This window comes from Hoplias malabaricus, chromosome X2 (assembly GCF_029633855.1).
Source record: "Hoplias malabaricus isolate fHopMal1 chromosome X2, fHopMal1.hap1, whole genome shotgun sequence".
NCBI lineage: Eukaryota > Metazoa > Chordata > Actinopteri > Characiformes > Erythrinidae > Hoplias > Hoplias malabaricus.
Genome location: NC_089819.1, coordinates 9,722,319 through 9,783,266, shown reverse-complemented (window position 1 = coordinate 9,783,266; position 60,948 = coordinate 9,722,319). Strand labels below are relative to the sequence as shown.

Below are 60,948 nucleotides of genomic sequence, written 5' to 3'. Positions count from 1 at the left end.
GTTAAAATGAAATGACCAAAAACATTGTTTGAATTGCATTGTTTGAATTACATATTTATGTTACATAAAAACACTCAAAAACTCATGGTCCTGATAAAGTCTCAGCTCTGTTCACTACAACTCTGAATAATAGTAGTAAAATGTACATTCATGTCACAGAAAACACAGGGCCTTTTAAATGTTTTATTATACACTTATTTATTTGTTTAACACAAATTCTATTTTTCCTCTCTCTGTAATGTTCGGATATTGAGAGTGTGTAAATTAAGCTGACGTGACTGTTGTACAGCAAACCGCAGCTGAAAGGAACTCTAGGGGTTTTTTCAGAGGTGTGTCCTCTGTTATCTGCCTGTTCTATTTCCATCCTACACTGCATGTTCTGAAACTTCAGTTTTCCTACACCAGAGGATTATAGATTAATTTAGACCCATATTCCAATGATTGAAGTTATTAACGTCATATAACGTCATTTCCGCATCGGACAAACTTGCTTTATTTAGTTCAGGAGACAGATTTCGACTCGACTGCTTCACTACGTCAGCTCGCTCCTCCGCGCTGGGTCATTCCTGCTGATCCCCTTATTCGGAGCCGTGTTCGGCCATTATCAAGCCCACCGAGCCTCCTGTTTCAAACTTGCTCCCACCTCCAACCCGTCTCCACCCTTTTCTTATATTCATTTATCAAACGAGGGGTCCGTACTAGTAAAAAATTATTATTACTGCAATAATTCGTAAACATACATTCCCAAAGAGTAATCTGACTAAAAGTACAAAAGTAGCATATATATAGGGTATATAGAGAATATAGAGTAATCATAACTAATTTGCATAAAAGAAAATGTGATTTTTTTTTTCTTTATTACTAACCCATAAAGTTATTTTCTTTAGTTAGCAAGCTCATGATTGTCTATAAATATGAAGCTTATTTCCCTTTTCCTGTAGTTGGCATCTTGTGTGATGATGTAAGCAATGAAAAACAGTCAGCATTTCTGAGTCATGGGACGATTACATGTTAAAACAAAACGCCACGCCTCACAGACGCATGTGATGAACATTTTTTATCGGAGAATACTTTTACTTCTTTTCACAACACTGTTTAACTCTGCACACAATGTGCCCATCTCTCACGTTGTTCAGGGTTTAAGAAGCTGGGAAATCCTCACACATTATTTTCACAACAAATAAAATTAGGCAGCGACAGCAGAGCCAACTAATGTTGTTGGTATTTTAAATAAATGGAAGAAAATTCTTAAACTCTAGGCCTTCTGGACATTCTAGATGAGTCACTGTGAATATAAACCTTAAACTTATCAGGTTTCTGTCATAAGAACAAGAAATCTATGGCCTAAGCTCTTTAATGTAGTACTATAAATGAATATAGAATAGGGAAAATTATATAATAATAATTGATTTTTATTGAATTTTTGAATTTGTTTGCAGAGATCAGATGTTTCCTCTAGTTCTTGACTAAGTTTGCACATGCTGCATCAGGGATTTGGCCCACTCCTTCTTACAGACCTTCTCCAGATCTTTCAGATTTTGGGGCTGTTGCTGGGCAACTTTGAGTTTCAGCTCCATCTTTTCTATTGGGTCCAGGACTGGAGACTGTCTAGGCCACTCCAGGACCTTGAAATGTTTCTTACAGAGCCACTTCTTAGTTGCCCTGGCTGTGTGTTTCGAGTCATTGTCATGCTGGGAGACCCAGCTACGACCCATCTTCAATGCTCTTATCGAGGGAAGGAGGTTGTTGGCCATAATCTCACGATACATGACCTCATCCATTCTCCCTTCAATATGGTGCAGTCATCCTGTCCCCTTTGCAGAAAAGCACCCACAAAGTATGCTTCCACCGCCATGCTTCACGGTTGGGACAGTGTTCTTGGGGTTGTACTCATTCTTCTTCTTCCTCCAAACACAGTGATTGCAGTTGATACCAAAAAGCTCTATTTTGATCTCTTCTGACCACATGACCTTGTCCCATGCCTCCTCTGGAACATCCAGGTGGTTATTGGCGAACTTCAAACAGGCCTGGACATTTGCTGGCATGAGCAGGGGGACCTTGCGTGTCCTGCAGGATTTTAATCCGTGACAGCGTAGTGTGTTACTAGCGGGAATCTTTGAGACTGTATTCCTAGCTCTCTTCAGGGCACTGACCAGGTACACCCATGTAGTTCTGGGCTGATTCTTGATCTTTCTCAGAATCATCCTTACCCACTAGGTGAGATCTTGCATGGAGCCCCAGACCAAGGAAGAATGACAGTCAATCTTCTGGTTTATAGATGATCAAATAATTATTTCATGCAATTAAGTGCAAATAAATTATTTAAACATCATACAGTGTGATTTTCTGGATTTGTTTTTAGATGTCTCTCACAGTTAAGGTGTACCTACGATAAAAATTACAGACCTCTCCATTCTTTGTAGGTGGGAAAACTTGCAAAATCTGCAGTGTATCATATACTTATTTTCCCCACTGTTTGTTTCAATATTTGTTAATGCCTATTACAAACTTCATACTAACAGTGAGTTTTATAAGCTCCAGTTGTCAATGACTAAACTAGAGCAGCTAAAATTGTGTTGTTGGGTCATGTTAAGACATTTATAACTCAAACTGAAACTTTGATTCAGCCCCAGGCAACAGAAGAGTACAGAGTCCCCTATTGCCAGTCTCTTTCAGCATCAACCCATGACCTCAAACATCCCACAAACCCCAAAGTCCCTCATTAGTAAAGGAATCTAAACTGAAACATAGCTTTGTCTTTGGATTTAACAATTTCGTGAGTTGATACAGTTTACAGTAAAATATGTAGCCTCAGTACACAGTATTGTATATTTTACACAGTATAGTGTAAAATTACCTGAGGTACTGTTTACTAATTAATGCAACAAAACTATAAATAAATGCTTAATCCTGTAAATAAATATTGCTTTAAGAGAACAAAATAAATGAGTAAAATTTTAAATTAATATACATACCATTAACGCAAGTGCAGAGTGTCCATATATGTATAATAAAAGCTCTTTTAGAATTTATTGTTTTGGTGAGATCACAAAAAACACACATTGTCAGATATACACTTCTTTAGCCTATAGCAGTTTAGCTTTGCTCATTCACAATGAAGGCATAAAGAATGTTTTCACATGTGGACTGCCATTTACAGCTGAACTCATTTACATATTCATCCATATATTCATTGTCTGTAACCACTTATCCAATTCAGGGTTGCAGTGGGACCAGAGCCTACACGGAGTCACTGGGAGCAAGGTAGGAACACATCCTGGAGGGGGCACCAGTCCTTCAATAGGGAAACACACACACATTCATTCACATAACCACAGCCGCCCACAAGGACCCTTTTTATTTATTTATTTATTTTTTTGAGTCGCCAATCCACCTACAAACGTGTGTTTTTGAACTATGGGAGAAAACCGGAGCACCCAGAGAAAACCCACATGGACACAGGAGAACACACCAATCTCCTCACTTGGATCAAACCCACAAACTAAGGACCCTGGAGCTGTGTGACTGTGTAACCCCCCTCTTTTTCATATGTAAATACTGAGTTTAAACAAAAAAAAAATAATAAAAAAACACTCGGATTGGGTTTATTTTGAAGCAATAGAGTTTGGAAAATGATAATTTAAAATATTGATTTTGGTTTGTGGTAAGTGAAGCATCATATTTCTATAAGAGAATATGTTGGACATGAGTGGGCGGCACAGTGGTGCAGCAGGTAGTGTCACAGTCACAAGGTTCCAGGGACCTGGAGGTTGTGGGCTCGAGTCCTGCTCCGGGTGACTGTCTGTGAGGAGTTGGTGTGTTCTCCCCGTGTCCGCGTGGGTTTCCTCCGGGTGCTCCGGTTTCCTCCCACAGTCCAAAAACACATGTTTGTAGGTGGATTGGTGACTCAAAAGTGTCCGTAGGTGTGAATGTGTGTGTGTGTGTTGCCCTGTGAAGGACTGGTGCCCCCTCCAGGGTGTGTTCCTGCTTTGCGCCCATTGATTCCAGTTAGGCTCTGTACCCACCGTGACCCTGAACTGGATAAGCGGTTACAGATAATGAATAAATGAAAGTTGGACATGAGCCTGACTTAAAATTATATATATATATATTTATATTTTTTCAATAAAATCATAAACAAATAGCTTACAAACTTCTTTTATTACTTATAAATTGAAATACACTCTCTAGTAATTCTGGGAATTAGTCAGAGTGCTTTTTGAGACCCAAAACTAGTATTTGAACAGCAGTCCCTGACTTAAAGGAGATAATTTCAAAAGACACTTTTTATAAAATTCAGAAATCTGTTTGCATGCACCGGTCGAAACCCGGGGTCTGTAAATGAGTAAAACATTGTCTCGGTCCTGTATACTTTACTATTTCTCTCTCTGCTCAAGGTAGAAGCATCTGGAGTCTTTTTAGACAAAGGAGAGAAGTCCAAATGTTGAAAAGCAGGATCCAAGATGACGATATTGCTCTAATCCCATGCCATATATTGGCAAAATTGACTTATATTTGTTGTTTCTTATCACATGTTGGAAATGACTCCAGATTTGCAAGTCCTACAAAACTAAACAACTTGAGAATTTCTGTGGTAATTCTAAACATGAATAAAAACTTACAGACAAGCAGAACCTTAGCCAATGAATGTAAGACAAATTAGAGGATATAGCATTTCCCCACAACCATAAACATTCCCTTTACCTAATGTTATAGTGCAGGGGTATTCAATTACAAACCAGTTAAGTCCAGTATATTCTCCCAGTAAAGGTCCAGATCTCAAGATTTGTGCTTCAGCTCCTATTGGAGCTTCACATTGCTGCTTTTAACTTATGCTTAGATTTCTGAGCACATTAGACACACTGGTTTGGAAGAAGTTGCACAAAGAATGAACATAAAATGCACCGTCCATTCAACTTTAAATGTTTGGTTTTCTGCTTTACTCTGCTTATTTTGGATCAAGCCAGGCTGCCCTCATTCTAACACTTTTCTTACTCTTTAAGATTGACCCAGAAGGGAAGGATATGCAAGATTATATTAGAACAACTCAATGTTAGGGTGTCTACAAAGCATTTCTTGTACCAGTATTATTTTAAGCATCCAGTTGAGCTTTTGAGGACTACACTATTTATCCCTTATCACAGCAGTGTTCTTCAAGTCCAGACAATGCATAACTGTTGTGCTAGGGTTAATAACCTTGTAACTTTATTCAGCTGCTATCAGCTGGCTGCCCAATACAATTTAAAAGATAATTGCAGCAAATAGAGCAATTTCCTGTGGATTATGGTGAACAATCTTAAAAATAGACTTTTTGAGGAACTGGTAAGTGGTCATTAAATTAGTTGATTCTTATGAAAACCTCTCAACCTGCAGGACCCCACTTAGTGGCCACTGTGACAATATCAAAGCACCAAATCAAATCACCTTGAATATTTGAAATGAATACAAAGAAATAAGACATTTTCCCTGTAACTGTTATCAGATTAAGTTGAGACAGGATTGATCTGCTTGTGAGCAATGAAGTATAAAACTGAAGGGAAGAAAACTCCTTCCAGCAAAAACATTTCACATGTTTCCACGGTGAGTCATGCTGTTATAAAACAGCACAACAGCAGTTTCTACCTTTAAAAAACACAAGAATCATTTTTCATTTTTTTGGCTACTCTTGCTTTTCATTTTTACAAAGTTTACTAACTGTATAATAGAGTTCTAATGTTCAGCTATTAGCCTGATATGTCTTAAAGACAATAGGAAATCGTTTTTTAAACCTGCAGAGGTCTTAAAAGCAAATCTGCATTATGTGAGACTGGACTCTCAAGTGCTGGAGTTCCATGTAGTACAATTTTTGTGTGGGAGTGGTGTCTGTGAACCACAACGGATAATTTAATAACAGTACCTGCCCCCTAATTTGAGTATGTTCAGGGCTGCTTTTGATGCCATATTTGATGGTGTGAATACTGGGAAGCCCTGGGCAGTACATATCTGTGATTAATCTAAGTAATTGTTGGAACCAACAACTGTAATTTGTTCCATTTTAACATTATAATTCATTTTCAAACTTGTCATAATCATAATTTGTTGTGACACTTGTTTCTTTGTTGCTCTATTGCCTTGCATCTCTGCATGAACGACACAAACCCTAATCGATAGGTACATACCTATACCTATGTGTGTGTGTGTGTGTGTGTGTGTGTGTGTGCACATATTTGCAAAAAAGAGAAATCATAATCTGAGGCCAGTTCATTGAATCTGCCAAAAGCAGACAGTAATCAAACACTGGAGCACCAAAAATTCTTCTGTTACTTTACGTAAGTGATGTGAAAACATGGAAAAACATGGATCATGCACCACACACAAAGCACACATCTGCTGATGGACAGATTAAAAGAAAATAAAAGCATAGAAATCATTCATTGAATAAAACAGAACAGGCTTTTTATGATCCATACTGAATTCAAAATAAACACCTCATTAACTTTTAATTAAGAACTCAACCCCTTGCTTTATCTTTTTACACTCTATTGCAGTTTTAAAAACAACTTTCACAAAAGCAAAGAAACTATTCCAAAAACAACAAAGAAATGTGTACAGTAGATTTAACAACAACAGCTGTACTAGTGCTACTTTGGTCCTGGAGTCTGTGACAGCAGTGATGGATTATAGCAATGTGCAAATTCTTCTGAGAAAACAATATTTATTATGTATTTATCTGGACAGCAAATTGTTTATTGTCTGGAAAGACATTAATATTAGAAGAAATGGAAATAAACACATAAATTATACATTTCCAAAACCCTCCTTGAGGTCCAGCATTTACAGTTATCCAATACCTAGTTTGCCTTACCAATGCTCATTCACATTAAATCCAGAGAGGCTAAAGGAACTAAATTCTGCAGTAGCTATAGTACTGTTTCCACACCTTAAAACTTTTAATTGTATATGCATGTGCAGAAGATGTTTTGTGGATTTTCCAAGCAAAAGTTAGTTAACCTATCCTATACAGGGAATAAATGGTGAATATGGACTTTTTATATTTATGTACAATGTATATAAAATGGAAATTAAGTATTTAATCAATTTTAACAGTGCTAATTACCAAATGGGGACGGCACGGTGGCGCAGCAGGTAGTGTTGCAGTCACACAGCTCCAGGGACCTGGAGGTTGTGGGTTCGATTCCCGCTCCTGGTGACTGTCTGTGAGGAGTTGGTGTGTTCTCCCTGTGTCTGCATGGGTTTCCTCCGGGTGCTCCGGTTTCCTCCCACAGTCCAAAAACACACGTAGGTAGGTGGATTGGCGACTCAAAAGTGTCCGTAGGTGTGAATGTGTGTGTGTGTGTCTGTATTGCCCTGACCCCTCCAGGGTGTATTCCCGCCTTGCGCCCAATGATTCCAGGTAGGCTCTGGGCCCGCCGCGACTCTGAATTGGATAAGCGGTTACAGATAATGAATGAATGAATGAATAATTACCAAATGTGTGTTTTTTCTGTAAAGGATGGGTATTTATTTTCACTTAGAAAATAACAAACAAAACACTGAATTGGACCAGTCACCGAAACTACTAAACCAAACTACTGCATAAGATCCAATATATAAATAATTCTATGCCTATGATGATTGGTCAATCATCATCTTACTGGCCAAAAACTTTTAGTGCTGAGTATTAAATGGTAATAACAAACAATAACAATGGAGTTAAATTGTTCTAAACTCAGTTGTTCCTGACTCACTGAGACATTTGCACATAAATTTACAAACTTCAGTTCCAAAAAAATTTGAGACACAATTTAAATGAAAACAAAATGCAATGATGTGAAAACCATTTAAACCCTATATTTGATTTAAAATTGTACAAATGAGTGTTATTAATTCAACAAATTTTCAAACTGAGAATTTGTTTTGAAAGTGAAACCAATTGCACCAATTATTTTTTAATGGGTGACATGTTTGGAGTATTTTAGCAACCAGTCTCTTTCATTAAGGAGCCATACTGTTATGATAAATGCAGAACGTGGATTGGCCTTGTTACTGAAATAAGCAAGGCTTTTCCTAAAAAAATATGTTGTCTGGATGGCAGGACAATGTTAAAAACCTGTGTATATCGTTCAGCATTAATGGTGCCTTAACAGATGGGAAACTCACACATGTGCACAATCTAACTGTGCACTTATAACATGCCATATGTTCCCTCTTCTCTTTAGCCCAGTGGACATGGCATCCATGATTTTCTACAAATTTTGAGTTGTCAGACCATAGGACACTTTTCCACTTTGCCTCAGTCCAACCTAAATGAGCTCAGTCCTTGGGAAGTGGAGGAGTTTGTGCATATTGCTTATCCATGGGGTGCAGTCGTGTGATTTTTTATTTTTTATTTTTGCATGCTTTTCTGTCTGAACCTGATTGAGTGATTCAGAGATCCCTGCCTACATTATTTCTCTGATTTGGCTTAAAGGTGTTATATTCCTGAAAACATGAATGATCCATGATAAATGTTTCATGTCGCAGTAAAGCTGAGGCTGAATCCCAGTGTCTCCCTACACCCTCCATAGGGCACAGTGTCAGTCATAAAATAAAGATTTCTGCACTCACATAGTGTGTTGTATGTTGAAAATATTATAAAATCTTTATATTTAATAATTAGTGACCTAATAGGTTCACATTTCCCTGTCAAATTAACATCTAATAACTGTCTGGATGCAATGTTATTAGTTTTATTGTCTATGATGTGCACTATGTAGGGAGTATGACATTACAATGGATGCAACCCAAACTTCTCTACTGACTGATACAAACAAATCTGTTTAAAAATGTGATGCTGAAAAATGTAGTAAATGTCATAAAACAGCAGTTTTTATTTGAGTTGTGTGTTTGAGTAATGAGTAGATTCCAAATAAATCAACTATTTTAAACTGTGACATTAGCTGCAACTAATGGAAATATGGTTTCTTTGTTGCATTTGAGAGCATTAATTTGCAGTTACAAACTGTTCAAAAACAATGATTTTCAAAAGTATTTGAGCCCATGCAGTGAATTCTACTACAGAAATGTTTCTGTTTGTAATTCATTGCCACCATAGGGCCCAAAGACCACAGCCAGTTAATACTGGTTTGGGATTTGTCCCATTGTATGCAGAAATTTGACCAAGTTCTTTAAATAGCTGGAGAAATCCCCAGGTTATGTGCTTGTTTACATAGAGAAATGTTTCCTGAATTGCTGCACTATTTGTCTGATCCCAATTCAAGTCTTTTAATATTGTGTATCTATTGATACTGAGTCCCAGTCTGATAAAATCAGCCCAGTGTTTGACACTGAATATCTCGCATTAAGAAAGACAAAATGACATTTTTCAGCACTGACCTGATTCTTTCTCTCTAGAGGAAACCAATGCAACCAATAAAGGCCACTATGAAACATATAGATTCAATACCCCTTGAGTCTTCAAGAGCACGGGTGGAAGATGACTCACAGGAGGATTACATGGCTACGGACCATGGAACAGCTTTGACTATAAGAAAGGAGATAAACATAGAGGCAACTGGGGTAGTAGGAGAAGGAAAGAGGTTGTAGGTGTATGTGTGCAGAATGAGAAAAGGTGACAACAGTAAAAGGACTGAGGATTCATCAAGAAAAGAGAAGGTGCTTGGATGAGGGAGTACAGGGGTCACACACTGAACAATACTCGTTACGGGGTTGTTCAAATCAGTCGGTTTATTTTATTTTATTTATTTATTATGAAATCCAGCGACAGGTTACTCACCACAGTTCACAAGATATCAACACCTCTGTTATTATTGAGGAGAACCCCATCAGAAGTGTACAGGAGGGTGCATCTGATGTTATCCAGAGGAATGGTGGAGAGCAGGAGAGAGTGAAGCAAGGGGTGAAAGAGAAAGCAATTGGGCAGAAAATAAAATGGCCAGTTGCAGTAGATAATGTAGGGTAGAAGTGTATAAATGCTGATTTAAAATCCAGGGCCAAATGATGTGCCGCATTGTGTGTACAAGTATGCACCTGAGGTCTTGAAGTTTTTATGGAGGTTTTTTGTCATAGTTTGGAAGAAAAGGATCATTCCAAAAGAGTTGAGAAGCGCAGGTGTTATCCTTATCCCTAAGGAGAAAAATACTGTGGTTATAGTTTCGGCCTACAAGTCTTCTTAATTTGTAGGGTAAATTTTTCTTTTGTGTGATAGCGCAGAGACTTGCTGTTATTTGAAAGCAAACAAATTAATTAACATGTCAGTACAAAAGGCAGGGTTATGTGTCGTTTTCCTACATTTAGTGAATGCATTTGGCTCTGTTCCACATAAACTTATGTGGAAAACTTTTACATTTTTCCAGGCACCAGATAAGGTTACTAGGCTTGTTAAAGCATATTTTGAGAACATTCAGTTTTACTTTTGTACAGGGGAATTTGTTACATCATGGCAGCAGTTAGAAATAGGTATAATAGCTGGATGTACAGTTTCACTATTAGCAATTATGATGGTGATGGGGGTAGTAATCAGGGCCTCTAAGTGAGTCATAGGTGGAGAGAAGTTGCATGATGGTACTCGGCTTCCCCCAATCAGGGCTTACATGGATGACATGACAATCCTGACGGCTACTGTGCCTTGCGCATGCCGTTTGCTGGGGAAGTTAAATGATAATCTAAGGTTGGCTTGGCTAAAAGTGAAACAGTCTAGAAGTCTGTTGATTGTCAAAGGAAACTTGTATAGGAACATTTTTGGATGGAAGGAGAAATGATTCCTACAGTACTGGAGAGACCAGTACAGAATGTAGGTAGATGGTATAGTGCAGCGCTAAATGATCCCGACCAAACTGTGGGAATAAATGCTGAATTGATGAAGGCTATTAATAGCATTGATAGATCATGTCTGCCAGGGAAATTGAAATTGTGGTGTCTGCAGTTTGGCCAATTGCCTTGCATTAGATGGTCGTTGACTGTTTATGACATTTCGATCACAGAAGTAGAGACGATGGAAAGGGTTATGAACAAGGCTATAAGGAAGTGCCAGTGTAGTTTAAGTAGTGTGGCATGGTATGGGAGATGGGTACTGGAGCTACCACTCAAGTTATTTGAGGAATTTAAATGTGCAAAGGTGAGTCGCAAGATTATTCTGTCAGGGTCTAAGGACGCAGTGGTTAAGTGGCAGCGCCTGTCACAAAAGCAGGAACGAAGTGGAATCCATGAGTGGCAGTGCAGGTAGCCAGGAACTCATTTGAGCTAAGGGATGTGATTAACCAACTGCAATGAGCGGGCCTTGGGTCAGGTGATTCGTGGAAAGCATTTAGTAAGGCCACATCACCATAGAGAAGGCAAATGATGACTAGATTTATTCACGATAAAGAAGAGGAGACACGGTGCACAACAGCAGCGTCACAGACAAAACAAGTACAGTGGCTTCACTAGGAGAATCTGTAGAAGCGTAAGATCACTTGGCAAGAATTGTGGGCGATGGAGGCAAATCGTATTAAGTTTTTGCTTGGAGTAACTTATGATGTCCTTCCAACTCCATAAAATCTTAGACAGTGGGTAGGTGAAGATCCTAGTTGTAGATTATGTACAGAGGTTGGCACGCTGAAGAACATTCTATCAGCTTGTAAGGTTAGTTTGTTGCAGGGGAGATATACATTGAGACAATCAGGTGCTTAGGGTTTTAGCATGTTTGTTGGACAGCAAACGCTTATCGGTAAATGCAAACGCTTTGCATGCAAAGTCTATAAATATTGGTGGATGGGGTGAAGCATGAGGTTGGAAATTAATAGTGGACGTAGGTAAAAATTGCAGGTCCCAGAGTGCATTGCATTAAATAGGCCAGATATGGTGCTGTACTCTGAAAGTAAATGGATAGTTTATTTCATAGAGTTAACAGTTCAAATTTGTAGAATTCTGCCACATCCCAGCTTTTTCAGTTTGGCATCAGGGGCCAGAAACTAAGGGCAGCTGTGAAGGAGGTTACTTAATTTGTTTTGTGTTGCCCTGTCCCAATTTTTTTTAAATGTGTTGCTGGCAACAATTCCCAAAAATGTATATTTTTGTACAAATTTAACTTAAATATAGAAGTTAAATGATTTGCACATCATTGCATTGTATTTGCACAGCGTTCCTACGTTTCTGGAGATGGGGTTTGTAAAATCTGTAGTCAGTAGTGCAACAGGTAATTTAAATAACAGAAAATACCTAGTAAACCACAGATTTACAGCACTGCCTGTGTGTAAACTATGCTCTAGTTAGTGAGGCTAGGAAACTCTAGTTAAATCATGATTCAAGTTTGATTATAAGACTATTCGATGTATCTCAATTTTCTATAGTCTGCAAATGGATTTAGGAAAAGGAGCACTGCATGGTAACAGTTAAACAGACATTCAAACATATTATTCTGCATGTAATTGTTAAAATTAGAAACTTCAGCTTTGTAACTCTTGACACTGTGCTACAGTTACCTTTTCTTGGCAAAAAATTAGGTTTTCAATTTTAAGTCAACACCAAGCTGCTGAGACGTGACTGATCCAAATGAGTTTTATAGTAGTACATGTAGTAGTAGTATACACAGATTCAAAGACTGGAAAATGGACCTTGCAAAGGAATCACTTTTTTCCCTTCCATGAGAAGGGACATGGGGAAAGCCAGACTATCACTGTTGTGTAAAGTAAAGCAGTCGGTGGATGGAGGGTTTTACAGGGGGTATTGTCAGGGACAGAGAAGGCTGTCCATCAAGATCTTCAGAGAACTGTGTATTTTTAGAACTCTAAAGAATTCCAGAGACATTCCAGAATGTTAGAGACAGAGAGAGAGAGAGATGGAGGAACTGAGGGAGAGGGGCATGGAATGAAAGTGAAAGAATTAATAAAAAAAAGCAAGAGAAAGATGGAACAAAATAGAGGCAAATAAGAAAGATGGGATGAACAGATGAAAGAATGAATAAAAAAGAGGGAGTGTTAGAAAGATATTGAGGGGACTTATAAACTGAAACACTGAGGACCCTGCTCTTAAAAATCACTCTCCTTCTTATTCTCTGTTTTAGAGCAGACAGAGACCCTGTTGTTTTTCACATTGAAAGTGGCACAAAGCCCATGTTCGAACTTGGACACTGGGGACTGGGCAGCTGAGAGAGAATGTTGTTCTGAAAGTCTTTTAATCTTTCACAAACAAAACCGGAGCCTCAATAATGCAGCAATGTGCTGAGAGTCAGTTGTGAGCCACTGAACAGAGGAATTAAAGACTTGACCTTAGCTATACTAACGATGTTTTCTCTTCAGTGGTCCAAGTACAGTCCCGTGGCACTGTGAACTCAGGCTTCGCCTGTCCAACTTTCTCTCAATCCAGGTTCAGCATGTCTTCAGACAAGATGTCTATAGCTTTGGATGTCCTGGAGGAGCTGCTCCCAGGGCCAGAATCCATGAACATATGAGGAATCTCACTGCCAAAATAAATCTTACTGTTGGTGGCAATAGCTTTAAACTTCATCAGCTGCAGATATTCGGGAGTCAGCTTCACCTGCAATACAGAAAGAGAGAGGAAAAAATGTATACACAGGAAAGAAGAAAGTGAATGAAAACAGAAAGGTTAAAGTAAATATGAAAAACGAAAGAAAAAAATAATTACGTATGAAAGAACAGAAAAACAGACAAAAATAAGAAACAGCAAAGAGGAATAAAGTGTGGAACAGAGACATTACAGAAAAGGGTCTAAATGAGCGAGCAGGTTTAAAGAGCAGATGTAGGTTTATAGGGTAGATGGACTGTGATTTATGGTTTCCAGTTAGAAAAACGGTTTTCTGTTTCTCACCTTATTGGCTTCGGCTGTTCTCTGAGCTGTATAAAACTCTGCATCTGCTTTAGCTTTCTGTCTTGCGAGAAAAGCACTGTCTAGAGAGAGAGAGAGAGAGAGAGAGGGAGAAAGAAAGAAACTATTGTACAAAATTGTATAAAGGCAAATACTAATTTATCAGTCAAAACACTTCAAAATGGTTGTATTAATGTAATGTCACTATCCAACACATTTTCATTTTCAGTTAAATTTTGTGCACATTTTAAATGAATGAGAAACTACCCATTTGAACACAGCAGCTGTCCTTCACATTGTGTGAAAATGTCATGATGGACCAAAAGAAATCCTAGTTACTTTTCTGTGAGATATATGTTTTTCATTGGACAGTGATGATATGCAGAAAGTTTTCAACTTTAACTTGCAGCTGAACCATGGATGTTGCAACCTTCCCTTATTGTCCTGCACAGTATGGCACCAACTTTTAACCAACTCCAGCAGACAAAATACTTAAGAGGAGCCTCATTAGTCACTGTGTTTCATCACAGCTGGCAGAGCAGTGCAATTTTCCTTACAGTTTCCAGCAGGATGAAAGCACTGGGGATCATAAAATGCTCTGTAAAAAGCTCCTTCTGAGCATTTGTTAAACTGTGCACACATTTGCCTTTAGCGCTCTTAAATACTCCATAAGAACAGGGTCTTTATGCTTGTGTGGGAAGAACCCTGAGGCCAATAGTAGAAGCCAACTTGTAATCTTTTGTAGAAACAGTTAAGATGGTCATGAATAGAGACATTACCTTTATGAAGAAAAAAAGTTTGACTGCATAAAAAGGTTCTATTCTATTTTGACAAGGCCTGTCACAGTTACGCAATCAATCATCTGAGAGATATTATTTTAACTGACAGTGTTTATATTGTGCAGCTTTTGCAATTATGTATTTTTTGCAGTCAATCAACAATTAAACAGTAATTCATGTGCGTTCTCCGTGATGTGTGTATGTTTTAAACAAATTAAGGTGTAATAATCATGTTTGAAAAGCCTTGCATATTTACCTATTTTAGGTGCAATGGAGAAATCAAGCTTAGTAATAAACAGCAAATATAGCTAAATATCTAATTCCCAGTGAAGCCCTGTTCCTTTAGCAAGTATAGATTACTTGGTTGATAAAATGTTAAGGTGCTCGGTTCTAGAAATGTACAAAAACAAGTAATAAACTAATTTTATAATTTGTTATTTGTTATTATTGTAAACAAAGACATTGCTATGAAGCACCAAAGAATCTCCAGATCTTCCAATGAAAAAGGTATGTATTTTGGGCTTTCCTGTTTTTGAAATGCCAGAAAAAACCCTGTGACAATGGCTATATGGCTAATGTAAGTCCAGCTAAACTAGGCTTGCCTAGTTTCTCTTTCTTTTAATATAGAGTGAAGAGAGATAGTTATTTATATCACCTTTATAATGGCAGTGAGGCGCATAACCCCCTAGTCCCACACATGAACATGACAGAGTGAGAGGCTGCCAGTCATTTCATAGTAGAGCAGGCATTTTTTAGCCTCAGTTTTTCAGCAAGCTCTAAACCACACAGCAGCAGATTGATAAGCAACAATCTGAATTTTCCTGAGTTTATGCAAGATTTATGACAGTTTTATGGGCCAATCACAGACATGTGCAAGCTTAAAGTTCTTTTTCTATGGACAAAGACAATTCAGAGACTAATAAAAATGAATCCATGATAACATTCACAACCAAATGTGGCCATGAACATGTCCACTCACTAGCAGCAAACATGGGGTGTCATGAGTGAGTCATAAATTATGATGGAGGTCAGGCCCCAGCAGAACGGAGTAACAAAGAGAAACATAAGATCGGGGTAAATCAAGTACAGCAGTCACTCTGTGGTGCAGACAACTCAGGCAACAAAACATCCCTCATGTAAACATGTCTTGAGTGTGATTGTGTGTGTGAAAAATCTCTGCTGATTATTAGGTTTCTATTTCATCATATCCAGTACCCATGGGAAATAAGAAAATTTTACATTTTGTACCACCCCATGTAGCTGTGATATGAGAAATGAATGTTTAGATTTTTTAATAATATTTAATTACGATAAATGCAAACAATTTTAAATACAAACAGATTTTGAATCTATGTTGTCACATAGCATTTGGATATTTAATTACTACTACAGTTTATTTACTGTTTGTAACCCATTGGAAAAAGAATTGGGGGTTTTACTGTCAAAGAAATTCTATATACATGCTCGTAATATTGCACATACCCTCAATTTCTGAAATCTTTTTCTCTGTCTCTTTCTCCATCACTTTCTGTCCAAATTTGATCTCTGCGACTTGGGCGACCTTCTCTGCCTCTGAAAATGTAAACATGACCAAGAAGAAAAATGCTTTTACATGCACAGTTGTGTGTGGATGGTTGAACACGATTTGGTCAATTTTTGTGACTCTAAATGATTGAAATAATCTTAAATAAGGACCTTTTTTCTGCACAATGTATCAAATTCTTTCAAATCTTAAAACAGTAAAATGTGCATAAAAATATTGTAAAGTGTATTGTCTGTACAGGATGGTGTAAGTGACGGGTTCCACTTACCAATAACAGCTCTTTTCCTCTCAGTCTCTGCTTCCTTCTCCACCACTTTCTGAGTCTGAGCAGCTATGAGCAACTTTGTCCTCTCACTCTCCCTGATACCACACACACACACACACATAAATAAACACTGAAAATGACCAACAAACCACAATCTGTACATTTTAGAGCACAATTTATTTGCCATATGTAACAAAAATATAACATTTACACAATGTAAAATAACAAATAGACAGAAAATGTTTAGGTCATATTGATATGACATATATATTATATAAATATAAATAGATATAAATCTCATAATAAATGTCCTTGCACTGTGGCAGGGGGACGTCTATCTATGCTTAGCCAAGATACATAATTCTCACCTTTGTTGTGTATCAAATATGATGCATATCATCATTACCAGATTGTTATAATAGATCAGACATGAGGTAGATGAGAATTTAAAAAAAAAAAAAAAAAAAAAAAAAAAAGTGGACAACAAGCATTTTCCACAAGCAATTAAACTTTAATGTAAATGGAATTCCATACACAAAGAGCCTTATGCCCAATGCAAAGCACTGTCTAACCTGGGAGTGGGGGGCTGATGGGTTTTAGTCCATTCAGGTCAGAGCACACCCAGATTTCACTCCTTTAGTTAGATGGTCTCAGTAAAAAACTGATCATGTCACCTTTTGGTTTGTTGGAACAAAAACCAGCAGCCACACCTTTGTGGATAAGATTGCCCACCCCTGATCTAAGCAGGGTAAAGCTAGTAGAAATGTGTTATCTAGAGCTGTGAACCATGCTTCACTCTCTGTATGTTGAACAAATCTGGGTTTGACAGGTTTTTCGGTAAGGAGAGTTGTTGGGTTGTTTCTAGACAGTTTTTTCCCCTCAGTTTATTAGCAACATTAAGTTCCACCCATTAGCTAAGACTCACAGATGTAATGCCACCAACCGGGTGGGTGAAGGCCTGCACATATCCTACACAACATGTGAAGCCATCTCCTGCATTTTTAAACTAAATATAAGCCAACAGTGTTGTAGGGACTTTTCTGTGATGTCAGCTAACACTCAGGTTGGCTAGCATCAGGCATATGTGACACAAGATGACTTTTCAGCCATTCTAGCATATGGGTATTCCCATTGGCTAAGGACAGACAGGACTTCATGTTTTCTAGTTATAAATATTTGGGGCCGGTTGCACAAAACACCTTAAGTTTTCCCCCTAAGTATGACACTTAAGGCTTAATTTCTCCTTAGCTGAGGGATTTACTTGAGGGTGTCCCTTAAAGAATTCCCTTACCTAAGGGAATGTGTTAAGGTGGTTACTGTGTTAAAAAAAAACATGTTTTACAGGAGTAAAATTGTTTCATGAAAACGGTTGTTTACATGCACTCGCTGTGAAACCCGTTATCACCTCTCTTCTACCAGCTCACAAACATTTCAGATAAATTGAAGAAAAGAAAACAAGAATTGGTCAGAGAAGGAAAGGATAATACTTCTGGAGGAATACAATAAAAGCATTTGAAACTCGGTGAATGACATGGCCCTTCCTGGATCAGGGCCTTGTCGTGGCGGTAGGGCTTGTGTGGTCTCATGACCTCCAGGGCTATGTCGTCGGGAGCTGTTAGCTCCCAGTAGGGTCTCCCATGGCGAACAGGTCTGGAGTGAAGATCCAGACAAACATTATCCAAAAGCATTCCTATGAGTACACACATTAAAATTCAGTGTACCCTGCCCGGGAAAGGGTTACCGGGACCTACCCCTGGAGCCAGGCCTGGGGGTAGTGTCCGACGGCGAGCGCCTGGTGGCTGGGCAGCCCACGTAACCCGGCCGGGCTCAGCCCGAAATGGCAACGTGGGAGGATCATGTAGGCTCACCACCCGCAAGATTCAGAGTAGGGGTGCGGTGCAATGCCCATCGGGCACAGAGCGGGGGCAAGGGGGCCCCTGGCGTCGTGGAACTTGTCAACGGAAACTGGTTCTTGGTACGTGGAACATAACCTCACTGGGGGGAAAGAGCCAGAGCTGGTGCGTGAGGTTGAGAGATACCAGCTAGATATAGTTGGGCTCACCTCTACACACAGTGTAGGCTCTGGAACCAAACTCCTCGATAGGGGTTGGTCTCTCTCTTACTCAGGAGTTGCACAGGCCCCCGCCTGGCGCCTGTACAGCTGGAGTTTGTCCCAGTAAACGAGAGGGTCGCCTCAATGCGGCTCCGGCTTGCAGAGAGGAAAACTTTGACTATTGTGTGTGCGTATGCACCGAACAGCAGCTCAGAGTATTCGGCCTTCTTGGAGGCAGTGACTGGAGTTCTAGAGGGGATTCCATGCACTGACTCTGTTGTTTTGCTGGGGGACTTCAATGCTCATGTTGGCAATGACTGGGAAACCTGGAGAGGAGTGATTGGGAGGAACGGACTGCCTGATCTAAACCCGAGTGGTGTGATGTTGTTGGACTTCTGTGCTAGCCATGGTTTGTCCATAACAAACACCATGTTCGAACATAAGATTGCTCATAAGTGTACTTGGTACCAGAGCACTCTGGGCCAAAGGTCATTGATCGACTTTGTGGTTGTGTCTTCTGACCTGAGGCCGTATGTTTTGGACACTCGGGTAAAGAGAGGGGCTGAGCTGTCAACCGATCACCATCTGGTGGTGAGTTGGATCCGATGGCGGGGAAAGCTGCCGGACAGACCTGGTAAACCCAAACGTATTGTGAGGGTGTGCTGGGAAAAGCTGGCAGATGACTCTGTCCAGATGGATTTCAACTCTCACCTCTGAGAGAACTTCTCACATGTTCCGGAGGAGGTAGGGGGAATGGAGTCTGAATGGACACTGTTCCGGACCTCCATCGTGGAAGCGGCTGCATGTAGCTGTGGTCAAAAGCTTGTCGGTGCCTGTTATGGCGGCAACCCAAGAACCCGTTGGTGGACACCAGGGGTGAGGGAAGCTGTCAAGCGGAAGAAGGAGGCTTTTCAAGATTGGCTAGCTCGGGGAACTTCCGATTCTGCGGATGGGTACCGGCAGGCGAAAAAGGCTGCAGCTGTGGCAGTTGCTGAAGCAAAATCCAGAGCATGGGAGGAGTTTGGAGAGGCCATGGAGAATGACTTCCGGGCGGCCTCAAAGAGGTTCTGGAAAACACTCCAACAGCTCAGGAGGGGGAGGGGGACACTGTCCAAGCTGTGCTCAGCAAGGATGGTGAAACTCTGAACTCGACTGAGCGTATTGTTGGGCGTTGGAAGGAGCACTTTGAGGAACTCCTTAACCCGAGAGACATGCCTCCTGTACAGGAGGTAGGGCCAGAAGTGTCTGGGGGGTCAGATTCCATTTCCTTGGCTGAAGTCACTGAGGTGGTGAAAAAGCTTCGCAGTGGCAAAGCTCCAGGAGTGGATGAGATTCGCCCAGAGTTACTGAAGGCACTCGATACTGTGGGGCTGTCTTGGATGACACGCCTATACAATATCGCATGGACCTCGGGAACGGTGCCTTTGGATTGGCAAACTGGGGTGGTGGTTCCTATTTTCAAAAAAGGGGACCGGAGAAAGTGTGCCAATTATCGTGGCATTACACTTCTCAGCCTCCCGGGGAAAGTCTATGCCAAGGTGCTGGAAAGGAGAATCCGTCCGATAGTCGAACCTAGGATATTGGAGGAACAATGCGGATTTCGTCCTGGCCGTGGAACTATGGACCAACTCTTTACTTTTGCACAGATGATTGAGGGGGCGTGGGAATTTGCTACTCCACTCTACACATGCTTTGTGGATTTGGAGAAGGCATATGACCGTGTTCCCCGAGAGATTCTGTGGGAGGTGCTCCAGGAGTATGGGGTGCCAGGGTCGCTCCGGCGAGCCGTATGGTCCTTGTACTCTCAGAGTTTGAGTTGTGTTCGCATCCTTGGTAGTAAGTCAGGCTTGTTTATTGTGGGCATTGGACTCCGTCAGGGCTGTGCCTTATCTCCACTCCTGTTCCTGATATTCATGGACAGGGTGGCGCGGCGTAGCCTGGGGCAGGAGGGCTTCCGTCGGGGATCTCGGGAGGTGGCATCTCTGCTTTTGCGGACGATGTTGTTCTTCTGGCTTCTTCGCACAGAGGCCTCCAGCGTTCACTTGAGCAGTTTGCAGCCGAGTGTGAAGCGGTCGGTATGCGGATCAGCACCTCCAAGTCTGAGGCCATGGTTATCTCCCGGAAACAGATGGCATGCTCCCTTCAGGTAAGGGGTGAGAACCTGCCCCAAGTGAAGGAGTTTAAGTATCTCGGGTTCTTGTTCACGAGTGATGGGAAGAGGGATGGTGAGATTGACCGTAGGATAGGTGCAGCGTCTGCAGTAATGCGGTCACTGTACCGCACCGTTGTGGTGAAGAGAGAGCTGAGCCATAAAGCAAAGCTCTCAATTTACCGGTCAGTCTACGTTCCCACTCTCACCTATGGTCATGAGCTCTGGGTAATGACCGAAAGAACAAGATCGCGGATACAAGCGGCCGAAATGAGCTTTCTCCGACGGGTCGCTGGGCGTACTCTCCGTGATCGGGTGAGGAGCTCAGTGACTAGGGAGGAGCTCGGAGTAGAGTCGCTGCTCCTTCGCATTGAGAGAAGTCAGTTGAGGTGGTTTGGGCATTTGATCAGGATGCCTCCTGGACGCCTCCCACTGGAGGTTTACCAGGCACGTCCAACTGGAAGGAGGCCCCGGGGTAGACCCAGGACACGCTGGAGGGATTATATCTCCCGGCTGTCCTGGGAACGCCTTGGGATCCCCCAGGAGGAATTGGTGGATGTTGCGAGGGATAGAGACGTCTAGGCTTCTTTGCTCGCCCTGTTGCCACCGCGACCCTGAAGTGGAGAAGCGGAGAAGAAGATGATGATGATGATGATGATGATGATGAATGACATGGCACACTGTTGACTTGTGGAAATAAAATACCTCGCCTATTACTGACTGGAAGGATCCTGTAGCATAAAATCAGAGAGCAATCATTAACTGCATTTCAGCAGGAAGACCACAGCTGCAGAAAGTAGCGTGAACCAACTCAAGACCATTAAAGAAATCATGGATTGACTGCCGATTAAATCTATAATTTAAAATCAACTACTCATCATTAAGTGTACATTTTACATTTACATTTATGCATTTGGCAGATGCTTTTATCCAAAGCGACTTACAAAAGAGGATCTAACATCAAACTACAGCACAATTTATACAAAATACCTTACATTGAGTGCAATATGCCAGGAAGTAATAAGTGCATTAAAGAAAGACTTTCAGTGCAAGAGATACTCTTGGAAGAGCTGGGTTTTCAAGGATTTCCTGAATGCAGAGAGGGTTTCTGTTGCTCTGATAGTGCTTGGAAGCTCGTTCCACCATTGTCGTACAAGAGATGAGAAAAGCCTCGACTGACCTGTACGGGGGGTTGGCCGTGTTAGTTGGCACTCCTTTGAGGAACGGCAAGGGCGGGCGCTAACATATGGTTTTAAGATACTATTGAGGTAGATGGGAGCAGAGCCAGTGAATACTCTGAAGGCCATCATTAATGATTTAAATTTGATGCGAGCAGCTTAGGGTAGCCAATGCAGCTCAACTAATAGGGGTGTTACATGTACTCTTTTAGGCTGGTTGAAAACCAGTCGTGCTGCAGTGTATTCAGTAGGTTCTCCCAGTCACGGAACACTCCCCTCGAGGGAGATACGTTCGTTTATCACCATAAACTCTGCCATGTTGCGGTTAAGACAGTACCAAATGTACCTTAAGTTATTTTCCTTAATTTGGTTGCTAAGGAGTTTTGTGCAACAGTCTTAAGGGGTTCCTTAAGAGATAAGAGAAAGATGAGAAAAAAAAACCTTAAATACATAAGTGGACATTTTAAGGGAATCTTAAGGAAAACAGTTAAGGTGTTTTGTGCAACCGATTTCATTTTAGGGAAAATCTTAACTGAAGGTGTTTTGTGCTAGCAGCTCCTGGGCGATGAGATGTTAAAGGTTCTGAACACACCAATTTATGATTTCTTTTACCTATGTGGTTGGCTGCACCTAAGGGAACCACCAGGGATTTGTTAAACACAATCTGTGTGTAGCCCAGTGCTGTTTGAAGTACCAATGTTAGAAAGCCAGAGGTGCAACATTTCAAGGAGTAGAGTCACTAACTGTTCATTGTTCAAAGCTGGAATGTGGAAAAAAATAGAAGCAGAAATAGGGAGAGAATGGAGAAAAAGAAATAATAAAAACTGAAGAAAGGATAGAGAGCAAAAAATAAAAAACTGGGAAAGAGAGTGCATCCTCAAACTCACATGAGCTCATAGTTCCTACGAATAGACTCAGGGATGTTGGGTTTGGTGACACGTACAGCCTGAAAGAAACAAAGTAAAAGAAACAATCAAAAATGTTTACTATAACGACAGATGTCAGTCATTGTATGATAGAAATGAGACCATGTTGCTACAATAAACAACCAAACATACACAGAGTGGATATAAAATGTCTACACACACTTGTTAAGATTTTTTGATGTTAAATAAAATTCAATACTGTTAAATAATAGTCTGTGTACTTCTGATATCAATTAAGGTGCCTCTGTTTGGCACTGATGTAATACTCACCAATCACAATATATTAATTACTCATTACTTTTTTACTAACATCTTGTCATTACTAGCATACTGTCCCAACCTTTTTGGCGACATCTGCAGAGACTAATGTTTTCAGTCTGCTTAAAAACAGAAACCTCCCACAACACCCTGTTATATAACCAGTATTAGGGGCCCAGGCACTGCACACAGAGAAGATAAATTTGTCATTTACTGGAAAGTGGACCCCCACAGGGAAAAAAAAAGAAAAGAAAAAGAGAGCCGGGGGAGGGAGAGAGAGAGAGAGAGAGAGCGAGTGAGAGTGAGATAGACAGTGTGTGAGAGAGAAAACAAAAAAGGAACAACACAAGGGAGGGAAAATCAGGAGTGAGTAACACAAAGAAACAAAGGAAGAAGGAGAAAAGAACGAAAAAAACGGTGACAGTGTGCCGTATCCATATTATGGAGCAGAATTCCCAAGCAAGTTCTGTGCCAACTTTGTGGTCTTCACAGGATTTCAGAGGAAGTCATCCCACCATTTTGCAAAATTCCCCCTTTTATCTGAAACATTCTATGATTCAGATGCTTAAGAGCAAGCACAAACACATTGCAGAGAAAATCTAGTAATTTACAGTAATAGTTTAGAAACAAAAACTGATATTTCCACAGGACTAACCGACTAACCGGCATTTCCACAGGACTTGATATAGTCACTTGGCCATTTGAGTAGTAAAGGGTCCAGGAAATGTAGTGGGTAAGGGTATAATAAAAGCTAGAACAATAGACAAGGTTCTGATAAGACATAGTTTTCATTCCTAAAGTCAAAGTAATTACAGATAGGCTAGGGGCAACTGTATTTGCTATCCACAAAATAAACATAAGAAAGTTAAAATTTGATGCTGATTCTTTAGGCTACCACACACACAGACACCCACAAAACAATAAAAAGTAAGTATTTAACAAACCGCAGGTCCTAATAACAAATTTTTTTTTTTTATTTTGGCCCTGATCTCAGTTTGCCAGTGTTATGTTCTCTGGCAGTACATTTTATTTCTTGTCATGGAGGAGGAAATTATCATCACTTGCCAAACCATACAAAGAAATAGATACTTAAAAGAGGACTGAAAGCTATGGTGTTCTTAGTATTAAGTTGTATTAATATTATTACAGTATAAAATCAATTTATCTTGCTCTCATTTCCCATGAACCCAAAATACTAAAAACACTGTCTAAACCTAAATTTAATTCTGCTATGTTAGCACCTGCACAGATTGGCTATCATCACACTGGGGGGTTAAACCAAGTATGGACTACAGGGAATTAAGACAATAGACACTGGAGATTTCAGAGGAATTAAAGCCACAGGCAATGATCAACTGAGATGTCATAAAAATATTTTGGATGCGAGTAGCCTCTTTCAGAAGTACCATGCTTTAATTCACAGGTAGGAAGGGTTTAATAAGAATAAAAATAATGCAAATCTTATGCCATAGCCTTCCAGGTGAGTACCTGCACTGTCAGAAAAACTGTCACTGTAGTGGTACCCTGAAAGTCACAGTATGTGTCCTAATGGTACTCTCCAGTGTTATCACACCTCAGTTTGACAAAACACAAGGTGTTCTATTATTCTGTATACAGACCCAGAAACTGCTGAAGTGGCTCCACTGAATCTGATATTGAATGTACTAATCCAAAATATGTTCATTCATTCATTATCTGTAACCGCTTATCCACTTCAGGGTCGCGGCCAACTTTTGTTGTTGTATATTTCTTTGAACAGATATTCATTGTTATTTGTGATTGTTTAAAAGTTCTGTGCAGAAATTGTACAATAGAATTGTACAAAACCATAATACATGATATCTTCTAAAATCTGTATCATTGCATCCCTTATGTATCCAAGGGATACAATTACAGTGCAAACCTTAGTACTACCTGGCTACAGAACTGCACGATGTAATTGCCTGGAGTTTACGAATGCTCTGTGCTTAGTAGCCTGTGACTGTGGCAGCTCAGTGTTGTGGGAAAGCACGGAGCTCCATGAGCTATTTTTTCACCAGGAATGTATTATTCTCTAGGAATACCTAATGAGTTTGGCTCATGTGTGTGGTTCAGATCCAGCTGACAGAATCTGAAGTTAATAAAGTGTTCTTGTCAAGCCTGGCTGTACATGAAAGCAAAATCCTCAATAACTCAATAAGGGTTTCTAACACCCCTGAAGAAATCTCAAGACTAATTCAAATTAACAACATTGTTCCACCTGTCACTCTTCATTATCATTTTCACATACTCTAGGTGCACTTTGAAGTTCTACATTTTAACACACTCTGTTGCTCTGCATATTATTACCCCTCTTTCATCCTGTTCTCCAAATGATCTGTGTCTGCCTGACTCAAACCAACACAATGATAACTGCAGTGTAGGTTGTGAACTCCCCAACCAATCCTAGCCCTGCCCAGTGCCCTGTATCCATTACAGCATGCAGAACACATGGGCTACAATCTATAATTACAGAACTACAAATTGCATGTAGATACAATTCCCAATGCACACAAAGTTTTCAATACTTACTTGATGAGAAAGTTTAAAGGATTGTGTGGAACAGATGCAGCTTACTTTGTTTTTTTTTGTTTTTTTTTAATCAGGCTGCTCAATAAGTGTGTTCTCCCCGTGTCCCCTACAGTTTCCTCCAGGTGCTCCGGTTTCCTCTCACATTCCAAAAACACACGTTGGTAGGTGGATTGGCGCGTTCGTATGTGTGCGTGCATATGTGTGTGTGTGTCTGTTGCCCTGTGAAGGACTGGCGCCCCCTTCAGGGTGTATTTCCGCCTTGCGCCCAATGATTCCAGGTTGGTTCTGGACCCACCGCGACCCTGAACTGGATAAGCGGTTACAGATATTCAATGAATAAATGAATGCTCAAAAAGTCAATAATAAGCTAAGAATGGAACATCAAGTTTAATTTTTTAATTTAGATTCTTTCAAACTATTAACTTAATGACAGACCTGAATGATAAGACCAGGAGCCATTATGGTCAAATCTTCCTGCAGGGTCAGCTTAAGGTTCTCATCAATCTGATCTACAATGGAGAGAGAGAGAGAGAGAGAGAGAGAGAGAGAGAGAGAGAGAAAGAGAGAGAGAGAGAGAGAGAGAGAGAAAGAGAGAGAGAGAGAGAGAGAGAGAGAAAGAGAGAGAGAGAGAGAGAGAGAGAGAGAAAGAGAGAGAGAAAGAAAGAGAGAGAGAGAGAGAGAGAGAGAGAGAGAGAGAGAGAAAGAGAGAGAGAGAGAGAGAGAAAGAGAGAGAGAGAGAGAGAGAGCTCATGGCATCATTAATTATTATTAAATTATTATTATTAAATTGTTATTAATCTTAAGTTATGAAAAAGCAACTGATATGAAACTAATGCACATAATAAAATTACATTGACTCACAACTGAGCTTTTGTTACAATTTTGTTCTTGGAAATTTCTCTACAGTCCACTTTTGGCAAATTTTGGTCAGTTACACAGTCTAGCTCTAAGCTGTACCATTTGTAATCCACATTATGGAATAAAACCAAAAAACTTTAATGGTTATTTTAACGAAAACTGTTGTGGGCTACACAAGTCATTAAAGTTATTTATTTATTTATTGCCTGTTTTCAGTCTCAGCTTGTTCAGTCTAGTGATACTTGCTATGAAACTATCCATTTCTGGGTAAATCTGATCCTTCAGCCTACAAGTAGAGGTCAAGGTATTAAAAGAATTTAACAGGCTTTAAAAATATTTTCTAAAATATGACTGACTTAATATAAAAGTTTTTATATTAGTGTTTATTTGGGACCAAAAAGCCAGGTTGGCCTCTTAGGTCCTCTTTCAGTAATGCAATCTAAAGAAAAGCCATTTTTTTCTGCATGCCAACAACTTTGGAAAATCCCTCAATAATTACTATAACAATATACGCTAACACTATACAAACACTACACACTCTGCAGTTCCATGCAGTATTAATATCATTCAACATTTTGAGACAGTAACAATACACACACTGCAGATCCATACTGAATTTCAATCCTTGTATTATTAATGTATATCTGCAAAGTACAAAAACTGGAGATTTATATTGGATTAAAATTACTCTTCAAGTATCACAGTTGGACTGTGTAAACTATACTGCACAGAAACTGTTCCACATTTATTCTCGGAGTGTTCAAACATCACACACTTCAAAATTCACACTTTTTAGCAAATCAAAAAAGGAATCTCCAACTCCAACAAGGATATGTGGGAAATAGTTTCAATTTTAGGTTTAATGCCTTACCAAACAGGCCTATGTAGACTTCCTGGAGTGTGTGCACACTGCAGAACTGGTTCAGCTCATGATGCACTTTGTTGAAGATTAAAGCCTTGTCATAATCCACTGTGAAGTTTCTCACAATGCCGTACACTGTGGGCAAAGATGTGGTTTATGTGAAAAATAAATATGTAAATAAATAAAATAAAAACCTAAAGCCCCCACTGTACCCCACCAACAGCACTCACAGCTTTGAAGGTTTAAGTACAGTAATGACTGTTTTCACATAAGAAATCAGAGATCAAACTACTATACCAGCTGAGGGGATGAGGTAGTTCACTACTTCTATCCGATCAAAGTAGATCATGACGCCCCCACTAAAACAGGGTCAAAACAATGAAATTTGTCAGTACATTCAGAGAAGGACATACTATTCATATCAAAATACTAATATAAGTCTCTCAATATATAACAAATGCAGATTATTTTCTTTGGACTACTGTATAGTTACACTATCCGTCCAAATCTAGCATATACCTGCTCATTCAGTGTTTCTTCTGAAATAAACAAAAATAGGGAGTCTGCCCAACCTTTGCTGTAGTACCCCACACTTCTGAAAAGCCTTTCTACTTTTGCTAGAACTAGGCAGTTAGCACTTGATTTCACCCAGCTTTAGGAACATTAATCCCCAGTAACCCATTTCATTTTAGAAGACTAATCAAGTGTCTATAAACTTTTATATTTTTATACATGCTACAATGAGATACTGTAAATTACTGACCATTTCTTCTGTGGGGATTATTGTGGTTAGTGGTAAGCCATAGATATTTTGAAGAATTAAAGAATGCAGTAACATATAATGGATCCGAAATTATGGTTAAGCTGACTAATACATTTGAATCTATTGAACACATGGGTTAATTCACAGAACCAAAAGTGATAAAAGTTTTAGCTATCTTACCTGGTGCCACAAGGAACATTTTTCACTTCGTCTGTTTGAAGGGTGGTCTGGAGAATTGATTAAAAACACATATATAGCCTTTAAATGACATTTATGTGTCAGCTAAATCCTGTATATACAGTGAACGATCACCTACCTCGTTTCTACACTCACTGTCCATTTTATTAGCTTCATGAACAACACTAGAGCCCTCTGTACTTCTACAAATACCCTTCGATTTTCAACCAGTGACAGTGAGTGGACACAGTGTTTAAAAAACTCCAGCAGCACTGCTGTGTCTGATCCAGCCATACCTGGGCAATCACTACTTATATACAGTGTATCCTGTATATACACTGAACGATCACCTACCTCGTTTCTACACTCACTGTCCATTTTATTAGCTTCATTGACAACACTAGAGCCCTCTGTACTTCTACAAATACCCTTCGATTTTCAACCAGTGACAGTGAGTGGACACAGTGTTAAAAAAACTCCAGCAGCACTGCTGTGTCTGACCCAGCCATACCTGGGCAATACACCAAAACCACATCAATGCATCGCTGAGAATGATCCACCACCGAAATCATACGTGTTGTGTGGTTGCCCTGACTATTAAATGGTGAAAGTATGCAGAAAAACATTTCATGTGAAATGGTCTTTTTCAGATTCACTCCTCATAATGGAATGACACAGGGAAATGTTGTGATTTTCAGTGAAGCGCAAACACAAGTAAAAATAGAAATGACTAATTAACCATTTACCAATTAACAAATATCTTACATTGTGAAGGGCTGGCCTGATGAGAATTCCTGAGCCATTCTACTTGTGTTGACCCGTGTTGAAGCATTCATTGATTTGAAAAAAAAAAATCCCTGGCATTTGATAAAATAATCTTTGCCCCGTCTTGTCAGAAACATCCTGCTTTGGGCAGTGTTAGATACTCACATTACAAAACTGTACACCTGAGGATATATAATTCAGTGCATTCTTTTTCTTAGAGTCACCCCAAAATTAAGTGTTCTCCCTGCTTTAAAACATCTAATGTAGCCCATTAGCTAACTACAAAGCCTTTCATTCAGCATGTCAGCCAATTGTCTTTCAGGAATTAGGAATACTCAAAAGCACATGCAAACAAATCTCCATCTGCTAGCGCTATAGGCTTAAGAAACACAATTTTCTTAATTTTGAAAAATTAAAATTGAAATTCACAAAAATTGAAGCCCTTAACTTAAAAATTTTCACTATGAAACACTACACAAATAACTTCTAAATGATGCCAAAAACAACTGTTTTGAAGCAATGGGCTTTCTGTTCAACATATAGTAATTGTCAATGTTCTACACAGAGTTTGTGTTGGTGGGGAGGCAAAATTTAACAAGTTAATACTAATCAAGCTATTTATAGTTAGTATAATTAATATATGAACACATTAGTTATGCTCCCACACAGTTTTTACAAAAGCTACTGTATCAGATGAGAGAAAGAAACTGTGTGTCAACAGTGAATACTGATAGTCACATTTTAACATCAAGATTTCCAGCAGATCTGCCCTAGATTGTTATTTGGAGTTGAAGAATCACTTCTAAATGATTGATCTCTTTTCAAGACTCTTCTCTATGTTTGTAAGAGATTCAACCTGGTATTTTCCAATTATATTGCACAAATTAAATCGCATCAAGTTAACTTGAAGTGAGATACACAAGTATAGTTTACCCCTGATTAAGACTAATAAGCTATGACAAGGCCCCGTCTCTTTCTCATATAAACCTTTGTTTCATTCACATTAAAAAGGAAATAAACCCTGCATTTTATCTGGGAGGCATTTTCTCGATAAATGGCTGTCTACTGTTCAAATCAAGGTTTGGTCTCTCCAAGACACTGAAAACAGCATGTAGCTGAATCTGTAACCACAGAAAAATTCATGACTAAATAGTGAGGATTTCTGCTTCTATTAAGAAAAATGATCAATGTATTCTCAGTAGTTTAAACTTCCCACCCACAGACGTACTGACATCCTCTTTCCCTCCATCTCATTTATCAATGACAAAACCTTGTCTCTACATGTATGTTCTTATGAACTCTACACGAACATGTATTTTTCCAAAAAAAAAAAACAAAGGACCAGCTAAACCCAAGGTAGATATACACTGTAGAACAAAGACTTTCAAATGGCATAAAAATATCAATATAAATAACTCCAATAAATAAAATAGAAGTACATATAACATATATGCAAATAAAACAGTCAAAAAACAAATGCTACTGAATAGATGATTATGATTATGTTGCTAGAAGCCACAAAAAATGTCCCCTTAAAAGGAAAATGGGAGTTTCTTCCTTATCACTTCTAAATAGGGTTCTGTAAAATCAACTAATATATGTCAGTTAGTTAATTAGTATGTAACGCCATCTCTGCCCATAGGGACACATTCATGGCAAGAAAGGTAGCAAGATGTAATTGATTTACTAAGACAGTTTTATTTTAGATACGCTGAGGCTGCCATCAATTTAAGTCCATCATATGTATTGCTTAAGTTTCATTACTGACAGAAATGTTTAGAAGTGCTGATGCTTTCGTACAGTTGAATAATTCTATTATGGACTTCGCAGTTAGGATCGGTTGCCTCTCATGGCCAAAATCAATACAGTCCATCATTAAATATTTTATTGTAAGCTGAGTTTGGCATGTTGCACAATATGGGGCTGCTTCTCCTTTTCCTAGATACATATGAGTTAGTCTGGTGTGTCCAATGCAGCATCTTGTGTACACTGCTTGGTAACTAATGTATGCAATTATGTTAGTTAATATTAAGTTTGTGTTTGAGCTCTATAGCCTTTTTAATATTTTTTTTTCGTTTAGATTAAACTAAGGATAGTTTTGGGAGTAACTCCACACATATGAGCAATACTCCAATTTCCTGTTCTATTTTATGAGCTTTTAACATTTTGCATTTATGCAACGGCCCTTGATTACTGAGCCATTTTATTATGTAACTGGGATCTGCCTGTGCTCTCTTTTGGTATGTGGCATTTAAAGTGTCATAAACATTTGGATTTGTCTGTACAGAGGTTATGAAACTTTCCACAGTTCTTTGTCCACTTTTACACTTGATTTATTGAGAATGGCAGATAGAAACTTGCCTATTCAAACTCTGAAAATGTCCTGAAAGGTTTTAAAGGTTTAATATTCTCACCTGTACAGGCTTGAATGTGGTGATAAATGGCAGCATTAAGTGGAACCCTGGACCACTGGTAGTTGTGAGCAGTGCTCCACCTCTGAACATAAAACAGAACAATGAAATTAGAGCTACGGACTTTCACTCTGTGGTTACTAAATTTGTCCTGAGGGATCCTCAGATATAATTTTGGATTTCAGTTAAATAAACAGTAAAATAAAAAGTTAAAATAGGGATAAAATGGCTAAAGCAAAATCTGGATCTACTCTGGATCTCTGAGGACCTGTTTGAGAACCACAGCCTTAAAGAAGTTTCAGTTAACGCTTCTTTATAAATACTCTTTATAAAGCACACCACTTCAGGGACCCATATGGACAAAGACAAAAGTGGACTGTTATTTATTAGGAACATGTATTGTAAAAACAATAACCAAAGCACAATGTAATTCCTAATTCCTGTATGGATTCCTTACCTATAGATCTGTGCAACAAAAGAGAAAATTTTATTGCAGATTTTATCATTTCAATCAAGCTACATTGATGTGTGTACAAAATGTATAGTTAATTTTTATTTTAAATGTATAAAACCTGAGTGAAAAATATTAAAGCACCAGAACTATGTCTGAAATGTAGACTACAACCTGTTGAATGTACATAAAGTAAAATACATTTTGACACAATGTAAGGTTACACAAAAAGTTAAAATAACAAGGTTTGGATAAACAAGGATTTGTTCCAACCATGATATTATACATGATCCCAAAACTCTCCAGTCTCACTTTTAATAATATTAACAAGTCCAAATGGCATAATATATACTGTGCTATGGTCTATTAACTATAAGGTTTAGAATCAGTTATTTCTAATTAGAAGTACCAATAAATCTATTTGAAGATTGTTTAGAGACAGGGGTGGGACAGGAATCACATTTCAGGGAATTTATACAAGTCTTCAAATGAATAAATCTATATGCCACAGTGCCATCTGCTGGACTAAACCAACAGACTGATCCAACCCTGTGGGCTAGTTTCCAAGACCCAGATTTAACCTAACATCAATGTGGACAAAAATACATTTCTAATAGCAATTCACCATGAACGCTGAAAATTAATACAAGAATTTAATCTGGTTTTGGAAATCAGCTCTGAAGATCTGCATGTGGTCCATAAATGCATTTTTCAAATTCTGAATTAACAAGTGAATTGACATTTTGTGATGGTTTTACAGACAGGGATTAAGCCTAGTCTTGGACTACACAGCATCTTTAAAGGAAGATATGGACAATGGCTAAGCTAAATCTCTGTGTGTGAAACCTGCCCGCAACGTTTAGGGGTGTAAATCGATCACTGAGAGTAGGTACTGATTAATTTACCAGTCACTGTATAATAATAATTTAATATATATATATATATATATATATATATATATATATATATATATATATATATATATATATATATATATATATATATATGGGAAATTTTGGAATTAAATTAACTTTTAGGCAGTGTAGCAAGCAAAACCTAACAAGACATCAACTCCCACATCTGTGTAACATTCATGTTTCAAATCTAAAAGCAAATATGCCTTAGAATCAATGGGTGATATGGAAAAAAGAAATTAGTTCGTGAGCCTGATATATTTACACATTCTTACCTGTAGTAAACACCAGTGTGTCCTTCTTCAATTTTGTGAACTGAAGAAAAAAGAGCTGCTCCTCCTATGGCCAAGATCACTGAGGCTACCGCACCCAGTGTCATCCTGAGAAAATGTATAGCTAAGAAAAGGGAGGAGGAAAAGAAAAAAAATATTCCAGGATGTCAGACTATTAAAGGGGAAATCCAAGCATTCTTTTTTGATGTCAGTATAAACAAATGATTAAGAAGCAAAGTGCTTTACCCAAGACCAAGAGAAACTTCAATTTTCCCAAGAAACTTACCAAGAATTGTTCATATTATTTTCACTGTGGTGAGTTTAGTGCCTCAAGCATGATATATTTATCAGTATTTGGCCTGATGTTCAAGACATTGCAGTGAGTTCTGAGACGATATTCTGGTCTATAAAATGGACATATTTAAAATAGGTCCATAAAGAAAGCAATTTTTAAAGATCTAATTTTCCACTATTAACAAATGATATATTACAAATAAATCACAGAAAAGACAAGCAGGTTCACTGGTGGTTTTGAACAGCTAATAAAATCGCTGTATCTGCATTGTAGACTTTTTCCTTGTTACCATCAACATTACTACAATGAAATGGAGGTTAATACATTGCTATACAAAAAACAATTTCACTTCCACCAAATCTAAATGATTACATTTCAACAGGTGAATTATACAGAAAAAGTGAAATAATGTTCCTTTAATGTTATAATAATGATTCATCACTAACGTAACTATGAGCATTTACATTTACGACTATTTCTCGTAGGGCTGTGCAGTATATTGATATATTAAAATATATCGGGATAAAACAGAGCGGGATATGGAGTGAGGCTGTATCGTTCATATCGATATTTGAAGTTTTTAAATTGTTCTAAATCTAAATCTTTTACAGAGCCATTCTGTTCTCTCACTATCTGTCTGTGCTCTGCTCACAGCCCTGCCCAGACCTGGGTTCTCTCTCTCATACACAATGAAGGCGAGAAACACAGAGCATGAAGAAGAGTTATGCTGCGTTGGAGTGACGTCGAAAACTGGGAAATCAAATTTTTCCGACATGTAATTTGCACCCAAATGGTGGACAAAGTCGTATTTACCACTGGTATACTCAGGATTCTAGATGATACATGAGTTTACGAGATGTCACGTATATAGCGACCTTTTAACTCTTTCCCAGGAGAAAATGGCAAATATGCATTTGAATAGTTTTATTATGCATTCGTTCATTATCTGTAACCGCTTATCCAGTTCAGGGTTGCGGTGGGTCCAGAGCCTACCTGGAATCATTGGGTACAAGAAGGGAATACACCCTGGAGGGGGTGCCAGTCCTTCACAGGGCAACACCTACCGACGTGTGTTTTTGGACTGTGGGAGGGAAGCAGAGCACCCGGAGGAAACCCACACGGACATGGGGAGAACACACCAAACTCCTCACAGACAGTCACCTGGAGTGGGAATTGATCCCACAACCTCCAGGTCCCTGGAGCTGTGTGACTGCGACACTACCTGCTGCACCACCATGCCTCCCTTTATTATGCAATGCATGTTTTCTGTAAATAAAAGCCAAATATTATGATCAGTTTTGTTATTACTCAAAAACCGTTTAGCTTTATTTAAAGATAAATCACCTTTTTGTGGGCATATTGTGTACAGTGGGTGGATCTTTAGCCAAGCTCCTGAACGCAGTGAAATCATATTTACTACTTCACCACCCAGTATATACAATTCTAAATGAGCACCGAAACGCAGCATTACTCTACATAAAGAAGCGGTTCGGTTATATGGAAGTGGTTCGGATTGTACCGGTCAGATGAGGAGCAGAAACGGACTATCTGCAGGGAATCCCGTAAGGAGGCAGTCTCAAAATGCCCTAGTACTACCAACCTTTTCCACCACTTACACCAGCAGCACAAACTTCTGTACGAAGAAGCTGTTAAACTCTGAGGTGCTGCTACTACTGTTCTGAAGCATTCACATCCCAGTACAGTTCCCCTAAACCAGTTCAGACAGCATTGTAAGCTTCATTGGCTAACGCTGTGCCTTTTACAAAGTGGTGTGGTATTACTAAGGCAGTAGTTTACTACATAGCAAAGGGTATGCTCCCAGTCTCAACAGTAGAGCAAGAGGACTTCAAACGACTGATTAAAACTCTTGACCCATGATACCAATTGCCCAGTCGCATTTTTTTGCATGAGAAGTACTGCCTAACATGTACATTTAAGTCTGACAGACCCTTTCCAACCAGCTTGGGAGTGTAAAACATTTTGCCTTGACGACAGACATATATAGCATCCGTGAGCCATATATGAGCGTGACTATCCATTTTATTGAAGATTGGGAGATTAAAAATGCGTGTCTGCAGAAGAACCATTTCCCAGAACACAATGGGAGCAGAGCCGAAGCCTTTACACTGTTCTTAAAAGCTGGGTCTGTAAATTAATAAAGTGAGTTGTCATTTGTCACATTATGTTAATGTGTTTTGCACTGTTATGGGTGGATCAGAAACAGCTGCTTAAGTTTTTAAACACTGTGCAGTCCTGCTGTGTCTGATCCACTTATACAAGTGCAACACAGTCATACCACCACCACATCAGTGTCACTGCAGCTCTAAGAATGACCCACCACCCAAATCATACCTGCTTTGTGGTGGTTCTGACCACTGAAGAACAGGGGGTTAGGAGGCTAACAATTTTTGCAGAGCAACAGATGGACCACAGTCTGTACAAAGTGCTCCTATGGACAGTGGAGCTGAGAGAATGGACCATGTGTGGAGAAACAGGGAGACTGTTATAATGTTATGGTTGATCTGTGTATATAAGGGTGTTAATTTTGCACATATGTATTGTCTTATTTGTTGTAATTTCATATATATGGACAGAGTGGTAGTACATTTCTTACTTGGTGTGTAGTCTGGTTGTGTGGGGCTTTGTGATCTAGCTGTGAGGTAAGAGGATTAGCAGAAGCCATGTGAGCACGAATGTGAAATCTTATTTGGACATCTACAGGTACCACACACGTACCACACAAGTGTTATTTGGTATCAAACATCTGTGTACACCAGTGACATGGAAAGTAATCAAACTAGCTAGCTAGATATATATAAAACACAAACTCATGGAAGGTTGGTTGGAGGACTGTGGAGTTCTGCAATATTGTAATTTACTTGAATATCTGTACTGAACTTAAAATAAATATTTATTTGCATATTAGTTTATATTTTATGACCCTTGTCCTACCACAGACATTGCATTTTTTTTCCCACACAAATGACAGGCAGGCTGTGAAATGTATCCACCATATGTGGAGGACCAATGTGTTTGAATTAGGGTTCATCAGGTGTTGTTCTTGTTTAGTCCACGTTCCTGTCCAGGTTTGATAGTTTATCATTAAACTAAGGTTCTTCACAAAGAAGCATTTCTCAGTTGAGCTACACTCCTGTCATTGATTAAACCCTTAAGAACTCACTTCTGCCTTTTAGAATTCCATATTTAGAACACATAGTGAAAAAACTGGTGAAAAACTGGCTTTGGTTTAACTCTAAAACCTTTGCTCAGTATACATTAACTTATAAATACAAAATTAGACATTTCCTCTATCGACACACACTCCTCTGACAGCTTGAAATCCCAGTGACAGAACTAGTTGCTTGGGTTTGTGATGTCAGAAAACCTGCTCTTGTGAATTCGCATCTTTAGAGCCCTTTAGTCTCAATGGCAAAATGATCAGCCATTGTACAGACTGCTTATTTCCGCCATGAAATCGTTTAACACACCACACGGACATGTTAACAAGATTAAACAGTCTATTCTCAATGGGGACTTAAAATTAAGCCCAGAAATATTCCGGGTCAATGCGAGAAGCGCTAGGAACATCTGGGTTACAAAATCTTGAACACTGGGCCTAAATAAATTGGTTAAACTGAGAGGGAATCCTTTGTGGAATGACCCTGCTCCATACATAAGTCCGAACACCGAAAAACAAACTATCTATGGCTTCGGTATCGCGCGTTTTTAACTTATTTAACATGTAAGCGTGTGAAAACTCGGTTTGAAAGGCGGAATGTGTTTCAAACACAACTTTTGTATTTTGTATACATGTGTGTGGTGCGCATTTAGTTAAACCAGTTAAACCGCCTTCGTTAACCTTACAATGACAGCGACAGGACTTGCCTGTCCAGTCCAGTGCATTGCGGCAGAAAAGATACACAATGAGGCTCAGTCTGCTGTAAATACGTGTTTAAACGTACCAGTAAGGGTAAGCAGTGGCATATACTCCACAATGACCTGCTGATACATCGGTAAGATCAGTAGCGCTATATTCTTTACAGCACCTTGACTGCAACTGCCATGAGACTTAGACAGCGTTAACTGTTGGTGTTTACAGTTAGTGGCTATCACTCTCGCCACCCTTTCATATTCAGTCTCCTTGAATTAAAACAGACTATTATGAGTCCTTAACGACTCGTACAGAGTCGTAAAGTAAAGTAAAAGGGCAAGGAAAGTTGTACCTGTCAAAGGTTTCAGTTAATCCCCCTCCTCGCAGGCTGCAGTGGGCTCTGGTGGAGTTGGTTATCTAGCTGCCATTGCAAAAGCTCTGTGGCATCATCGCGCACGCTACGTCTTACGTCACACGCTCGCTCTCTTGGTTGTTCGCATGTGGCTCGACAAGATGGCGCCAGAAGCAAAGTTATCAGAAGATAAGCCGTTTCGATGGTATTTTTCTTTATTCTCTGAATAGGTTTGTAAATACACCAACTTCCAAATAATTTCATCATTCCTTGAGATAAGCTAACACACCCAGGCAGCCCACCAGCAAGAAAATAGGCAGATCACTAGTAAACAAAATCTCTCTAAAATATTACAGTCCACTATGGACCTATAATGACCCCATATACTGCCCTCATTTATCCAAAATAGGCAGCCCACCTGGGTCCCATTAATATCCCATGTACCAGCCCAGCCAGAGCCCATTTTCATCATGAACTATAGCTGGTGCTGATGGTTACCAACATACACCAAAAAGAGAGAAATACATGATGCCCAAAGGCTGGTCCTATCCAGCTTTTCCAGAGGAAAGAGTAGAATATGGTGAGCATGTTTTCCTCTTAATCTCATACTGATTGGGCCGTCATGGTCTCAAGGCTATGTGGACTTCAGAGCAGAAATTTTCTGGTTCGGTTCCTTCAACTGGCAGGATATTTGGTGGAGGGGGGAGTGAGGGGCCAACACTGACTCCTTCCTCAATGCAAGGCTCCACTAAATTACCAAACCCCAACTGCTCACAGGCACCAAGGTGGCTGCCCACTGCTCTGAGTGTGTTTGTTCACTGCCCCTATTGCACTGTGTGTGTGTGTGTGTGTGTGTGGGTGGATGAGAGAGAGAGAGAGAGAGATGGAGGGTTTAAATACAGAGTTCAAATTTTATTGTAGTGTACATTGACAGCATGAATCATAATATTATTGATTTATTATTTATTTTAATATATGTTGAAATCAATGCAAAGCATTTTCTCCTGCTTCTGAAAATCAGCTTTATTTTTGTCTTTTGTCAAGTTAAAATACAGAGTTAATAACATGTAAAGAAAGGTTAAAGAGAATAAAGTAAGAAACCTGCAATCCTCCATTACATCATTTGCAAACATTATTTGCCTTTACTAGACACATATATTCTTAACTTATGAAGTTTAATTTTGGTCCTTCTAAAGAGACCAAGGGCAGCAAGGTGGCACAGCAGGTAGTGTTGCAGTCGTACAGCTCCAGGGACCTCCAGGTAGGTTGTCAATTCCCGCTCCGGGTGACTGTCTGTGAGGAGTTGGTGTGTTCTCTCAGTGTCCGCGTGGGTTTCCTCCGGGTGCTCCGATTTCCTCTCACAGTCCAAAAACACATGTTGTCCGTGTGTGTGAGTGAATGTGTGAGTGTGTGTGTTACCCTGTGAAGGACTGGCGCCCCCTCCAGGGTGTATTCCTGCATTGTACCCAATGATTCCACTTAGGCTCTGGACCCACCACGACCCTGAACTGGATAAGCGGTTATAGATAATGAATGAATGAATAAAGGGACCAAAGGTTTTCCATTTTTATTTCCTTTTCCAACAGTAACATCCTCACAAGTTTATTGCTGTGAAGAGCTGAATGCTCATCATACTACCCATGCTGAGGGCATTTATACATCTACAGTCAGTGTTTTGTAAGCACAAGTTGGTGCCCTTTAAACTAGGAACTCGCTCACTCACATTTAGCAGGCTAAATATTTTCCATAAGAGGGTGATAGTAGCACTTGATTAGAATCATTGACACTATTTGTGTACAAAAGAGAGACAGAAATAAAATATGAAGCTAATCTTTACCCTAATCTGGGACAGTCAGGCTAGCTAACTACCCAGCAATCCTTAATGTGACATTCATCCAGCAAGCCTAAACAATAATCAGTGACAATAAGAACAATAGATGTATAACCCAACAAGGAGGCACTGTTAACCCTCATGAGTGTTTGACTGTTGTAGGGTAATTTCAATCAGTTTCCAAAACTGTGCCCTATTCACTATATAGTGCATTATTATGGGGTTCTGCCATTTTATAATAGTGTTTGGAAATATAATGGACAATTTTCAGTCTGCTCAAACTATCCCATGATGCAATGCAAAAGGTAGTGTTCAACCAATGTACATTAGCTGACACTGTTTATAGTGGAAGACTTAGCAAAGTCAGTGAAAGAGAAGTTAAGTTGTATAGTTTGTTGGTGTAATATAAGAAAAAGAAATAGCAAAATAATCTAGTTAGCTTCTTAGCTAAACTTAATGTTGATCAGCGACTGTCAGTTAAGAAGGTAGCTAGCCAGCAACACAGTTTAGCTAATCAGCAAACCTTGGTGAACCCATACAAGAGGGTGCTGTTTCCACGCAGAAATGTGCTTTGCATCAATGATACTCTGTGTCCTTGTTTTCAGTGTGTGTTCAGTTTATGATACATTCAGTGTTTCCATCTTTCAGCTCACCTCAACCTGGCTACATGGGGAATATGAGAACCCAGCATGACCTGCTCTTTGGTGCCACGGTGGTAAATTTATGTTGAGCGTCTTTAAACGAAGTGCGAGAGGGAGGGAGGGAAGACTTGGCGAAACACAATGAGGGAAAAGAAGTTTGTCAGAGTTCATTAAGTATCAGGGGAACATCTCTGGGGCTGGCGAGGCGAGGCGCGCCGGGGGCCGAGCGCCATTAATCACGTCTGACAGCGAGGCAGAGCCAGTGTGCGGGCACTCCTGCCAGAGACTCTGCTCGTGATTACGGCAAGGGTCCTGACTCACATGGACGCACAAACCCAAGTGAAATTCAAGATGAGGAGAAAAGTGGAGCCAAAGAGAGCCTCTCAAACTGTATTACTCGCTGCCCTCTTTCACCGCCACACAAACGCCACCATACACTTCAAGAAACAATTTAACAACATGGCCACGACAACAATGAACAGGGCTGAAGTGACGAATTATAAAGGCCCCTTCATACACCTCTGCTGCTTTTTCATTCACTTTTTATGGTTTTATAATAGGCTCTCTGCCAAAACCTGGCAAACCAGAGGCATGCAGGAGCAGAATCTGAAGTGCAAAAGAAAAGGGGGAAAAAAAGCACACAAAAAGTCCTGCTTAAATGGGGATGTCTGCGATTGTGGGGAAAACTGTTCTCTGGTTTGCTTGGAATGGTATGTCTGAAGGGGGAAAAAAATTACTTATTTGTATGTGGCTGAAGATTTAACTTGTTTTTAAGTATTTATTCACTATTTGAATTACCACAGAAACTCATTTGGTACTCAAGTAGTTTAGTAGGACTTGCAGTTTGTGATTCATGCCGTTAGCGCTCTCCTGAGTTTAAATTCAGTTTCATTTACAGCCAAAATAGGTCAATATTATCAATATACATATACAGAGAAAGAATAGAGCAATATCCTCATCTCAGTTCAGGCTTTTCAACATTTGCTGGTTTCTTCATTGTCTAAAATCCTCCAAAATGCCATTATTCTGCCATTAGCAGAGAGAGAAATCCTAGCATACTGGACCGACTGGTGAGCTAGCAAATGGTGAAAAAATATCCTCAGAATTTTATAAAAAGTGTTTTATATGTGTTAGTGTTTTAGAGGAGCCTTTTTGGAACTAGGGTTGAATGTAATGAGTTGGATTTTTTATTTGGATTTTTTTTAAAAACTGTATTACACATAGATTTCTACAAAATCACCTACTCCAGCTTTATGGTTAAATAATGACAACTAGTAAACACAGTAAACTAGCTAGTTAGCTAACAAAACATTCCAGCCATCCACTAGTATTTGGCATTAATTGCTGGCAATCAGTATGCTCACTGGCTAACATAAAATGTAGATGGCTAGGTATGGTCAGAGTTTATGCTGTGTGACACTATCTAAATAGAATAAAAGTGTGCAGAATATGAAAACAAGGGCACAATGTTTTATAGATAGATCCCTTTGGCTACATTTACATTACAAGCCTCATAAATAAATTCAGGTTTTGTTTGCTCTGATCAGATTTTAGTATTTTGATTGTTCACATTCATAAACGTAAGTGAACACTAATGTGAACAAACCTGTTCCTAAAATGGCTTCGTAGTTTTACAGTTATCGAATGTCCACCTGTTGCTCTGCATATCCTGTTCTTCAAGGGGCTCGACCCTCACAGAACCTGATCCAATCATACCAGCAAAACATGCCACTAGATACAGAGCAACACAAGTGTCACTGTAGCGCTGAGAATGATCCACCACCCAAACAATATTGTGGTGGCCCTGTTTAGCTCTCGACCATTGAAGAACAGGGTGAAAGGAGGATAATAAAGTTTGCATAGCAACAGCTGGGTAGACTGTGTAATTGTCAAACTACAAAGTCCTTCTATGTGGTAAAATTGATCTTATGAAATGGACAATGAATGTAGTAGATACAAGGTGTGTTTACCTAGTAAAGAGGCCAGTGAGTGTATGTATAGGAGTGAGTAAGTTTCTAGACAGTTCCATGACATTCTTTGTATTTCATCCCTGTCCAAAAATACACATGTATCTCCTAAATAGTGACTTTAAAGGTGAATTTCTTAAAATTCAATGGCAGTCAATGTAAAAAAATATTTATTCTATTGGAATTTCTTTTGGTCCATGAAATTTTCACCCAATTATGTGAATGCAGGATGGCTGCTGTGTTCAGTCGATGACGTTTTTCTTTGGACAGTGATGATTTTAAAAAATTAATTCTGTAACTGTTTTGCCTGTAGTACCGCGAATATGTTTTTTTTAATTTCCACCATGAATGGATTTGGATCCTGTAGCATTAAAACAATCATAAAACAATGTCTTATCTAGAAAAGCCTACTGATAACCATTTTAAATAAAGCACAATGTGATGTATAATTATTACCATATGTAACCTGAACTTTAAGAGATATTAAGTTGTTCTTTTCAGTTTCCTGGCTCCATCACTAGAGCCCTTCCTGTGAAAGAATGCATTGTTGGACAGAGAAGGGATAGGTCATTGTCCATACAGGGGGCCCATAAGATCCCAGTAACACCACTGGAGAGAATCATGTCATTCTGCAGTTGTGTGATATTTATCTTTTTTTCTCTCGCTCTCTTCTGCCCACTCATCCTCATGTGGAGAGTAAATAGCAGTGAGAGTGGCAGGGGGAGTTTGTGTGTTTGTGTGTGTGTGTGTGTGTGTGTGTGTGTGTGTGTGCTGGAGGGGGGGGGGGTCTCTCTGTGACTGGCGGAGAGATGGAGGCTTGTGTTAAGTGCTGTGATGTTGAAAGCACGTCGGGCCTCATTAGATGTCAATTGTAACAATACTGAACTGGCAGCCAGGACTGCTGAGGGTCTCGCAGCCATAAATCACACACTGACAGCCCACTGACAGCGCTGGGAAAAAACACACATGCACTGCCTTTCCTCTCTCTCTCTCTCTCTCTCTCTCTCTCTCTCTCTCTCTCTCTCTCTCTCTCTCACACACACACACACACATTGCTCCCTCTTTTATTTGCAATCATTCATTAGCTCTCTCTTTCTCTCTTCCCTGGTCTTTCTGTGTTTCACTTCCACTTCTTTTGTTATTTTTGTTCCAACTCCTACTTTTTCATTTTCTTTCTCTTTTTCTTACAGTTAAATTTGACAGCATCCTTCTCTCTCTCTCTCTCTCTCTCTCTCTCTCTCTCTCTCTCTCTCTCTATCTCTATCTCTCATGACAGTGTAATAATACGGTTATATATTTTTATTATTATTATTATTTTGATTTCATGAAAGATTCTACTTCTTTTATATGCAGGTCATTAGAGGCCATTGCATCTGCGTGTGTGTCTCCTAATTCTTGTCTGTGTCTGTTAGGGTGATGTGTGTTCTCTCTTTCTCTCTCTGTGAGTGTGTGTGTGTCACAATGCTGCTGAGGAAGGAAGTCAGAGAAACATGGCCTGTGGGTCATTAATCACAACTCCCCCTGACAGGGGGCCAGAAACACTCTCTCTCTCTCTCTCTCTCTCTCTCTCTCTCTCTCTCTCTCTCTCTCTCTCTCTCTGTGTGTGTGTGTGTGTGTGTGTGTGTGTGCCTGTCTGTCTGTCTTTCAGAGAATATGTTGCTAGAGGGTTAGGTGTGCTGGTTAGAATCATGTAACTCTGTAGGAAAATGAGCCCTATTCTGGTCCTGCTCAGCCGTGGAGTTATCTAATAGGGATGCACAATGATACAATGGTATTGGTAGAGAATTTCTTAAAGGTGTATTTGCATTTGATTAAAGTTTACTTTAGCATGTGTTTTATTGATTTCACTGCAGTGTTACATTACTTTGTAATGCTAATCCAGGTAGATTTAGTCTCAATTTCTACATTTTTATAGGTTTATGTGTTGGCATCAGTAGATAATCTGTGATGTTTTGTTACAAACATATATATATCGGTGGAAAGCTCCAAAGTGTGTGTGTGTGTGTGTGAGATAGAGAAGGAGAGAGAGTGAGAGAGTGTGTGTTAGCATTCAGACTGATAGGAACTGTCCTTGGCCAGTGTTAGATAAACACTCACTCCTTTTCGCCTTAATGCTCCAGTTTTCTCCCTCACTCAACCCTTCTAAAATGCTCCATATGGGTGTCCTCCTGCACACCCACTCGTGCAAATTTATGAGGAGTGTGTGTGTGTGTGTGTGTCTGTGAGTGTGCATCTGTGAGAGAAAGAAGGGAGTGTGTGGTATATCCTCTCTCTTGGTGATATTTCCTTAGAAGTTTGAAAAGTTCTGTGCTTATGTTTTGCTCTGTGTTTAAATTTTAATCTGTTTTCAGGCCTTTAATATAGAATATTTGTGACACAGTGGCGCAGCAGGTAGTGTCGCTGTCACACAGCTCCAGGGTCTTGGCGTTGTGGGTTTGAGTCTCACTCCAGGTGACTGTCTGTGAAGAGTTTTGTGTGTTCTCCCATTGTCCGCATGGGTTTCCTCCGGGTGCTCCGGTATCCTCCCACAGTTCAAAAACACACTTTGGTAGTTGGATTGACGACTCAGAAGTATCCACAGGTGTGAGTGAATGTGTGAGTGTTTGCACTTTCATAGTGTGTTCTGACCTTGTGCCCAGTGATTCTGGGTAGGCTAAGCAGATAATACATATAGGATATTATCATTATATTATGGTACGTATATGGGACATACAGTATGTATGATCAAACATCCTCATTTTGTATAAAATCAAGTTGTGCACATGTTTGTCTGTGTGAGCATGAAAGAGAAGAAGCACTCTGTGGGATTTCACTAGGGCGTGGAGGAACAGATGATGATGATGGTGGTGATGAGGCAGTGGGGAGATATAATATACAGGCCCATGATCCAAGAAAAGAAACAGATCCATCTCAGAGAGAGAGAGAGAGAGAGAGAGAGAGAGAGAGAATGGCAGACAGAAAGTGAAGGCTTGGGGGAGTACGTAATGTATGAAACAAGAAACAAACGTCTGTTAAAGTTATAAAGCACTATCAGTCTGCTCCCTGAGTGTGTGTACGTATTTCCTGCTCGGCTGCCTTTGTTCTTGCATATAAAGGATTGTTTGTCATTGTGCAGGATGTTTTCTTTGCGTTAAAGTAATACACCCCTGTTTTTCAAGCTAGTCTCTATCTGCTAAATCTGTAGCAAATGGTCATTAAACATAAACAATAAGTTCAACATTTTATTGCTTAGAATAAGAACAGTATACTCACAGTCTTGAAATAATCCTTCAATAGAAGCTGATGAGCAGTTGCTGAAGCATCTTCTTTTTGGGTTTGTTTTAAGCAAGGGTGTTCTTGGGTGTTGCTCATGGTCATTACTCATATACTATATACAGGTAAAGAATAGTAAAAACAAAAACAGAAGCCACAAGAAGCGTATTTATTATAATTTTTATAGCTTAAACTTTACACTCAAGGACATATTCCTATTACAAATCATCAGCAAAGAATATTCACAGACAGTCAACATAGTTCTCAGTTTGCTTGTGGCTAATCAGTTCTCGAACTGTGAAGAGAAAGTCTGGCTAGTTAGCTCTCTTACTCGGGTGAGAAATTCAGGCATTCTTGCTTATTTCAGCTACTGTGGACAGAATGTCCCAAGTTGGTAATTAATTCTGTTGCTGTGTTAGTCCCTGGTGTGTGGTTAGCTCTGTTACAGTGGTGAGAAATATTCCTGCTTTGTCGCTAGTTAGTTGTCCTACTGTGGTGAGAAATATCTCTGGATTGTGGCTAGTTGTCTAACCTACTGTGGTAAAAATATTCCTTGATTGTGGCTAGTTAACTGTCTCACAGTGCTGAGAAAGTCCCAGGCTTGTGGCCAGTTGCTGTAATAAGAAACTGACTTGTTGCTAACTAGTTCTGCTGTATTTGGGGAGAATGTTTGGCTAGTTATTTTAGCTACTGTTGGCAGAAAGTCCCAGGTTTGTGTGGATAGATATATTGTTACGAATATCCACTTTTCTAGACACTAAAAGCAGTTTAGAATTTTTGGGACATTTAGGCATTCCCTCAACTACCATTACTGAGCATGGATGATGTAACAGGAGCCAATCCGCACTAATATGCTCACCACACATTAGCTATAAGGTAAAGAGAAGATAAAGGGAACAGTTAGACAAATTGATACTGGGCAGATTTTGTCAGACAATGCAGTACCACCCCAACTCTTTTCAAATAAATGCCCAGTTACCTTCAGTAGGTTTTAGGTTTTATGTCTCAGGCAAAGGATGGGGTCATTTGTTCAGTACAGTACACATTTCAATGTACTCAGGCATTGGGTTCAAAACATACCAAAGGGTGAGTGCCCACTGTTGGCTCTACAGACATTCAAGCATCCACCCCTTAGGTCTCCCATCCAAGCACTGACCAGGCCAAGACATGCTTAGTTGCAGTGGATTTGCATGCACAGTTTTTTAGGTGCTATGGCCACTGGCTTGTGCTTAGGTAACTCTAACACTGTGATGAGAAATTCCCAAGGTTCTGGCTAGAAGTCAACCCTACTATTGTGGTGAGACAAACACAGGCTTGTGGCTAGTTTATTCTATGAGTAAGTCCCATGCTTGTGGCTAGTTTAGCTCTGCTCCTGTTGTGGTAAAGCACCAGGCTTGGGGGTAGTTAGCTCTGTTCCTGTGGTGAGAAAATCATGGACTTGTGACTACTTAACTCTGCTGCCGTTATGAAAAAGTTCCTTACTTGTGTACTGTTAATATTGCTGTTGTGGTGAGAAAGTCCCTGGCTTGTGGACTGTAGTTAGCTCTACAGCTGTGATGAGAAAGTCCTTGCCTTTTATACAGTATACAGGGAAACCTTGCTAATGTTATGAGAAAGAACACATATCACAGGCAGTCAACTCGGCTTTTTCAGTTATACAGTCCCCCGGACATTGCCAGTCACCTGTACTGCCACAGTGAAAAAGTCCCCTGCTGATGGCCGGTCACGTCTACTATTGGGAGAAGAAAGTCTGCATGCAGGCCTATAACCACTCAATTCTGCTACTGTGATGAGAAAGTCCGCGGCTCATGGCTACTCAACTCTGTTACTGTTGTGATAAAGTCCCAGCTTGTGGCCATTCAACTCCACTACATTGGTGAGAAATTCCACACACATAGGCACATACAGATTTACTGATACCTCATCTGATTCATTTTTGTAGCCTTTTAGGTACAATAATTAAGTTGTCAACAATTAGATTTGAGCCCCGCCCCCCTATTTAACCCGTATCCATTCTTGTTAATATCACAGTTATGGCAAAAACCACATCTTTAAAATACCAGATTAACAATATCAGTCCTAACATCTGGATACTAACTCCTAAAAACCAACACCTGAGTATTTAATAGTACATTTGTGCTGAAAATTTAAAAAATACACACACGGAAGAAGCTTAAGTATTTCCAGCTATAGGCTTGGTGTACCTACATATCTTAATTTTGTAAACACTGATAAAAGCTGTGGTAATTTGGTAAAGTCTGTATGTGGACCAGTGCATAATGTCAAACTTTCTTCTGAAATACTGGGTAATGTTTAATGTTTGGCTCTACCATAGAATACAGTTGGTGTGTGTAAAAGGATATGACAGATCACGTGCTTCACTGTGTGGAGAAAATAAAGGTAGCCTACTATCAGTTAATGAACCATTCTTTGTACCAAGTAACGTTGAGAAAAAACCTCTGAGTATACAGTGGGTGTTTGTGTTTTTGCTACACTCTTTAAGTAAAGGTCAGCAAAAGTAAAATAGCCAGGTATCAGCACTTCAGCCACGGCTGCAGGACAATCAATCACTGCAGAGGTCAGCCTTATGGGCGAATTCCTACGCCGCTGAGAGAATGGGGGGGGGGGGTTGATAACGAGTCTGGTTTTGCTCTCCTACTGATGGCTGCTCTTCCAAGTCTACAGTTGACCATAATTATAAACATGCTCATTTATGGTCTAAATCACTCCCATGGTATTTACAGAATCTGTGCAGTCACCGCAGTGACAACATTCAGAAATATCCTGTTTGAGAATGTCACACTGTTTACTTCTGTTTTCATAAAACCACTTGCAAAGATATGAAACATTAAAAACTAGTAAAAACTCTCCTCTCTCTCTATTTCTTTTTAAAAACTTTTTTCTCTTTCTCTGTTTTGACTTCCTCATTTTTGTTTTTCTTGATTTTATTTCTATTGCTCTCTTTATATCTTATTTCTCTCACTTCCTCTCCTTTCTCTTCTACTCTTTAACTCTCTTTGCTTCTTTTCCCCTTCCAGTTTTTTTTTCAGTTTCCTCTTCTATCTCTACCCATATCCGTATTCTTTTCTCTCTCTCTCTCTCTCTCTCTCTCTCTCTCTCTCTCTCTCTCTCTCTCTCTCTCTCTCTCTCTCTCTCTCTGTGCTGTTTTGCTTTTCTTCACCCCCCCCACTCTAACCTCGCTGTGGCCTCAAACCAGCTCTGCCATAAATCAGTGGCTAAGATCATGTCTGCCAGTTAGACTAAACAAGAGCATTTGTGAGGATTTGCTCTCCCTCATTAATCATCCTGACAGTTTGAAAAACACATTTCCCCTTTAATGACTGTATTTGGATAATCAGGTCTGTTCCCCTCCTTCTCCCTCCACCCTCCTACTTCATTTTTCCCTCACTCTCTCCCCTCTCTGCTGCAGTATTAGAGACAGCTGGCTTAGTTTATGGCCCAGTCAGAAAGGGTAAAGAGAGGGAGTGGTCACCACCACCTCAGTTGCTTTTAAAAAAGGGGGCGTTTCAACTTAAATAATCAAATCACTGGAAAACTTTTCTCTTATAGGTCCAAAACCAAATTCTTGAGATAACAGATAATGCAGTGATTACATGTGCCAGATTCATTTAATGTTACTTCTGAAATCACTGCTGTCATTTGGTATTCATTTGCAACCTCAATTCTTCTGTAAATGCCTTGCACTACATGTTAAAACATTGTTGTGAGGATTTGACTGAATTCAGACATGATGTGATAAGTAAGGCACTTAAATACTTAGTTTAGGATCCCATATGCTGACTCATCTCAGTGGTATTTAATAATAGGGTTCCATCATTTCAGAGATCACAGATTTGTTGCTATAAAGCACACATTCTAGAAGACATCTAGAGTGTTACTCCCTTATACAACATTGCATTTTCATTTCATTTTAGTGGCCAATAATTATCTATGGGACTATGACCCTGAAATGGATTAAGCGGAATAGATGAAGAAGATGATAATGATGATTGTCTATGGGGTTTATACACGCTGAAATAAACAAGTACATAAACTAGCTGCTCCGTTAACCATAAACAGCATAACCTTTGTTCCACTTATTTGATCTATAGCAGATAAGCTCCACCCCTTCATGTGTAGGAAATAAGGAGTGTTGTTACTGCAGACATTCTGTAGCAGAATTGTGCTGGTCTTTGGAATGCATATTTCTATTACATGTAAACAATAAATTGTGTCCCAAGAATACTTCTGAAAGTGTTGTTACTTAACACACGCTGATACTGCAGTAGTAATTGTAGCCTGAAACCTTTTTACACAATGAAAAACCATTTCTCTAAAGAAACACTGCCAAGTTAAGTATTACACTTTTCCTAGATTGTATGAAAGACGGTGGAAGTGTCTGCTGTGGTCAGAGAGTCAGGGCAGCACAGTGGATTGGTGGTTAGCATGTTTGCCTCCCAACACTGGGATTCATGTCCCATCTGGGTGGAGTTTCCGTGTTCTCCCTGTGTCTGCATGGGTTTCCTCTGGGGTCTGTGGTTTTCTCCCACAGTTCAAAAACAGGGAGGTTAGTTGAATTAATTTCTCTAAACTGTCCTGGTGTGTGTGAATTGAGTGTGTATGTGAATGAATGTCTGTATGTGTGTATGCCCAGATGTGGATTGGCACGCTATCCAGGGTGAACCCCCTGGTGCCCAGTGGTCGTTCCTGATTGAGAGTACGCTGTGTATGTTTGGTTTCCACTTCCCTAGAGCGTGTGTGTATTAAATGTTGATTGGAATGGCATTTTGTGTTGATAGTAAAGTGTCCTTGGGAATCTAGTAAGGTGATTTATTAGTGTAACTTTAAAATAAATATATAAGTTTAGTCAAATTTTAATCTTGGGGCAGCATAGTGGTGCAGCAATTTAGTGTCGCAGTCACACAGCTCCAGGGACCTGGAGGTTGTGAGTTTGATTCCCGCTCCTGGTGACTTGGTGTGTTCTCCCTGTGTCCGTGTGGGTTTCCTCCGGGTGCTCCGGTTTCCTCCCACATTCCAAAAAACACACGTTGGTAGGTGGATTGGCGACTCAAAAGTGTCCGTAGGTGTGAGTGTGTGAGTGAATGTGTGAGTGTGTGTGTGTTGCCCTGTGAAGGACTGGCGCCCCCTCCAGGGTGTATTCCCGCCTTGCGCCCAATGATTCCAGGTAGGCTCTGGACTGACCGTGACCCTGAACTGGATAAGCGGTTACATATAATGAATGAATTTTAATCTTGCTTTCATTTATTTATTTTTTATTAATATTTTAGTAATATTCAACACAATTTTACCTTAAGATCCCATTTAACACTTTTTCCTCACTGTAGCATAAAGGATGATGCACTATATGGGGCGGTAAGTCACGTATGGAGCTGTTTCACCGCGGAGAGAAAAATGGCAGGGTGTTGACAGGAGCACTTTCATCTCTGTGGCTTTCATTAGAGGGGACGTGACAGATTTCTGTGTCCTGCTTCATCTGACCCCTGCATCCTGCATTCTGACATAGACGTTCGACCTTTCCTTGAATTTTCTAACTGCAGTGTTTTAGCTCTTAGCAGCTGCTTCAACATCACATTACCTTTTTAGCAAAATTGTGCAAAAATACTACTTAATTTGAATATGTTTACAAACAGAAAATTTTAGATTTTACTAATACCAATACTCTGTACACTCATACCTGAACAAATGAATTCTTTGGTAACTTTAAAGGCCATAGAATTCAGTTAATAATCCAATTCATACATTAACCCTTCTTTGACCCCAATGGATAGGGGCATTGTCATCCCGGAGGAGGACAGTCTCTTCATGCTAAAAAGGTGATTAATCAAAATGTCTTTGTATTGATCCTTTCTAAGTGGAACCAAACCTTGTCAGCAGAGTATACAATGCCCCCAGAGTATACAAGAGCATAGAACAGCTACTGGACCTCCCACTGTAGGGGTGAATTATTATTTTCTTAGTGTATAAGTATATACTATAAAATAAAGAAATAAGATTAGTCCAATTTAAGGTTGTTTTTATTTATTTATTTTTTATTCATTATGTTACGTGAGTATATATATATATATATATATAAAACTGTATACTGTAGACTATAGTCCACCTATTTCTCTGCAGCCCTGCTGTGTCTGATCCATTTTAGCAGATACTATTTTGGGTGATGGATCATACTCAGTGCTGCAATGACACTGAAGTGATCATGGTATGTTTTAATTGCACTGGTCCACTCCCACTTTGTTAGTCAGCCTTGTAGATAGAAGTCAAATTCATCTGTTGCTGCAGAGTTTGTGGTTGTCCTCTAGTTCTTCATCAGTGGACACACACACTCAATCCAGACACTTAGTGGTTTAAAATCACCAGCAACAATGCTGTGTCTGAGCCACTCATTCAGAATAGGCTGAAAGGGGCTAACAAAGTATGCAGAGTAACAGGGGGACTACTGTCCGTAATAGTACAACTATCAGTAAAATTCAAATGAGTTCTTTAATAGTAATAATAATGACATTATTAGTAGTAATATTAGTATTATTGCTATTGTTTGAAGTAAGAAGGTTCGGTTTATTTTTACTATTGCAGTGTACTCTCCACTTTAATGCTCATTTTCTGTTCTTTTTAAATACAGCATGTCCAGTGGCCAATATAATTTACTTCATACATCATCATATGTTCATCATAGTCAAGTTTAAAACAAATCTAATGACCAAAAAAATATTAAATATTTACTATGTGTGATTACCCCCCCCACACCCCACACACACCACCACCCCCCATCCCCCCACAGACACACACTGCTACCCCCCCACACAAACATTTTGCTATCCTTGTTTTCAGATCACTTTAATTGCATGCTAGCTTGTGTGTGGTTAACAAACTGAGTTATTTATGTTTTTAAACTTTAAATATCAACGCTTGCTTCTATAAATTCAGCCTGTGGTGTATGTGGATGACTTCTGTTTTGATTTGACACAGTAAACACTCACAATGGATGGTTTAAATTGTTAGGAAGGGTATATTGTGAATGTTTTGCTTACAGAGGCTACCGTCAAGGATGTTATGATTAGCCTTGTGCTTCTTCTTGACAGAAGGTGAAAGGCCCAAAGTATTGGGCTTTGTGGTGTTGAATGGGTCAACTTTTTGGTCTTGACACATTATTGTGTCACTGCGGAACAGTGTGTCATGCAGGCGATTGCGAGTTTATGCAAGCTGTCATAAAGCTGACACTAACCCAAACCGTGTGTGACAGCTGGTTTAAAATCGTTCGCGTTGCTATGCCAAGCGTCTGATGAATGACCCCGGGAAAGTTAAACAGCCACAAATCTAACTCTGTGACTAACACTGACACCTACACTGAGTGCGTGTATGTGTGTCTGTGTGGACTTTCACAGTGTGGAGATATTGTACAGATTGCTATGACAAATCTAGCTGACTTAAATGCCAAGGCACTGCTGAATTTTTTATGTTTAAGGGTATTTTATTTTATTCTTTCTTTTTTTTTAGAGAAGTTTTTATAACACATGTTTTGTTCTGGTTATAACTTTAAAGATGTTCAAAAGTTTATAGAAACTTTCACATCTAATTTCCATTTTCTATTTAACAAATTCCAGAAGGCTTTTGACTAGATGTTAATATGATGTTGTGTAGATGCTATGATCTTCTGATCATAACCCTCAGTTCAGACCAGATATATAGGGCAAAGCTCAGATGGAAGCATCACCAGAGAGCACAATAATAATCTCCCAAAATAGGGTGTATAGATTTGTCTTTTATCATTATTATTATTATTATTATTATTAGCAGAAGTAGTAGTGTCATATCATAGTCACCTAAATTTACAGCAAAATGTTTGTGTTAAATCAACAGATACTGTTATATGAACACTAATGGTGTTAAATCAACACTGGCAAATTTGCTCTGTGGTTTGTGGAAATCTATATTCCTAGTGAAAATATAAACTAATCAAGAACTTTAAAAGATATTTTCAGATTAGAGTTGGACATAAATTCCAACCTGGGAGGGAGGTTGATCTACAGGACTCCCTATCCCAGCTTTCAACACAACTGAGCCAAGCAATCACTCAGAACCCAAATTTGTGCAGAGCAAACATTTCAGCCATCTTACAATCCCTGAGGATTAGATTGGAAACATTGGTTTAAACTGTAAAACTCCTGTGAACTTGTTCAAGAGGATGCCTCATAACTGGCTTGGCACTGTTTGACCTCAATGTCCGGTACATCTGAATGATGGCATTGTGGAAACTAAAAATGTCTGCAAATACAGCAGCAGGATATTTCTACTTTAGTTTATGACTCCTGTAATTAGGCAGTGCACTCTAACCTTTGTGGGAAACTTTGCTAGTTTTGCTAGATTTTTATTTTTGAGACTCATGAAACATGTAGCACCTCCACATGTATACATGTAATTTAACTATAACACATTTTGTGAACTGACTTCTCTCTTTGCTAAATGTGCTAAAAACCTGTGACAGAACACTCAGAGGACAGAAAAAATGGGCAACAAAAGATAACTATCTGGTCAAATACAGACAATACAGAACATAATAGCCTAATATACCAATACACACAATGTTTAACTGTATTGAGTTCTAATATGATTAGAATTAAAAGTTGCTCTGGTTAACACTCTCTGACAAATGCTGCGAATTAATACATGAAAAGGAATATGGGCACACTTGCAGTTTTTCCAATATTCCTATTACAATGGGCTAGCTAGCATACCAGCATTTTGTATTGGACACTTTTAATACACATCTACTACATACAAACTGGTAGGTTTACACTTGCAATCATGGGTCTGTATAAAGAAAATGGACCAGATAAGCAGTAGTTTTCTGTATGGATTTCTTTCAGACTGGTATTGTTATGCTAGCCAGGATGTTTTTTATTTGAATGAGCTAATTTTGCTACCCATAAACAGGACACTTGTTGTATTGAGAAATATTTACATTAGCCATAATTCTACATAATTCTCAAGTACTCCGGATTTGTACTGGAGTACTTGAGCTCCTGGATTAGCTAGTGTAGCAATGGATGCACATATGCTAATTGCAACAAAGCTAGGCCTCTTTCCCCCCAGCTGAGTGCGGTAGATGCCATTGGAAGCTGTTTTGAACTCTGGCTCAACCCAGACCTTTAGTGTTTCGATGCCAAGGCACGTTTTTTCCTGCAAGTTCTTCATTCATGACATCAGCCCAGTGCTCCCCTGGATGGTTCATAAATGGAATCCAGCTGTTTCTGAAGCTTGGGCCGTAATTACATGGAGGTCGTTGTTTGTTGTTGTTGTTGTGTATGGCTTGTGCCATGCTTCTTTTGTTGGTGACTTGTGTCCTGGAGCATGAATTGTTGGTGACTTGTTTGCTGAAGATTTTTAGACAGGAAAAGATAAAGAGATTTTATAAGCTAAAATTAATACCAATTTATTGCAGTTTTCCTCATAATAACAAAGGCTTTTTGCAGTTTGATACTGTTATGTTGTAACTGCAGTAATGTATTGGCAATATAACAAATATATAAAAAACGTACTTATAAAAATGCAGTGTGTTTGTTGTCGGTGGCAATAACAAAACTATGGTGTAATTATGAAAAATTCCTCATAGCCCATTTACATTTCCAATTAGGGTTTGTAACTATGACATGGGTATGTGGGGGTGGGGTTAAGAGGCTCAGGTTTTTGAAAGGATATTTTTCAGTAGGGCATTTATATCATCATCTGTATCTATAATGCATATGAACATTATTAACATTAATGACAAATAAGAACAACATGAAGCAATTTAAACTAATGTTACCTAATGTTTTTCAGTTAAAGCTGACATTCACTATATTAATAAAAAACTGACAAAAAAAAAACAGTTTTTATAAAATACATTAGATTCACCATTTGCTAGGCCTCCAGTCAGTTTACATGCTCAAAACTGGTCTAATGTGTTTACGAATCCCCAGTGTCTGTAAACAGGTAAAACAAAATGTGTCTTGTTATGTTAGGCTTACTCTTTCTGCTCACAGCGAAGAATCTGGAGGTTTTTAGACAATGGAGAGACCTCCAAAGATTGAAAAGCATGAACTGAGGTGAGGATATTACTCTATTTCTGTTCCATAAACTAGGTAATATTGACTTAATTTTGCTGTAAATGGAGCTGACTCTTCATTCAGGAAACAGCTATGGATTGAATTACCAACTTTCTGTGGTAATTCAATCCATAAACAAAAGCATACAGACTATTTAAACAACTACATACCAACAAGTCATTCTTTTCCCTCAAACATACCTTTACACATAAAGTCCAGATAGCAACCTGCCTTGGTTTTGCCTGATCTAGTAGTCAGTCATATGTGTCCACATGCTACTCAGCCCTGCCACTATATTTAGTGAAGCCTTGAGCAACAGATCAGACAAGAAACAGAAAAGACAAACAACAGAAAAGAACACACAGGAAAATAAGTTTCTTTTAAACTGTTTGGACAAAGCCACTGTTGAGCAGTCATATGACATGAGCAGAAAGAAGCAGGTAAAAATAGTTCAAAGACAAGAAACAAGATCATTATATGATCATACTAGAGTGTTTAAAACCCTTTAATGGATAAATGAACACAACCAAACTGACCTATAAGTTTTGTACATCAATTGCAGTGACCTCTGAAGTCATTTTGTCGTGAGCATCATGGTGAAGGCGAATTTTTTATTTGCCCAGGTGTTTAATATTTCTTAGTGACTACGAATTAATTGCTCTGTTTTGTCTTGTGTCCCTGGTGTTCTCCACCTACCAACTTGTCTTATTGTCTATTCTCAACTATACCCAATTGCATAATTTAAATTGTTGCTATCCTATTCTATCTTATTTAATATCTAAAATTGGAACCACTAAATACCTTGTTGTTTTAACATTTCTTTGATTCATTTTTATTGTGAAGCACTTTGGTTGACACTTGCTGTCTTTTAAATGTGCTATATAAACAAAGCTGTCTTGTCTTCTCTTAAAGGAACACTGTAGCTGTGTCTATAGGAAAAAAACTGAATGCCATTTTGTGAAAATGCCAGTTATGCAGCAAAATGGAAATATTCCAGTTCCAATACATATTGTCCTGTATACACCGCCAAGCCAAGAGAGCTAGAATGTACAAGGCTGAGACTAAGATAGAGAGAGGGAGACAACGAGCCAGACAGAGAGAGAGACAGCAAAAGAGAAAGAGGAGAAAAAGGAGATAGACTGCCTCCTTCTCTCTCTCTCGGTGTGGACTTGGCGGCTAATTGGAAAGCAACTCCACACCCTGTCGTCATTAATCACTGGGGCTGTCGGCCGCCTGCCCGGGACACTGCTGAGACTGAATACAGCTCACACACACACCTACTCACACATGCATACAGGTTTTTATGCAGTGTTAGGACATCATACTGTGTATGTACCTATATGTAATAATAAGAGTGGTCAGCCCCCAAAATGTTCTAGGTTTTCAGAGTTGGCCTAACAAATTCTGAGAACAAAAAGAAGGCAATTTTAATCATTTGCTGTAATAGAATTGTTTTCTTATTCTATTTTAACACTGCAAGTGATAAGTGAATTTCACTTGTGTGTTTTATTTGGAAATAAATGGGTTAAAAACCAGTCCAGTCCTGTCAGAATTATTTTCTCTGTCAATACTGTGAGTTTGTTTCTCTGTCTAGCTACATTTAGCTAAGTGAGCTCTCCAATTGGTCAGGCCTCCAGGAGCTAGAGTGTGCCATACATATAAAATTTACTACAAACATAATAAGGAAGTGCCAGAATCAGAATTATCTAGTGATAATTTGATTTACATGGGGTGAGACGATTTGGTGATATCACTTTAAGGGACTGGGGTGGCAATGTAGCTTAGCTAGATGCCCTATATACATGACATGTGTTACATTTTATGGAACAATGTTTATCTGTATTTTTCCTGTCAAATAAAATAAATAAATGAATGCCTTCTAGAACTTCTAGGCACATAACTGTCTGTAAAGGAGCCATAGTTGAACTAGGTTTCAGTCAGTTGTTACATACAGCTTGTTCCAGATTTTTTTTTTTTTTTAAATCCCAATATATTTTATATTGGTTTGATATTAATTCCCCAAATTAAAGATCTAGCTCTTATAGTCATAGTTTAATAATGATGTTTTTATTTATTATAAGCATTACATGTAATAATAATAATGTTTTATGAATGTACTGATATGTAATGAAGAGTTTCAAAGCCTAAACCTTACACTGATTTTAACATCAGGATATTAAAAGAACAGCATTTACGGTTTCAGGATTTCTCACCTAAAAATGTGTGACAACACACATACTTGCCCCAGTGCTGACTGAGCAGGAGGTAATTTAGCCTGAAAAAGCCCCCATAATACCCCACCCTCTCCTCCCCACCTCGACGCTAACCCTGTGAGACAGAAAAGAGGAGGAGAGAGAGATCAATCAAACAGGTGTAGCCCTGCTGGGCAGACACTGGTCAGGGACTTAAATTAACTCTGCACCTCTGCCCCTGAACCCCCAAATCTCTCTCTCTCTCTCTCTCTCTCTCTCTCTCTCTCTCTCTCCCACCCACACACAAAGAGAGAGAGAGACAGAAGGGGGTACAGAAGGTGATAGAGAGAGTGGGAGAGGGAGGAAGATGAATGGGACAGCATAATAGATGAGTAGAGAGTTGGAAAAAAAAAAGCAGAGCAGGGCATGATGTACGAGTGTGAACTGGGTGATGGTGGAATCAGTTCCACCCCCACCCTCTTCTCTGTTCCACAATTTCTCTTACTTTTCTCCTGTCTCTTCACCACACATTAAGGACACATGATTAAGAACCATCCTAAAACCTGCAATAGCACCAGCTGTTCACCCCTGAAATCATTTGTAAAGAAGTTGTAATAATTAAGATTGTTGTAGTTGCATGCAATATCCACTGGGGGCAACATGAACCAAGTCATGAACCTTTATCTCCTCCTGAAGGAAGTTCTTCTGTCTCTGAAAGTCACTCCATGTTAAAATAATAACAATAGCGTAGAGGCCTAAATGAAGAGTGCTAGAAAAGATGTTGACAGGTTTATACCATCGAAACCAGCCAATGTGGCACACTATCCCCCACTAACCAGGGGGTCACAACATCTACATAAAAATATATACAATTTATCTTCCAGGGGAAAAAAAGGCCTAGACCTGTTACGGTGGTAGATCTGAAAAAAGTACAGTTTTATCTTAGGATTCTTTTTAAACCTTTCCTCAATAGATATATTTAAAAAATATATTTAAAGCCAAAACTCTTATGAAACACTATCTTCATAACCATAATGAACCATGTAATAAATTAATGTGACTGAGATTTTAGAGGCATTCTGCTTTTCCATTATTTGGATCATATCTGTAAAATTGAGCGTTTACATCAGACAACTGTAAATAACTTAAGAATAATAAGAAAAATGGAATTTTCTTTGAATGCTCTGATCAGTTTCTGAACACATTAAAAAAATTAATTTAAAAATGTTCATTCCCATCATCTGTGCATCTCTTCTGAGCCGTGTGTGTGCTTGTGTGTGTGTCTGATTAAAACCTCAGTAAGGGGCTTTAGCAGGCCACTCTGACCTTGCTGGACGTACTGGAGTAACTGAGGCTTGCTGGTGTGATCTATTTAGTTAATGGTCCTGTCAAGTGACACCTGTGCAGTGTCCTCTCCTGTCTGAAGTGCTAATGAAGCGAGTGTGTGTGCGTGTGTGTGTGTGTGTGTATGTGTGTGTGTGTGGTTGTCTGTGCATATGTAGGGGGTGTTTGTGAACCAAGCCTCCCGATGCCTTGTGACCAGCCTGCAAACAGCCTGCTTTAACAACCTACAAGACATACACACAAACAAACACACTTGTATTACTCTCCATATGAATACCACTATATGCGGAATTGTGGATACTCCTGGTAATTTGATGTTTTGTTCATACCTTCAGTAATTAGACCTCATTGTCCAATTTACCATCTAAACAGCAATTGTGCCTAAAAAATGTGCAAACAATCTGTAGATGACATGTGCTCATCATATTGCAGATCAACAAAGCGTTTGATTTTACCAGGGGTGCCCAAAATGTGTATTGAAAATACTGACCATAAACACACGCCGCTACTGAGGCAAACCTCAAAAATTCTATATGACCACCCCATACAGAGCTCCAACAATAAGGCCAGTACTCCCGGGGTTTGTCGGGGCCCTTGATAAATATTTCTCCATTAACAGCCTCCTGTTGTCGTATTTTGCCCTTTGTGTAGCAGCGCAATCCATCAGCATTTTTTTTTTGTTGTTGTTGTTGCTGCTGCTGCTGCAGGGAGTGTGTTCAGGGCTCCCGCGGGTTATTAGTGGCCACCTATAGAGCTGTATTTAAGAGGCACTGGCCTGTCCAGTGCTGAAGAAGCGTTTTGTACTGCAGAGGAGCAAATGAACAAAGGTGACTACCACTGCAGTCTCACCTTAATACCGCTGAGAACCGCTGCATTGTTCTCACTAATGGGGAGAGAGAGAGATTTTAATTGAGTACTCCACTGATTTAACTGATGGACCAGTATGATTTAGGACATCAATAATGTTTCAGCAAGGGTTTGCTAAGGCAAAATACTCAAAGAAATCTATTTTATATCTGATTGTCCACCATTTTCACATAATCAACATTCCATATGAAAACTCAAAAGAGACATGTAGGTTCATTTGTGCTTTTAGACTGTAAATTAAATTAAATCCTACATTGGTTTCTACCAGTGTTATGCAACCTGATTTTCACTACAATGAACCATTTCCCATCTAATAACGTTTACATCTAAATAAAGCAAGAGAGGAATTTTCCTTGATGGCCAATGACCTGGAGGCGCGGCTTTAAACTTCTAATATAAACACGACCGTATACGATATACATATACATACTATATACCCTTTTGTCAGAGAAGGAGAAGCCTCATTAAAACAAAGAAACTAAAAACACATGTATAAATGTAACCAAGTATCATTTATTACACAAAATAAGACATTCTTTTAAATGGATAGCACCGCCATCTCTACATATTTCTTTTGTTGTATTCTTTTCCTATCCCTCAAATCCTTCAATAAGCTCTCCCCAGCTTTGCAGAATCATTCACAATAGAAAATATATCACATCTGTCTGTTTGTGTTTTATTCTTCGAACTGTACAATGTACAAAAAAATGGCAAATTTTCAAGAACAAACTGGCTGTCAATCAATTCGTGCTCACTGGAGACATCCAAGAAAGAGCCAAAAAAGCAAAAGACCTGACACACAAAAGGAAAAGTGACAGAAAAAGTCAAGAAAAAGAAAACAAATGATGATGGATAGATAAATATGCCAAATGTCTGTTCTAGCAAAGCCGTATTGTTATAAAAAATGCATTGTGGAAATTGCAAAATCACTTTGAAAACACTGTTCTTGTATCAGTGACATTAAATGGATTTGGATGGTAAATGTTTCCCATGTAGAAAGCCAAGCGCTTTAGAGAAAATAAATATACCTTTTTTTTTTTAATAGACTGAAATAAAATTTTGATCATCAAATAATATTAAAACAAAGTCCTCCGTTCTTAGGGATTGAGCATATTCTCTCCATCTGTGTGAGCAAAGTGATTCCTCTTAGCCAAAACTATCTGCATTTTGGCTTGGAGCTTTTTAGAGAAGAGTAATTACCCTCGTCTTCCCTCAGCCTTTTATTCATCTATCACGGATATCCCAGTGCCGATGCTGATCCCAGTCTCTGCCCATAG

General features: G+C 39.3%; 2 protein-coding genes across 2 annotated transcripts in view; both read right to left on the bottom strand.

Moving 5' to 3' along the window:
- Nucleotides 1-9,712: 9,712 nt before the first annotated feature.
- On the bottom strand, nt 9,713-37,608 carry LOC136676633 (erlin-2). Its single transcript, XM_066653744.1, has 12 exons — nt 37,475-37,608; nt 32,960-33,080; nt 31,323-31,404; nt 28,147-28,193; nt 27,501-27,562; nt 27,213-27,338; nt 25,919-25,992; nt 22,637-22,695; nt 16,373-16,464; nt 16,044-16,133; nt 13,786-13,865; nt 9,713-13,494 (listed from the first exon to the last, which is right to left on the bottom strand). Exons 2-12 carry the CDS (start codon nt 33,061-33,063, stop codon nt 13,315-13,317), a joined length of 996 nt encoding a protein of 331 aa, XP_066509841.1. The 5' UTR covers nt 33,064-33,080; nt 37,475-37,608; the 3' UTR covers nt 9,713-13,314.
- A 22,569-nt stretch (nt 37,609-60,177) lies between these two features.
- LOC136676917 (zinc finger protein 703-like) overlaps nt 60,178-60,948 on the bottom strand; it is a 4,578-nt gene continuing 3,807 nt past the window's right edge. Inside the window, exon 2 of the mRNA XM_066654209.1 lies at nt 60,178-60,948. This exon is cut by the window's right edge and continues 1,481 nt beyond it. Within this exon, the coding sequence (XP_066510306.1) occupies nt 60,903-60,948 (46 nt within the window). The 3' untranslated portion in view covers nt 60,178-60,902.

Excerpts from the sequence above, each read along its gene's own strand:
- LOC136676633 (XM_066653744.1), bottom strand. The coding sequence starts at position 33,063 with ATGACACTGGGTGCGGTAGCCTCAGTGATCTTGGCCATAGGAGGAGCA. Across the intron at positions 31,405-32,959 it reads CACACTGGTGTTTACTACAG|AGGTGGAGCACTGCTCACAA; the intron begins GTAAGAATGTGT and ends TTTTATGTTCAG. Across the intron at positions 13,866-16,043 it reads AAAGATTTCAGAAATTGAGG|ACAGTGCTTTTCTCGCAAGA; the intron begins GTATGTGCAATA and ends CTCTCTCTCTAG.